Raw genomic sequence first — 69472 nt, forward strand, 5'->3', positions numbered from 1 at the left:
TCCTTCCTATTCCCCATGTTCTTGGTGATGTTGGCACTTACAGATTGGTTTAGAGTAGAAAGCCACTGTTCAATATAGGTAATAGGCATTGGGGAAAAACTATAAACATTTAATACATAATGTGTAATATAAAAGATGGCATCAGCCCCTTGGGCCGGAGAGACGAAGATGAAGGGAGACGGAGAGAGCCGCAGAGGGAGAAGGAGTCAGGGAGAATGGCAGCAAGTCTGAGTGCCTTGAGATAACATGCAATAAACTGCCTTGAGACCAGACGACTGAAGACTACTGAGTCTTTCTTTGAAGGCACGGGTGGGAGGAGAGACTTTACCACCACCCGGAGTCACCACAATCTGGGGGAGATTACGACACATTTCCCCTCCCATTTTTTGCATGCCTTTTTCTGTCCTGGGGGGTCTCTCTGGTGGTCCCTGGTGGTCGTGGACACCAATGTTCCCGTCAGCCTGGCTGAGCTGGCAGGACACTGAGGCTGGTGAATTTCAGTTCCCCTTCTCACACAATGGGCATTGTGTGCTTTCCATAGGCCCGGGGTTTTGCAGAACGAGCATTGTGAGTGCTCAGCAGGTGGAGACAATTTATCATCTGGGAACATGAGGTCACAGAGTGGGATATGACATCACAGAGTGGGTTATGTGAGGTCATCACACAACTATGGTATCATTAGCTGTCTCTGTGACATCACAGAGTCAGCTGTGACATCACAGGGCAGAGGTCTGACATCACAGAGCAGGCTATGACATCACAGAACAGGCTGTGACATTAGAGACCAGCTGTGTGACATTCGAGAAATGTAGAGGAATTTCTCATGGAACAAGGGCATGATATCCTTGATGGCATTTCTTTGCAGGAACTGGACAACCCTGGCCTGCAGATTACGGAGATACTTTAGTTACTTTAGAAGTGTTTAAGACATCCTTGGAAAGACAATAAGCTTTGTATGAATACAATAGTCTATGCTGGATGCTGAAAACGGTCATGTACTATAACCTGATCAGACGCTTGTAGTATAACAGCCAATCAATAAGTGACTTGTAGATGTAATCATATGACCTTAACCAATGAATGTTAATTAGCTATTGTATGATGTAAGGCAATAAGGTATAAAACATGGATAAATTAGACCAAAAAGGAGGAGGACATGTAGCCATAGTGATTTGAGTGTCATTACTCCGGCCAGCTCTCCGTGGGACCCTCTTCATACTGGTACCATGAACAGGGACTCCTTTGCTTAAATGCAGATCACTTACATGCGGGAGGCTCCCAAGCATCAGGTAAGCACCTGATTTGGGAGCCGGAGAGCTGGAGGCAGGAGAGGCCTGGTAGGCAAACGCAAGAGCAGAGTCCGGAGCTTCAGTGGCCGATCAAGCCCCTGCCAAGGTAAGACCAGGGTGGAATTAGACGCGGCAGTTAAATTACTGACAACTATCCTCTCAAAGAGAGGTGAGGACACCAAAGAAGAAGAAGTAATAGCCCTAATAAAATGGGCATGTAAAAAAGGAAAGCTTTCTGAACCTGCCCTGCTCTTTAGTGAACCTGAGTGGCAAGAGGTAGGAAACTTCCTCTGGGACATCACGATAGAAGGTGGAAAAAATGGAAAAGAAGCAAGGGAGTTAGGAGTTACTTGGAAATCTATCACCAATACTTTAGAGACTATGGAAGCTGAGAAAAAGGTAGCTGCCGCAGCCATTGAGGATTTGGGAGGTGCTGTGAGCGGAACAAAGCAACAAGTTCCTTCCAAGCCGTCAGGTCTCGCTAACATTTTTGGAGTTGGAAAGATCCCCATGAAAGGAATCTCTGCCCCTGTTTGCTCTAATTTGCAAGAGTTGCTAAATAATCCATCACAAAAGGAGGAGGTTGCCCCATCAGAGTCTGCTGCAGCTGGTCAAAAATTAGAAAAAGTAACTGATCCCCCTTCAAGAGAAGCCAGAGATATGGAAGCAGTGCCTGAAGCAGCAGAAATAGAAGAAATTCCTGAGGCGGTGGGTGATGCAAGGCCGAAAAAGGCAGCTTCAGCTTGTGGGCAGAAAGGAAAGGAAAAGAGTGCTGCCCTTCCCTGTGCCCTCCTTTGCCTGACATAGCATCAGACGAATCTATGCTGTCGGCTGAGTCCGAGGGAGAGGAAAAAGATAGAGTTAGAAGGTCAAAGCGCTCTGAATCTAAGTACAAAGCTAAAAAATCGGATTCTAATGACTCAATTCAAGAAGTGTTAAAGGAATTAGCAGAATTATCCATACAGCAGGAACAATTGGAAAAACGAACAGACCCTGTGTCAGTGCTAAAGACTATTCCGACACCCCTTTCCGTCCCAGTCCCTGTGACACCCCCTGTGGAGCCGACTGCTCCACCCATGCCCGGATGCCTTGCAATACCCCCGCAGGCACCAAGGCTGGAAAAAGATCCAATTCAACAGCAATGGTCGGGTGTGATTCCAGATGCTATCATAGAAGGTGAATGGCAGGCTGCCAGTTCTCTTGCTTGCCCTGCAATAGTCAGTAATAATTAAGCAAATTGGGAACCTCATGATTGGAAAATATTGCAACCAGCAAAACAAGCAGTTCCTAGCCATGGTATTCGATCAGAAGCTACCCGACAAATTATTCCGTTTATTTCTACAGCAGATGTCCTTGCCCCTGCTGACTGTGCAAGAGTTGCTTCCCTTCTCCTCACTCTGTCTCAGTATTTGTTGTTTGAAAGAGAATGGAAAAGATTAGCAGTTGAAGAAGCAAATAAACATTTAATAGTAGGAGACCCTCTGTATGGTATACAGGCAGACATGCTAACTGGGCAAGGACCCTATTCTAAACACACAGGTTCAGCTACCATATCCTATTCAAATGCACCAAATTGCCCAGACTTTAGCCCACTGAGCTCTTCTGTCTATACCTGATAAGAAAATCCTGCACCTTAGACCGCTGTCTGCCAAGGAAGAACAGAGCCCTGTGGACTATTCCTAGACCGTTTGTCAGCAGCAATAAAAGATAATGCAGATTTGCCTCCTGAACACCAGGAACATATGTTCCGCACTCTCGCTTTTGAAGGAGCAAATGCCAGAACGAGAGCAATCCTGGCAACATTACCCCAAGGGAGCCCAGTTGACAAAATGCTTATGAGAGCCACTCGGGCAGAACAGAATAATCAGACAGCCGCCTTCACGGCAGCGATGAAAGAAACATTAAAGGAACAAGGTCATGTAATTGCAGCTGCTCTGTCTGGAAACAGAGGCAAGCAAGCTAAAATAAAAGGTCAAAATAACAGAAAGATTAAAACTGCTACCTGCTTCCCATGCAGTGAATTTGGGCATATGCGGCGAACCTGTTCCAAAACTGTTTGGTGTCATGTGTGTAACTCTGACACTCATGCCACCGCTGCCTGTGCTCACAAACTGTCAAGAAACATGCAGAGCAGCGCGACCTGTCTCTGCACAAAGACACAAGTACAGACCCCTTCAACCCAACACACCCCTTCGACACAGATGAAAAATACGGTTTCCTATACCAGGGCGTCCCAGCCACCCGAGGGAGTCTCGGAGTGGACGTGGCAACCACAGTAGAGGTAACCCTGAGCAACAAAGAGGTAACATTGATTCCAGCTGAAGTAAAAGGCCCTGTGCTCAGGGCTGAGTCTCGAGGCAGAGGACTTTTACTTGGCAGGTCGTCAACAAGCAAACAAGGAGTAATTGCATTACCCGATGTAATAGATGCAGATTTCATAGGGCAAGTACAAACCATGGCCTGTGCTTTACAACCACCTGTAACAATTCCTAAAGGCAGCAAGATTGCACAAATACTTCCCGATGAAAACTTTCTTACACATCGAGAATATTTTGAAAAACTCAGAAAACAAGGCCAAGTAGCTAAAGTAAGAGGAAATAAAGGTTTTGGATCCTCTGGATATGATGTGTTTTTCACACTGGACCTTAATCAAAGACCATATCCGAAAAGTCAACTGAAAAAGGGCAGTCAACAAATTAGTTTAGAACCATTACTAGACTCTGGAGCAGATGTCACCATCATTAATCAACATATGTGGCCTCTGACATGGGAATTACAATCTCCAGTTGCCCAAGCAGTGGGGGTGGCAGGAGCAAAAGCACCAAAACAATGTAAAGACTTAATTACTTTGCAGTTTGAAGACGGCCAAACAATTGTAATTAAACCTTATGTAATGCAGCTTCCACACACTTTACCAGGATTGATTGGACAGGATGTTTTGTCACAACTGGGACTGGTGATGACAACAGATCAGCATTTTGTGCCACGGCCACTGGGCGGCAGCCGCCCATTCTAAAAATTACATGGTTAACTGAAAAGCCAGTGTGGGTAGACCAGTGGCCGAAGACCTCAGAAAGGCTGCGCATTGCAGAAGAGTTAGTGCAGGAACAGCTAAAAGCAGGTCACATTCAACCTTCCACAAGCCCGTGGAACACTCCTATATTTGTCATCCTGAAAAAAATCTGGCAAGTGGCGACTTTTACGTGATTTACAAAAAGTTAATGATCAAATGTTAGGTATGGGTGCACTGCAAAGTGGCCTTCCTGCTCCTACAATGATCCCACAAACTTGGCAAATAATAATAGACTTAAAGGACTGTTTTTTCACAATTCCTTTACACCCTGATGATACACAGAGGTTTGCATTTACTCTGCCATCTGTCAACCGTGCAGCCCCTGCCAAACACTATGAATGGGTATTTTTACCCCAGGGGTCCAGAAAGAGTCCAAGTATGTGTCAAATCTTTGTGGATTGGGCACTTCAGCCTGTGCGAAAGCGATGGTCTCACATGCTCATTTTTCACCACATGGATGATATTTTGTTTGCTGCCAAATCTGCTTTAACAGATTGTGAATTCGAGTGGATCATCAACCATTTGCACTCCTGTGGACTGACTGTCGCCCCTGAAAAGGTCCAGCGTTCTGTACCATGGAAATACCTGGGTTGGCTCATCTCGGACGCTCAGATCAGGCCACAAAAGGTAACCATCACTGCAGAGATTGGTACCCTGCATGATGCTCAAAGGCTTTTGGGAGATTTACAACGGGTTCATAATCTAGTTGGCATCACCAATGATGACCTCCTTCCCTTCCAGTCTTGGCTGCATGGCACCCAGGCACATAGTCCCCACACCTGTTCACCAGAACAACAGGCTGCCCTGCACGCAGTAGCTCGTAAGATTCAAACAGGATGGAGTAATCGCCGATTGCCAGATCAGCCATTATCTCTCCTGATCTGCAACGCCACCACTTCTCCCCTTGCCATTATCCTACAATGGCAAAAGAAAAAGGGGGAGGACACAGCGATCATTCTTGAGTGCGTGTTTTTGCCAATGCAGCTATGGCATCGTATTTCGTGTCGGTCAGAAGCATTAGCAGCTTTGGTAAGGAAAGGGAGGGACAGAATCATTGAACTAGATGGAGCTGAGGCTGCAGACATCAGCATCCTGGTCCATGGAGATGATTTGGAATGGCTCCTGTGGCATTCGATTGAAGTGCAAGAAGCCTTGATAGGCTCTACAGGAACTGTACATAATAATCGACCAAAAGGGCCTCTTTGGAAGATGCTTGAACGATACGGGTCAAAAGGCCACTCTGTTCTGAAAGGCCAGTCAAAGGGCCAGTTAAAGGTGTTTACAGATGCAGGGCGAAAAATGAAGAAGGCTGCATGTGTGCGGCAATCAGAAAATCACTGGCAGAAGCACATCATCCTTGGGCAACAGAGAGACAGCCTCCAAACCTTAGAACTGAAAGCCGTGTGCTGGGCTTTTGGAAACTGGAAAGATACGCCTGTAAACATAGCATCAGATTCATTGTGTGTAGTCGGCGTAGTGCAGCGCATTGAAGATGCTTTGCTACGAGAAACAAAAAATCAGCAGCCTGGTGAACTGTTTGTACAGTTACATACCACGCTTCAGCAAAGAGAGCAAGAATTCTGCATGATGCATATCAGAAGCCATCAGTGGAACATTAGATTAGGCAAAAGCAATGCACGAGCAGATGAAGCAGTCAGTTGTTTTGCAATAACACCTCCAAGAAACAAATTGGAAGAAGCCCGAAATAGCCATGAAATTGTGAAAAATGCATCTTTTATGACTGGCTTTTCACAAATGCTAAAATGAATATGATATGTGTAATATTAGAAAGTTATGCTGTATTAATTCTCTTGAGTGGTGTGTTAAATATAGTTTTAGGTTATAACTTAATGTTAATGTAGAAACTCTGCGATGTAAGATTTTTTACTAGATCAAGAAAGGGATAAGATATTCAAGAAACTCTTCGCAGAGAGATAACAGTGACAGGACACAAAGAGTTACGGCCTCCTTATCGGAAAAGACAAACATTCTTCTACCTTCTCTCCATCTTTATGGAAGCACCAGGATTAAGGGGAAGAAGTTGACAAAAACCAGAAAAGTTCTTAATTAGCAAGGAATTTATGCATCATATATGAGATAGATGAATATGCAACAGGCTGTTGCTTTTAAGGGTTATTCCTTTGTTCGCAAGGCATGTTTTTGGCAGCTTAGTGCCCAAGAACATCCGGATGTCTGTAAGTCTTTGCTTTTAATTGTCTTGTCATTGTCCCAACCCTAAATTTTTATTGCTCTAATTGCATTGCTATTTTTATAACCATTTTATTATTATTAAACTTTTAAAAATTCTAAAAACAAGTGATTGGCATTTTTCACAAAATGTTTCATCCAAATGCAAAATCATTGCATCGACAGAACAGAATCCCTTTGGCAGATGCAAAAGGAATTGTTCGTTCCTGTCCTCAGTGTAGTCATCATGGGCCTGGTATAGGGTTTAAACCCAAAAGGTTTAAAAGCATTCCAAATTTGGGAAATGGATGTAACACACATTCCTGAATTTAGGAAGTCTAGATGTGTCCATGTAACAATTGATGCATACTCTCACTTCATTTGGGCCACTGCCCAGGCTGGAGAAAAGGCAGTTCATGTTGAAAGACATTTAACAGCCTGTTTTGCAGTTATGGGAGTGCCTGCAGAAATCAAAACAGATAATGGCCCTGCTTGCAGTAGTTTATGGGTTGCTAGATTTATGATAACATGGGGGGTGAAACATGTCAGGGGAATTCCACACTCCCCTACAGGACAGGCCATAGTCGAGAGAGCAAATCGCACAATAAAAGAAAAGACAACTGAGATTGATGCAAGTAAACGGTTAAATAAAGTAATTTTTACATGGAATTACTTGTCTCTAACAGAAGGAAGAGAGAGGCCTCCTGTTGTTATACATCATCAGGCTATTCAAAACAGTCAAAATCAAACCATTCCTGGGATGCAAGTTCATTCTAAAAACATGTGACTATGGGCAACTGGGAGGGACCCAGTCTAGTGTTCTTTATCGGTCAAGGATATTTCTGTATTTCCACAGTAAAGAACCTTTGTGGGTCCCTAGCAGATTTATCTGCCCTGCATGTCAACCCCAGAAGAACAAAGGGAATATCGATATGAAATCTGCTTCTTCCCAATCTTCAAGAGAGTCCACAAAGAATTCGGACCAATCCCACCTTCCAGAGAAGAGGTCGTGTCAAAAGTCATAGCAGGACAATCATTTGGTCTGCTAGCTTGTAATGATGTGTTAAGAAAGTGCTATAAAAATTCTGCTTGTGAGAATTGTGGAAAGCAAGCTGACATAGTGTTACATTGCAGTAGTTGTAGAAAGAATTTTGTTATACAGTGGAACCACTTGCAAAATGATCATGCTTTGTGCTTAGACTGCTGAGATGTCATTGTTAGTATTACCTTTGAAGAACCTGGTAGAGCATTTCTGAACCTTGAGCCAGATCAGCCTTTTCCAGAAACATGGATACCAGAAAATATTGAAGGCCTATGCAAAGCTTTCTTTTGGCATGTTGTAACCAAGGCTTACACTGTTGTCTTATCCACAAAAAGAACGCAAGTTCTTGGCCTGTGGTGTTCATTTTACCAGTTAGGAACATGAATTACAAAATTCTTGTTTCATTTGATTATAGGGCTGTTAGGACTGACAAAACTGTCCTTGGAGAAGACAGCATGGATTAACATCCAACCATGAACAAATATGTGGGTTACCTGGGCCAATCAGACAGGGCAAAAATCATTCTATTTATCACTGGCTACCCCCTCTGATCCCTTTTGTACTTGCTTCATCGGAGTTCCTTTGAACAATCTCACAGAAATCAGGCCTTGGACAAAAAGTCAAGTATATCCCAAGCCTGAACAAGCAGCAGATGAGTTTTGTACTACCGCCTGTTGTTGTTGTTGTGGCAGGACAGGAGCAAAGAACTCCAGTTCAGAAGGTGACAAGCAAAACTGATTTATTTCAAATGCACCACTCTCTTTAGCGAGAACATTGTGCAGACAAATTTCATTGGACTTAAAGTAAAATCATCTCACACCATTGGTGCGCTCTGAATGATGCACGGTGGCAGAATATATCTATAAACAATATGAACAACAAGAGACATAGTGAATTCTTTACATTCTTTTCCAACTCTCTCCCAGGCCCAGCCTGGTAGAAATCTCTCTTTTTCTCTCTGACTGAACTGAGAATATCCACAACAATGAAATGAAACAAAAGGCGTTCCAATTAATTGCTGCAAACAACTCAACATTTCGACCAAATCCCCTAGGGTCCCGAACATTCTTAATTGCAAAAAGGACTGAATGTTACAGGTATAAAAAGAACCTCAGGAGCTTGACATGTTAGGGTCTGCTCCAGGAAAATACTGTCTAGTTTTTGGATTTCAGAGAAAGGACATTAGCTCCGAAAACCTTCAGGCATTCAAACCAAGAAGTAATAGTACTTGCATTGCCCCTGGATCCCCTTGGTACAACAACATTCCTGCTGTTTGTGACAATTGGATTTGGCCTGTTCCATGGTTTAGGGCCACGGCACAGATGGAACCTCCAGGAGTATTCCTCATTTGTGCGGATCGTGCCTGGCTGTCCTGGTTTTGGACAAATTAGGGGAAAACACCTCCAAAGGAGCCCCCTATAGGAAACCAAACCCTCCGCAACCTCCCCCCCCACCACCGGGTTCGGGAGGAATTCCTTCAGAGGGGAAAGTGGAAAAAACTTGTTTATTAAGGCACAACGAAAAAACACTCCCCAGCACAAGAGAAATAGCCCAAGATGACCACAGATGTTTTCACCAGTCCAAGAGGGTTGAGCTCTATCTCTCTTCGCCGCAGAGGGTACGCAGCTTCTTTCGCAGACCCCGGGGGAGCTCCTGCCCGGAGTAGGTCCGATGTCTTCGGGGGGGGGGGGGGGGAAGGGAACAACGGAAACCGGGAAAAAGGGAAAAAAAAAATGGCCAAAAAGCAAGCCAGCGAAAAGCAGAGAAAAAAGAGAGGAAAGCAGAGCCAGCAAAGCATGCAGCCAGCAGCAAGCAAAGCAGCAAGCAAGCTAAGCGGCAAGGCAGCAGCCAGCCCGGGGGTGGGGGGGGGGAAGGAAGACAAAACAAACTGAGGACAGGGAACAAAAAACCACGATTGGGATAATGAGCATGAAAATGTCCTGTCCCCACGACATTCCACCCCTTATCCCATATCGTGAACATGTTACTGAACTTCCTTCCCACCTGCTCAAACCTTCCACACTTACACATTCCCTTCCATTCTCACTTGCTCTGACTTTCGACATTTACACATTTTCTTCTGTCCCATGTCTGTGTGGTTTAATGTAAAAACAATGGCAGTAACATCCAGCAAACTGAGATGTTTGCATATGAGTCTCACCCCACAATCAGGTCTCCCTGAGGTACACATCGTGTTCTTCCATCTTTCTGCATTATCCACCATGTACAACCTGGTCCCTGAGCAAAGACAATCCCACGAATGGGTTTGTCTGTACTCGAGGCAGAATTGATCCACACTGTCCTCCCTAACAAACCTCTGATATGTGCCACTGGGACTTTATCTCCGTCTACTATATTCAGGGACTCAGACTGGGCAGGACCTGCTCGATTGGTGGAACCTCGGGTGTTAACTAACCAGGTGGCCTGTGCCAAATGCTGCTCCCAGTTTTTGAAAGATCCCCCACCCAATGCTTTCAAGGTGGTTTTTAACAGTCCATTGTACCTCTCTACCTTGCCTGCAGCTGGTGCATGGTAGGGGATATGGTATACCCACTCAATGCCATGTTCCCTAGCCCAGGAGTTGATAAGGCTGTTCTTAAAATGAGTCCCATTGTCTGACTCAATCCTCTCAGGGGTACCATGCCTCCAAAGGACCTGCTTTTCAAGGCCCAGGATGGTGTTACGGGCAGTAGCATGAGACACAGGGTAGGTTTCTAACCATCCTGTGGTGGCTTCCACCATTGTGAGCACGTAGCGCTTGCCTTGGCGTGTCTGGGGCAGTGTGATGTAGTCAATCTGCCAGGCCTCCCCATACTTGTACTTGGACCACCGTCCCCCATACCACAGGGGCTTCACCCGCTTGGCCTGTTTGATGGCAGCACACGTCTCACAATCATGGATAACCTGAGATATACTGTCCATGGTTAAATCCACCCCTCGGTCTCGTGCCCACTTATAGGTGGCATCTCTACCCTGATGGCCTGAGGCATCATGGGCCCATCGCGCTAGGAACAACTCCCCTTGTGTTGCCAATCTAAATCTATCTTTGACACCCCTATCTTTGCAGCCTGATCTACCTGCTGATTGTTTTGCTGTTCTTCATTAGCTCTACTCTTGGGGACATGAGCATCTACATGGCGAACCTTCACAGGCAGTTTCTCTACCCGGGTAGCAATGTCTTTCCATTCTTCAGCAGCCCAGATTGGTTTTCCTCGACGCTGCCAGTTAGCCCCTTTCCACCTCTCCAGCCATCCCCACAGAGCATTGGCTACCATCCATGAATCAGTATAGAGGTAAAGCTTCGGCCACTTCTCCCTTTCTGCAATGTCTAGGGCCAGCTGAACGGCTTTGAGTTCAGCAAGTTGACTTGATCCACCTTCTCCTTCAGTGGCCTCTGCGACCTGTCGTGTGGGGCTCCATACAGCTGCTTTCCACTTCCGATTCATCCCTACGACGCGGCAGGAACCGTCAGTGAAAAGAGCATAGCGTGTTTCCTCTGCTGGCAATTGGTTGTAGGGTGGAGCCTCTTCAGCCCGTGTCACTGGTTCTTGTTCTTCGTCTGTGACACCAAAGTTTTCACCTTCAGGCCAATTTGTAATCACTTCCAAAATCCCAGGGCGATTCAGTTTACCAATACGGGCGCGCTGCGTGATGAGGGCAATCCACTTGCTCCATGTAGCACTGGTGGCATGGTGGGTAGTAGGAACCTTTCCTCTGAACATCCACCCCAGCACCGGTAGTCGGGGTGCCAGGAGGAGTTGTGCTTCTGTACCAATTACCTCTGAGGCAGCTTGGACTCCTTCGTAGGCAGCCAAAATTTCCTTCCTTAGGCCTCGGAGGTCCTTCAGGGAGAAGGAATCAATATTAGCCTCTGATCTGGTGCCACTTGCTTTGACTCCTGATTTTATGTCAGGAGGTGTTGAGGGTCCTTCTCCTGCATCGTACTCATCATTGTCATCCACGGGTCGATCGGTCTTCTCTGTGCACTTTCCACTTCGTGTGCTAGTAGCCACGGCCATTGGTTGAGGCTTACAGTCTGGTTTAACTACTGGGTTCGAACCTGGGCTGTTGGCTGCAGCCTGAGTGACTGGGATTGCTGCTGGTTTATCTCCCTGCCCCCCTTCCTCTGTCTGCTGCCCTACAGTATCGAGCAGAGTACGATAAGCATATGCCAGGGCCCAGCTCACTGCAATGATCCTTTTCTCCTTGGGGTTATCCTGGCATTTCCCTTTCAGATACTTTGCCACCTCAGCTGGGTTCTGGATGTGTTCGGATGGAAAGTCCCAGACTACAGGATCAGAAAACTCCTTTAAAATTTCGCCCATATCCTCCCATTTCCCGCACCACTCAGGATTTTTCACCCTTGGTTGTACTCCTAAATCAGAGGTCTCACCAGCCCCTCTAGAAATCTCAGCCTTCATCTTATATAAACTGCGGACAGTATAGAGAAAGGTTATTAAATTAAATAACAGAAAGATGGTATCCTTGGCAGTCAGGGAGGACAGGACATTTCCTAACAGAGATGTAAACAATTCGGAGGAGGAAAAGGAAAGCAAAGGCTGAAGAACCTCCTCCCCCATAACAAATTTAGCACACAGCCACAACCACGAGTTATACATTCCTGGAGCCGATAACAACATTTTTAATAGCCCCTTGCAGAGTATTACAGCCAAGCCCAGCCCGATAAATATTCTCGTTAGTGCCCCTCTGCTACAAAAGCTACGTATTAGGGACAATACCGGAGCTACTTCTGGATAAGAAAATAACTCCAGGGACCATAAAGCGATCAAAACTTCGAAGAACCCTAATGACCACAAATAGAGGCAGGCTTTCACTCCCAATGACATCATAACTTTAAAGAAAGACATACCAATATTCCCGCAGAACGGTTAAAGCCAAAAATATTATTAGAATAAAGTTTTTTCCACTTTGTCTGGGCCTCCCCGTACGGGCCACCAAATTATTTGTCCTGGTTTTGGACAAATTAGGGGAAAACACCTCCAAAGGAGCCCCCTATAGGAAACCAAACCCTCCGCAACCTCCCCCCCCACCACCGGGTTCGGGAGGAATTCCTTCAGAGGGGAAAGTGGAAAAAACTTGTTTATTAAGGCACAACGAAAAAACACTCCCCAGCACAAGAGAAATAGCCCAAGATGACCACAGATGTTTTCACCAGTCCAAGAGGGTTGAGCTCTATCTCTCTTCGCCGCAGAGGGTACGCAGCTTCTTTCGCAGACCCCGGGGGAGCTCCTGCCCGGAGTAGGTCCGATGTCTTCGGGGGGGGGGGGGGGGGGAAGGGAACAACGGAAACCGGGAAAAAGGGAAAAAAAAAATGGCCAAAAAGCAAGCCAGCGAAAAGCAGAGAAAAAAGAGAGGAAAGCAGAGCCAGCAAAGCATGCAGCCAGCAGCAAGCAAAGCAGCAAGCAAGCTAAGCGGCAAGGCAGCAGCCAGCCCGGGGGTGGGGGGGGGAAGGAAGACAAAACAAACTGAGGACAGGGAACAAAAAACCACGATTGGGATAATGAGCATGAAAATGTCCTGTCCCCACGACACTGGCCTGCCATACCTGCTAAAGCAGCAGGAGGACCGTGTTACTTTGGCAAATTAACATCATTTGCCCCCAGCATCCAACAGGTACTCAACATAAGTCATAAATCTCAACATGTTAAGCGTAGCATACACCAATTAGAATTAGGACCTGACTGTAGAGATGATGTTCAATTGTGGGGACGACCATCTGTCATTTTAGCATCAATTTTTGCACCAGGAGTTGCTTCCGCCCGAGCTTTTGAACTAATGAGATGACTGGCTTATTGGACAGGGAAACAAAGTAATATCACCTCCAAAATATTAAGTGAGCTCACCACTGACGTTGGCAGTAGACGACACGCAGGATTACAGAATCGTGCCACAACTGATTTCTTGTTACTGGCTCAAGGACATCGCTGTGAGGATTTTGAAGGAATGTGTTGCATGAATCTTTCTGATCACTCTGTTTCCATTTGTATAGAGCTTGGCAGAAGAATGGTTAAACAGCAAGGTACATGAAATTGTAAAATTGGTCAAAGTATGAGGGGCTACGTGACTGCTGCAACAGTCAGCATGACCCTGGGTGTAGGAATCAGGATATGTAGAAATCAGAGTCTGCAAGAATCAGGATGCTGAAACTGCTTAGCATGTAGAAATAGATAGAGAAGAACCAAGAAGTATCAACCACGAGAACAGCAAGAGCAACCGAACCAGGCAGTTGCGCAAATCACACAGCAACCAATCATGAGCTTGGCTTTTGCAATATGCATGAGCTAATTAACGAGTATATATAAACTTTGTAATTTGTTGCAATAAACTGAGACTTGATGATCATGATGTCATGAGTCTTGTCTCCCGCAGCACCTCTCCGACATCCATTCACAAGAGACTTTCCCTACTTCAAGAGAATATGAAAAAGCTTACTATTGTTGAAAATCCTTTGGACAAATGGCTCAAGAAATGTGGAATTACTGGATGGCTGAAAACCTTCTTGATGGAAGGAATTAGAATCCTTCTTGTCACTTTTGCTGTGCTTATTATCTTTGGCAGTATTTTTTCGTGTATGAAGAAAAGTTTAGAGTCTATTGTAAATAGAGCCTGGCTTGTCCAGAAAGAAAAAGGGGAATGTGTAGACGAATTTCTTGTGGAACCAGGGCATGATATCCTAGATGATGTTCATTTGCAGGAAGGTGCTGGCAAGAGCGTCCTGCGGGAACAGGGCTCTGGGCTCCGGCTGGAACAGCCTGGTTTTGCTGCCGTGACCCCAGGCAGGAGTTGAGGCAGGTGAAGAGGCAGTGGGCAGCTTGTGTTTGTAGAGGGCCTGGGGCTGCACCTCTGAACCTCCACCTGGAAACACACTTGGGGGAATAGGAGCTACAGCTGGACTGCCTGCCCTGAAAGGACCTGAAGTCATTCAGCCTTGCCAGCTTTTCTTAAGAGTGTGTTGGTGTTCCCCAGGAAAGCTACATGTTTGGGGAAATGCCTTTGGAGGAAAGGGGCTTGCTTCTCAAGGGAAGTGCTTCCCAGGGAGGCAGGTGCAAGTGTCCCCCTTTGTCTCTCTGTGGTCCTTTCAGTCTTTGAGGCTCGTTGCACTTGGCAGAGGGGCAGAGCAAGGGAGAAGGCTGTGAAGAGCAGGTTTGGCATCCGCCTGGACCTATGGAGACCAACCCAAGCACCTGCAGCAGGGTGTGTTCCCCCCTTTGGACAGAGGTGTGAGCAGGAGCGCCTCTGTCCAGCACTGAGCCCCAAAGCTCTCTTTGAGAGCTGTGAATTAAAAGGCCTTTATGCACACACTTTTCACATCTTCCCTGTCTGCTGGGTTTCAACTCTTGGCAATATGCATTTGCCTCTTGCTTGGGGGATGCTGCTGTGGCCCAGGGCCAGCACAGAGCTGGGCTGTGTGGACCACGCAGCGTGGAGAGTCTTGTTTGATCTTGGTGTGTCCCTGGCCTCAGAAAAGGCAGGGAAGGTTTGCCTCCCAAGGCGTCCTGCTCATTGGCTCTCCCTGTGCATCTTGGAGAGAGCAAGGTAGGCATTTCTGGCAGCTGGGCATCAGCAGGCCTTAAAATGGGGCTGTGTTGTGGAGCCAGCCCAGCTGAGATACCCTGAGAGGAGCCCAGTGCTCCTTGCTCCCCTGTGCTGACACGTGAGCGTTTCTCTGGTTTTGGGATGACCCTGGCTGTGTCAGGGGGTGCTACGTGGACACGAGACAGCCGGTCCCGTCCCGCTGGGTCCCAGCAGTGCCTCGCAGCAGTCCTGCATCCACGTCAGGATGCTGGCCAAGAGAGGTCCTGCAAGCTGGGGCAGCTGATTTTAAGCTGGTGCAGGTGCCTTCAGGTCAAGGCCAACGGTGTTCCCTCAGGATACAGCAGTCCTGAGGGGTCTCCCTTATTCAAAGAAATCGGCAGAAAATTGCACTGACTGCCAAAAGCCAGGAGGGCAGGGGTCTGCACCCACTGCAATGTTTTTCCACCACCTATAAATTCCAGTGGGTTAATGTAGGAATTGTATCAAACATACCATCCATCTTTGCACTGCTGAAGTGATTCGATAGGCAGGTGGTTAGAAATACATTGTGTCAGATTGCTGTACTGGAAGCTGATGTCCAGGCCCTGGCCAGGAGCCGTCTCCATGCCCCAAAGCAGCACAAAGTCTTCCTCATGGCTTCCCTGCACAGGCCTTACTCCACACTTGCCCTTAGTTCTTCTGCTAGACTATGGCTAAAGCTTTTTGTCAAGTCACTCTCAGGTCAAGTTAGGCCTGCCAGGTTTTTCTTATGCTAACTGGTGCTAAGTACTTTGGTATGTCTGTGCTCATTACTTCCAAATCTTCACCTCCTCAGGCCATCCCAATTAATTTGGGAAGTCTGCAAATTTTTGGAACTACTTCAGTTGAACAATGGGAAGTCAAGCTTTCCTGAACTGAGGATTCTTACTTGCCAGATTCTTCCGTGCCTTGGCCACTAAGGTGTTTTTGTGCAGAAGGCAAGAACTTCAATGAGAAAATAATTTCAGCATGGAGTAAGAGCTTCTGACAGAGACCAAGTGTTGCCAGCAGTTGCTCCAGGTGCTCCTGCCAAGAGCCCCTGCAGGCAGGAGCGCAGCCCCCAATGCACGTGGGCTTTGGCTCCCTCTGGCACAGAAGCCCCCCACGGGCACAGGTCTCTCTCTGGGGCAGGAGAAGGGCACCAGAGCTGCCAGGGCCCGGGGGGTGGCAGGTCTGCTTGGGCAGGGACTCTGCCACACCTGCTGATGTCAGCGCTCCCCGGGCCCCAGGGGTCCAAGCAGCATTGGTGCCCTGGCCCACACGTTCCTTGTCTGTGTCACACCCGCTGGTTTAGGATGGCCACCAGCCGGGACGTGACCCAAGGAGGCCGTGCCAGCTTCTGTGGAAGGCCCCGTGCCCTTCCCAGCACAGCTGCGTCGGCAGCCCTGGGGGCTCCTTCTGCTGCCCTGAGCCCGCGGAGCAGGGCAGCGTTTGCTGATGGTTTCAGCCGTTCCTAAAGACCCTGTCGGGCTGTCTTAGACACTTGGGGTGAGGAATTCCTTCCAACCTGGGCCACTTTGGGTGGGTTGGGGGCAGCCCCAGGGCAGGGGGCAGTGTGTGCAGGGACCCTTTGTGACACGGTGCTGCGTGGTCACCGTGTCATGGAACAGGACAGCATGTCCAAGGGCCCTTTGTGACACAGGGTGACATAGGAGCTGGCGGTGACAAGACCACGCCAGAGTGCTTGGAGCACGCGACGGGACAGGACGGGACAGAGCGGTGCCGTGAGGAGCCCCCGCACAGCGCACTCGTTCGTGTCTGACCCGGAGCTTTTCCCAGGCGTTATTCCTGCAGCTGACCTCGAGGCCAGACCACAGGACTTGCTGACCTGTGGCCTTCCTGAGGCTTCTCTTCTGCAGGTGCCCTTGAGGGCAGACCGTGGGACTTGGTGCCCCGGAGGCATCTCCCATCCCTGCCACCGGTGCCCTCGAGGCCTGACCACAATCCTTGACAGGAGTCTCCTGTCCTTGTGGCAGGAGCCCTCAAGACCAGAGTGCAGGACTTGCTGTCCTGTAGCCTTCCTGAGGCTTCTCTCCTGAAGGTGCCTTCCAGGCACAACTGCAGGACTCGCTGACTCGGAGCTTTTCCGAGGCATCTCTCCTGCAACTCGCCACAAATCCAGTGACTGCCATGGAGCAGAGATCCCTAAGAGGGCCCAAGCTGGCCTGGGTGCAGGAGGAGGAAGAAGGCCCTGGAGCTGCCCCAATAGAGGAGATCAAAGAGGTGTTGCGGTTGAAGACTCTACAGGAGGGTGAGTGGCAGAGCTGGGCTTAGGGTTGGTGCCTGCAGCCAGCTTGGCACCATTCCATCCCATCCCACTGCATCCCATGCCATGGCATCCCATCCCATCCCATGGCATCCCATGGCATCCCATGGCATCCCATGGCATCCCATCCCATCCCATCCCATCCCATCCCATCCCATCCCATCCCATCCCATCCCATCCCATCCCCTGGGGACATGCCCACGGACAGGACAGAAGGGGGGCCGGGCAGACACCCCGCAGCGGCCGTGCTCCATCCCCTGGGGCATCCCGGGGCTGTCCCTGCCTGGGGAGCTCAGGGCTGGGCTGTGTTCTCCGGCCTCTCCCGCAGCCCCTCAGCTCTGGCTGCGCTCGCTCTTTGCCAGATGCAGCCGTGGACCGCACACAAGAGCAGGACCCCGCCCGTGGCCTCTTCCGCAGAACAGTGGAGGTACCTGCAGCCATCCCCACCTGGGCTGGGCCTGCTGTCACCGCTCAGCCGAGCACCGTGCTTGGAGCATTCCATGGAACATCCCTGGCTTCCTGCCCTTCTCCTACACTTGGTTTGCAAATTCATCAAGAGGATTCAGGAGGAAGAGACCAGCACCATGGGCAAAGGGCTCAGAGCATATTCACACACCTTCAAAACCAAGACCTCTGCTGCCCTGCTGGATATGCTCATAGAGGGCGGGTTTTGCAATCCAAAGCAAATAAGCGGCCTGTGGTTTGAGGGTTTGATCCTCCCAGGAATTGCCTGGCCTCCCAAGCCACATCTGCTGGTCCCTGGAAGCCTTTGAGGCCATGGCAGTGTGGTGGGAAGGGAAGCACTTCTCTGGGGAAGCTGGGGACATTCCTCCCTCTGGCAGCTTTCCAAGTCTCCCCGTGCCTTCTCCAGGTGCCCGCCATGGTGAGGTACATCCACGAGTGGCTCATGGACAATCAGTTTGCTGAGCAGAGACTGAACAGGGCCCTCCTGGATCTCACTGAAGAACAGCCTGCCGATGTAGTAATGACACTCCTGTGTGTGGCCCCATCCTGTGACAGGTATGGGGCCACCTGCCCAGAGGGCTCAGGGCTCCCCAGCCCATCAGCCTGTACAGCCTGTGCCAGGTGTCTGACCAACAGAGAGTCCCCAGGGCCCTCTGGCTGCTCCCTTTGCCAGCCCTGGCACCTCAGCCCCCGAGCCTGCTGCCATGCTCCCTCGCTGCCCCTCAGGGGCCTGTCCCCACAGGCCTGGGCTGCCTGGGTGCTGCTGGCGAGGGGCAGTGGGCAGAGGCAGAGCCGGCAGCCAGCTCAGGTCCCCGCTGCTGCCCAGGCCACGGTGCTGTGTCCCAGATCCCCCTGAGACAGAGCTCTAACCCCACAGAGCTGCTTTCACCATGTGGAAGAGCATCATGTGCTCGCCCAGGACTGCCGAGCCAGTGCAGCTGATACTCCTCGATGTGCTGGGGAGTTGGCCAGAGCACAGCACGTTCACCTCTGATGGGGACAAAACGGGTGTCTTTGTCCTGGCTGTGAGTTTCTGCAACTGGCCTTTGCTGGCCCCAAGGCCACCTGCCCAGCAGCTCTCCATCCTCCTTGCCCCACTGCATCTCCCTGCCTCAGGCGCTGGGCTGAAACCTGGCCTCGGGGCAGCTTCAGGGGCACCAGGCCCGCTGCTCCCCCTGCGTCTCTCCGGGCCTCTCCCTCCCGTGCTCGGGCCCTGCCACACGGACACCTCGGCACTGAGCGCTGTCTCGGGGGGCTTTGTCCTTTGCAGGCAACTGTGGTGATGTGGAAGATCCTCCAGGTGCCCTGTGTCCCACAGATGGTGACGGTGTATTTCCCCCACCTACTTGTGCATCTGCTCTTCCAAGTGTTCTTCAGCACTCTGGATATGCCAGAGGAGGTCGATACCTTCTGGAAGGGATGCCAGCAGCAATACGGCCTTGCCACCAGCCCCAACAGGTACTCCATCCCACTCCTCTGTCCCTGCCACATCCCTGGGCAGGAGCCAGTGCTCCCAGTGTTACCTGGGCTTTGCTCTGCACGCAGGTTTGCAGTGCGGACCCTGAAGTCCCTGCTCTGCCAAATGGAGCACGAGGATGTGGTGCTGGCAATGGAACGCAAGCGTGGCTGGGACACGCTGCTGTGTGCTGACACCCACCACTATGCCGTGGGTCTGCTGGCCAGGTGAGACCCCCTTCTCCCCGCTGCCTCTGACATTTGTGCTCTGTGCCCAGGGTGCCCCACACAGTCCCAGTGGTCGTGGGCCAGAGGGCCTTGTCACCGAGGCACAGCCAAGCAGACTGGAAAAGGCTGGCAGAGGAGGGTACCCACAAGGAGCTGCCTCCCAAATAGCCCAGGGCCCCTTGCAGGATGCTGGGGAAAGACCAGACCTCTGTCAGTCTGTCCTGGGAGAGGTTTGTCCCCCGGCCCAAAGTCTTGGTTACTTTTTCTCCTGCCAGGGAGATATCCCGTGTCTCCATCCCCTTGTGCTCCCGCATCGCTCGCTACCTGCTCCAGCTGCTCAACACACTGGAGCCACGCTGGGAGCTGCCCGCCCTGGCCTTCCTTGTGGAGGTGAGCCTGATGGCCAGCGCTGCCTCGCTCAGCTGCCTCCCAGCTCTCTGCCCTCTCGTAGCTGCAGCTGCCTGGGACGGGTGCCCACGCCCTGTGCTGCTGCCTGGGGCCAGCCCTGTGCGGTTCCGGGCTCCTGCTGGCCGGGTCCCCTGTCACTGCCCTGTGCCTTTCAGGTCCTCGAGTGCCTGAACTTGAGTGGAGGCAGTGCTAACAGAGTCCTGCAAATCTTGTCAAGGCACCTGCACAGCAAGTGCAGGGACAGGCGTCGCCTGGCGCTCAGGGCCCTTCTCAAGCTCATTGACAATCCCTCGATGGTGAGAAGGGGGCAGCGGCTGAGGCTGCCCTCGGGAATGCAGTCGCTTGGGCTTTGCTGGGCTTTAGGCACTGGGGCAGCTGCTCCCAGCTCTCCTGCCTCCTGCTTCAGCTGCCCAAGTGCTCCGCAACAGCCCTTTGGCCTCTAGGCCCTGCGGCAGCAGGATGGCGTTTCACAAACTTGTGTTCCGCACAGAGTGAAAAAATGTGGAGCCTGACTGAAAGTCTTGTGGAGCTCCTGTGCGACGCAGATGGAGAGATAGTTAGCATGGCTGTCATGCTCCTCAGCTTTATCTCCCGGGACAAGGACATGCTGATAGGCAGCTCCATTGCACTGCGGCTGGTTGAGGCGCTCCTGCCACTCTTTGACCACGTAAGGCTCGCTGCCTCCAGCCACAGCCACTGGCTGCTGCCCGGACACTTTGTGCCCTGTGGATTTCCAGGCCTGAGCCAAGCTGAGCCCCATGCAGCCGATGCTCAGGTCTTTTTTTCTTCCTTTCATACAGGACAATAGCCAGGTGCAGCTGCTCTCCATCCTGCTCTTCCAAACATTGCTGTCTCTTCCACTGCAAAAGGACAAAAAGGCCCTGAAGACACACGTGCGCCAGAGCCTGCTGCCACTCTTCTTCCACTGCCATGATGAGGATGGGCGTGTGGCACAGGTGAGGACTCGTGGGCTGCTGCTGTCCCCCTGGGAGGCGTCTCAGCTGCCTCCTGCCCTGGCGCCTGCTGGGCTGCAGCCTCCTCCAGGCCTTGGCACAGGGACACAGGTCCTGCGCCCTGGGCTGTGGGGCCATCTCCGTGTCTCTGCTGCTCTCCAGGCTTCTCAGGAAACGCTGCTTTGTGTGGCCCACTTCCTCAAGAGGAGGGATCTGGAAAAAGTGGTGAAGAAGAAGAAGCTGTGGAAGTTCACCGAGTGCCTGGTAAGGATGGTCTGGAAGTGCCAGCCTCAGGCTGGAGAATCCCCCTGAGCGCGGTGCTCAGTGTGCGGGGCTGGCAGCTGTGCCCCTGCCCGCTGCTGCAGCCAGAGGCGGCGCGGGCTCTTCTCCAGGCTCCTGTGGGCCCGAGCTCACGGCGGTGCGGGCAGGGGAGGCCGGGGCTGGGCGCAGGGAGTGCCCGGTCCAGGGGCTGAGCCCGCGCCAAGCCTTCCCTCCTGCCGCTCTCTCCAGCTGGCAGACGACAGCAGCAGAGCGGCCGAGCACCTGCGCCAGGCCATGCCCTACCTGGAGAGCCCAGAGGAGCCCCTGCGAGAGGCGGCCATCAGGTTCCTGGGTGAGCCGCGAGCCCGGGCTCCCTCCCCGCCCCGCCGCAGCTCGGCCCCAGCCCCGCCTGCTGCCCCGGCAGCGCCATCCGGGCCCGGCGGGGTGGAGCCCCGGCTGGCCTGGGCGCTGCTGCCGCCCTCTCGCAGCCGTGCCCTTGGGCGGCAGCGTGCGGCAAGGGCCCGGCTGAGCCCTGCCGGGCCAGGAGGCCGTGTGGCCACAGGGCTGGCAGCGCCGCTGGCAGAGAGCTGTGCCGCTGGGCTGTGACAGGCTCTGTGTTGGCAGGGATGGCCGGGCGGCAGCTGAGGGGGAAGAAAGAAGAGCTCCAGCTCATCTGTGAGGGTGAGTGAGGGCAGCGGGCTGTCAGCGGGGGCTGGCGGGGGAGCTGCAAGCCGTGCCCCGGCTGCGCAGGGCTCTGCTCCCTGTGCGGACGAGGGGCGGCGTGGGCAGAGCACACGGAGATTTCAGGGCCACCTGGGGGATTTGTGGCCAGCAGCTTCGGGCTGATCCCATTTGTCCCTTATTCCCTGCTGGCCATGGCCGGAGCCGGCTGGGATGGCCCTGGCAGGGAGGTCTCCTCGGGTCCCCTCAGATCCGGGATCTGACCATGGCTCTGTTGCTCTCTCTTTCAGCCCTTGAAGGCATGGCAAATGACATCAGCGTCGCCGTTGGAAGCCTGGCAATTCAAACGTTGTACATCCTCCAGGCAGTAGAGAGAGCTGGATATTCCATCTTGGACAGCCTGCATGATCAGCTCCGCAGGGCATGGAGGACACGGCCTCGTCTCTTGGGGCTCGGCTGGCTGCGCTGCCGGAGCTGTGCAGAGTGCTGATCCCAGAGGCTCTGTCTGCTGGGGCCACCTGAGCCAGCAGGAATGTTTAATTTCTTCAAGATTGTTCTTTCGTTCTTTTTGCTTTTCTGTAGGATATAAATATAGGATGTGTTCTAATAGACAGACTCCCAGGATTTTTCTTTTGCTGCCCAGGCTCTGCAGGGCATAGGGGAAGAGGGAGCAAAGGGTGCCTGGGCTCAGCAAGCTGCCCAGGCACGTGCAGGCTTGCAGGGAAAATGGCCAGAAGCCCCTTGGCCTTTGGTGGTTCTGCTGAAGCCTTTGTGCTGCCAACAGAGCCGGTGGGCAGGGGCCGGAGTTCCAGGGATCCCTGTGAGACCGGTGCCTGGAGATGGCCACAAGCCCTGTCCCAGGCAGGAACCGCCATCTGTGTCCTCCTGCCCGTGTGTTGCTGGCTGCATTGCTGAGGGCTCCGAGGTGCCTCTGGATGGGGCTCCTCAGGAGCTCCTGTGGGGCTGTGGCGCTGCTGCCGGGCAGGTTGGCCGGGCTGAGGGAGACCCTGAGGGGATGGGGCCACCAAGGGATGAGGGGCTGCGAAAGCCCTGACAGGACAAGGCAGTGGGAAGGCATGGGGGGGATGTGGGAGGCAGTGGGTAACGTTGGCTTGAGGAGGAAAGTGGATTGGAGCCAAAGAGGCCACTCAGCCCGATGTTCATGGGGCAAACAGCGAGCGTTTGTGCTCAAGCCCTTCCTTCTAAGGGGCCTTTGAAAAAGCCAGTCTGGATAATTTCACTGGTCTGATCTCTGTGCCCCTTCAGATTCTGGCCTGTGAAATGCCTGCAGCCTTGGGAGAGATGTGATGGGCGAGGCCCCTGTCAGTCAAAGCAGGGGCTGGTCCATTCACCAGTACAAGGCAGCCTGCACTGTGACACACGGCGACAGAGTGCCAGGCACAGCTGCGGGTGCTCCCCATGAACCTCAGCTCTGGGACCACTGTCTGCCCCAAGCTTCAGGGCTGCAGTGGGAGCTGGGCTCTGCCCTGGGGCCATCCTGCAGGGACAGCTGCAAACAGGGAGCATTCCCTTGCCACCAAGAGCCAAGCCAGGGCTGCAGGGCAGCTGCTCCAGCCCGGACGGCACTGTTGGGTGCTGCGCTCTGGGGCTGGGGCTCCCCGCACAGGGGACTGGACTGGTGTGCCAGAGGAGACAGAGAAGCTGCAGCTTCAGCCTAACTGAGGTGGGTGCATGGGCTGGGAAGAGTGGGGAGGCCCAAGGGGATTCACAGAGCTCATCCTGCTGAAAGGACAAGGAAAAGGGAGTGGGATCTCAGCAGTGAGGAGAGCTGAGGGCTGGAGAGCAGCTCTGAATGCCACTAAAATCCAACCAGACCTCTGAGACATTGCTGCTCCTCAGCCAGTGACAGGATGAGTCCCTAAGGTGGGGGCTCGGCCTTCCTCGTGGTGAGGGGCATCAAGGAAGGCAGAAGTGTGATGGAGACTGCCACAGGCTGGGAATTCACTGGGGGAAAAGAGGGAGCAGTTGGGAAGTAAAATGCAGGTGGGGGAGAGAACTGTTCAGAGAAGGGCTGAGCTACAGCTTGAGCAAGCTGCAAAATGTCATTTGGGGTCATCCCAGATTGATTTCATCTCAGAAAAGTATTGAACAAGTTTAATTTTTGGGTGGTGGCATGTTTTCCCTTGGAGGTGTACACTCTGCAAACTTGAGCTGTGTTGCTGAAATGCTCAAGCAAGTCTGTGCTGCAGGTCACACCATTTCTTCTTTGGCTGATTGGGGCCCGGTGCTGAGCTCCAGCAGAGCCCTGGCAGAGCCCAGAGCAGCCTCAGCACCCGCAGAGCCCGTCTGCAAGGAGAGAAACCAGAAAGTGCCCCTCAGCTGAAGGCTCCTGTCCCCTTGTCCCAGCCGCCCGCGGTGCCCAGGCCATGCTGGCCGTGCCCAGAGCGGTGCCCAGAGCTGCCCATCACTGCTGCCTTTGGCAGCAGAGCAGGAGGGCAGGACATGTGCCCAGCCTGCAGCCAGCCACGGCACATCCAGCCCTCAGCAGCTGCCCAGAGCAGGATGCTCCTGTGCTCGCTGCCATCTCCCCAAAGCTCTGATCCCACCATGCCAAGCAGACGGGACCCACCTGACGCCATCCACCGCTGGAAGAAAAGCTGGTCCCAAACGATGTCCTCAGCCTTCTCCAAGGGCACGGCCCATCCACGCTGCAGCTGCTCCCAAGCACTTCCCCATCCAGACTGGACCCCACCTAGAACGCTTCCTCTAGAAAAACACACAACAAATTATTGAAAGTAGATTACAGACAAAAAGGGGAAACAAGAAAAAAGGTCAAAAATCATATCTCTGTCTGGGGCTTGAGGAAGGCCCAACCCCTGCATGCCAGGGAAAAACCCACTCACGGGTGAAGGAAGCCCAGGCTTTCTCCCTTCCCCCTGCACTGCCCCCCAAAATAAGAGTGATCCCAAAGCAAAGAAGGGCAGGGGAGCAGCCCAAGCCCTTCCTTGCCTGCAAAGCAAAGCAGCCCCTGCACAGGTTCTGGAGTCCCACCTCTGCTCCCACCATGGAGGTTGGTTTGTGTCGGGCTGGCTACCCCAGCCCCAGCCCCAGCCCGGGGCACGGTGGGTGGTGGGGGCTGTTGGCAGGGCCAGGAGCCCACTCCCATTTCGTACCCACCCCAGCCCATGCCCCGAGCCCTGCCAAAAGCAGCTGGGCAGCCGACTGAAGGATCAGCTGCATCCGCCCCAGCAAAGGGGGAACCTTTGGTTCCCGGCCAGGCTGTGCAATGCCCAAATCTGGGAGCATCCCCTGCGTGTGGACTCATCTGCAAATTCCCTGTGGAGCCTGGCTTTGGAGAAGGTGCCAGAATCAAAGTGACGTCATCTTCAGTCTGCCGGTGACCAGGTGGAGCAAGAGGTTGTCATCCTTGATGTCGTCCTCGCTGTCTCCAGCAGCAGCAGCCCCACCTGCTACAGCTTCTCCAGGGGCTCCTTCTCCTTCCCTGGGGCTGAGACCAGGCTGTCAGGGTTCTGCCCAGGGCCCCAGCTGTCAGGGAACCAAGGAAGGCAAAACCAGCTCAGATGGCGGCCACCAGTGCTGGGCAGAGCAGCTCAGCTGCAGCATAAGGGCTGCGTGTTCCCATCTGATGACCTCTGGGCAGTGACACAGGCAGCACAAAAAAGTCTGGGTTCCTGTGCTTCTGATTGCCAATGCGTGTGTGGAGCTGTAACTTACCAGGGCCCTGCATCAGAGTGTGCCTGTGGCTCTCTCCCTTCTTCTAGGGCAGATGAACGTCCTGCATCCAGGGATCACACAACAGCTCTTCTAACGAAGGCCTTTCCATGTCCAGCATGGATAAACACCTCCTGATCAGATCTTGGTACTCTGGGCAGAGAAACCAGAACCCGCCGGTCAGTTGGAGAAGGCTCCTGTTGGCTTTGCCCCACTATTCCCGTGCCCAGGCCATGCTGGATGTGCTCAGAGCTGGGCCTAAACTTTCCCATCAATTCCCTGTTTTGGAGGAGAGCAGGAGAGCAGGACATGTGCCCCCTCCTCAGCAGCTGCCAGAGCGGGATGCTCACGAGCTGCTGCTGTCTCCCAGCACTGGTATTGCCCCTGTGGCCAGAGATGAGGATCCACCTGGAGAGAGCCGTTGTGGCAGCGAGAGCTGATGGTCCCAGCTGATGTTCTGGCACCCCCTGAAAGGGTGCTCCCCGCAGACCATCTGGTGCAGCACGATGCCCAGGGACCAGACAGTAGCTGGCTTGCCGTAGTACCAGCCAAAATGCATCCATTCCGGGGGGCTGTATGACCGTGTTCCTATGGAATAGAGATGGGCTTCAGCAGGGGGATGCTGCTGCTCCCAGAGCCTGGCCCCAGCATCCCTGGGCATGCGGGGGCTGCCCCAGTGGCACACGGGGTGACCGCTGCCCTCTCGCCAGCACCTGGGACTTGTGTACAGACTTGGGGTTGGAAAAGAAGCCACAGATGCTGGAAGAGGGCAGCTGAAGCCCTGGCAAGGCCCGACCATGACAAGGAAAAACCCACTCAGTGCTGGGGAAAACCATGCCTTCATCCTCCCTGCCTGCATTGCCCCAAAAACCATTATGAATTCAAAGCAAACCAGGTGAGTGGAGCAGTCCAAGCCCTTTCTCACCTGCACACCAAACCGGCTGGGGCACAGGTTCTGGCCCCCCCTCTCTGCTGCCCCCACCCACGGGTGTTTTTGTTGGGCTGGCTGCCCCAGCCCCAGCCCCAGCCCTGGGCAGAGTGGTGGGCAAAGGCTGCCAGCAGGGCTGGAAGCTGGCTCCCCACCCAGCCCTGCTGAAACGCAACTCGGCTGAAATCTCAGAGCCATCAAGGGGAGCAAAAGGGACAATCCCCGATGCCACAGCCAGCTTGGCCTGGGAGATGTTGGGCCGTGAGATGCTGGGACCGCGAGCACAGCCCTGTGTGGACTCACCTGCAAAGTGAGTGTAGGCTGTGTCTTGCAGGTAGGTGTCACAGCCAAAGTCGATCAATTTAGCCTCCCCGGTGGCCAGGTCAACCAGGATGTTCCCTGGTTTGATGTCCCTGTGCAGGACCCCGCAGCTGGTGCAGTGCCACACGGCCTCCAGCACCTGGCGGAACAGCTCCCGCGCCACCTCCTCGGACAGGAACCCCCGTGCCCGAATGAAATGGTGCAGGTCCTGAGACCGCTTTGGGCGCTCCAGCACCATCACGATGTCGTTGGGGAGCTCAAGCCACTCCAGCAGCTGGACGACACCGGGGAAGCCAGTGGACACCTTGGCCAGCAGCACCACCTCCAGGGGTGCGCTGGTGCCGTCGGGCTGCGGGAGGAGCACGATGCCGTCAGTGGGGCTGAGGCCGTGCCGGGGCTCGGGAACCCCTCGCCCAGCCCGGGATGCTCTGCGCCCTGCGCTGGCCCCACGCCTGCTCTCCATCAAGGCGTCCCGGCGGCTTCCACCCTGCTGGGCCCCAGCTCATCCCCGCCCGAAGACGCTGCCGAAGCCGCCGCGGCCCAGCAGCGAACCCAGCCGGTACTGCTCCTGCAGGCCCTGCTGCGCCTTCCCTGCCGGCGGGACGCGGCTGTCAGCGCTCGGCCCGGGGCCAGGAGCGGCCCCCGAGCGCCCCTCAAGCGCCCCGGGCCGGCCATCCCCAGGCGTTCGCTCCTGGCAACGGGACAGCGGCGGCTCGGGGCCGGCGGCCGCGCTGCCGAGCGGCGGAGCTCGGGCCGGGGAAGCCGCAGCGGAGGCGGCGGCAGCGGCTGCGCCGCCTGTGTCCTCCGCGGGGCCCGGGAGCAGCCGGCGCTGGGGCCGGGGCCTGTTTGCTCTTTCCAAGAACCTTTCCTGGAGAACGAGGTGAAGCTTCTATCTCAAGATGTGCCACCAGCTGCAGCTTCTCTTGGCATTCCACACCGTGTGTGCAGCACAACTCTTGCAGCAAAGCAGGACAAATGTTTGAAGAACTTGGCAGCTTGTTCTTTCTTTTCCTTGTGGGCTGGGCAGTTGTGCCATTGGTAAGGATTTCATTGTTATTGTTCTACCCTAAGAAAACATGATGGGCTACCAGGAATTGTTAGGGAGCACAAGCCTGACTGAATGCAGAGAAAGAATCTGCAGAGCCTGCAGCCAGAAATGGAGAGCTGTCTGATCAGCATTGCAACATCCCCATGCACATCTTGAAAGTGATCTAGAAGATGAAAATGGGCTGACAGAGGGAGTTTGTTTCTGTGTTCAGTTCAGATGCTTCTACATCTAGTGCACTGATATAAATCAGGAGTTCAATCAGTTCATGGAAAGCACCAGAACAAGCTGGAGCTCTCAGGAGATGACTGAAAGAATCTGAAAAGAAGAAATGCAGGCAATGACTTGGTCGACTTTGTCTGTAAGAAGTGTAATTTTTCCCTTATAATTTGTAATCCATCTCCTCTGCAATTATCTTTTGGAAAAAGGCCATTTTCACCCCAGATTCCCCATGAAATGGGTAGCCTGAGCTTGTGGAAGTGCCTGAAAGATGCCCTGTTCCTCTGCAGGGTCACGGAGGCTGAAACAGGAGCAGGAGCCCTCTCTGGGGAAGCCTCCTCCGAGCTGGAATTTGTGCCGTGCTGGGAGAGGAGGAGGAGGAGGGGGAGAACGCTGGGCGCTGTGTGGCAGGAGCAGGAGGTTTGGGCCGCAGGACATTCCGTCTGCGCCGCTGCCCCGCAATGGGCGGGAACGCTGTGGGGAAGACTGGGGGACACTGGAGCAGACTATGGATGGCACTGGGGGGAACTGGAAGGGCCTGGGAATGAACTGAGGTGTACTGGGAGGGACTGGGCTGTACTGGGAGGGATTGGAGGGGCACTGGGGTTGTACTGGGGATGAACTGGGGATGCACTGGGCTGTACTGGGAGGGACTGGAGGGGTTGAATGGGCTGTTCCCGCCTTCACCGCCTCCCATTTGCTGAGGCTCCCGCCCATCATCACCCGCAGCCAATCATCGCCGGGGATTGTGGCTTTGGGGGCGGTGCCTGGAGTCAGTGCTGTCTTTTCTTTTGCCTACAACTCCCATCATGCCTCGCAGCCCAATAGAGCCCCATTGGAGCCGGGACTACAACGCCCGTCATGCCCCGCGCTCTACAGAACCCCGGTATCCGCCCCCATCTGTGCCGTAAGTGTCCCCCAGACCCTCCAGGATCCCCGAGTGACCCTCAGCGGCCATTTGGGACCCCCCACAATTTTACTGGCAAAGTACAAAAAAGCAAGAAACCTTGGAAAAGGGTTTAATACAACATCCAATCCAACATAAAACACCCTAGAAGTAACTTAATTCACTCAGCCCATTTAACCTGGAAACCTTTAAACACTTTAGTTGTTGAGGTACCCAAAAAATGTTCCATAGAAAGAGCATGAGAAGGAGAGGAAAGAGAGAGAGATGCAAAGACAGAAGCTCCATAGAAAGACACGCACGTGGCTCCCAGCTCCTGGCGTTCCAGTGTGGGTGAGACACAAACCCCAGGAGAAGGCAGAGTCCATAGCAGGGGCTGCTGACCTTGTGCTCTGTGTTTTAAGGCCCTGGGCCTTTGTGGGCCTCCCCCAGGTGGGATTTCTGATTGCTCGGGCAATCAGGGCTGGGTTAGCGCTGTCCCCTCTGTGTGACTGATTGACAGCTCAGCCCAAGGTGTCTTGGGACATCGATCTCATCCAGCCTCTGACAGCGACCACGGTGACACTGGGGAGCCTCATGGAGCCATGGGTCAGTTGTGACAATGCAGGTCCAAGGACACCATGGTGACACTGGGGAACCTCATGGAACTGTGAAAAACACATTCACTCTCCTGTGAAAATTTACAAAGTTTAATAAAGGACAATAGGAGACAAGGACCATAGAGCAAAGGTTAGTTTGGCCGGGTGCATCTTGACACTCAGCCAAGAGCACACCGTTCTCTTTGGGGATTCCCCTTAAATGCCTTTTCTATTACATCAGCCTGTTGCATATTCATAGACTCTTATGCATACCCATTAACTAATTTACATTTTCCAGGAACTATTTGACATGGCCCCTCCTTGGGTCTGCCTTTTTAGAGCATGCCTGTTTCTTGGCTGTGGTTTTGGCTCCTTCTCTTTATCACTTCCAGTCCGGGTCCCGGCCCACACTGCCTTCAGACGGTGAATGCTGATGGTTGGCAGATCTGTACAGGCGTCCTCATCCTGTGTTCACTGGATGTTATCCCATTCCAAGCAGGCATTTTAACACAAGCATAGCTATTTCACTACTATGCCTAAGCTTAATTAACAGCAGAAATACAAACTATATCTTTATAACAAAGTGATTTTAACACCACACATATAAAATCCATTTTAATATTTGCAAAAAGCCAGTATTATAATATGTATCTATAACAAAACCAAGGGGCCCTTGTGGGGCCTCACGGAAACGAGGAGTCCATTGTGACTGACAGGGAAGATTCTTTTCAGACAGTTCCATGGGTGAAGGTTTGGGTTTTACCATCTTTGAAACGGGTCTTAGTCTCCATTAAGTTTATTACAGAGGCCAGATAGCTTGGCTCCTGAAACAGACACGTGGGTCTGCACGAGCTTGCGTTCATGAACTTTGGGGTAAAATGACAGGTTCAAGAGGGGAATATGTGGCCGGCGGTTCGGGAAGGCTGAACCTTCCTAGTACCTCACCAATGGGAAAGGAAGAGGGCAACGTGCGGCCGGGAGTTTGGATAAAAGGAGGCTGCACCCTCTGAAGCCTGGAGAGAGAAAACCCCGTGGGTGTGTGCCCTGGTGGACTCTTTCCCTTTATTCCAATAAAGTTGAAGGACTCTGTCTCCTTTATGGCTTTTCATAGCGGGATTTTCCATACTTGACACTGTGGAACGTCACAAACCCAAGGAGCCGTTGTGACACAACAAGGCCTCGTAGGAACAAAGAAACCATTGTTGACAGTGCAGATCTTATAGAAGCATGGGGCCATTGAGGCAATGCAGATCCAAGGACAGCATGGAGACACTCTGGAACCTCATGGAATCAAGGAGACCATTGTGGAACTCTGGTGCCTCATGGAATCATGGAGAGCGTTGTGAAACTCAGGGACCCATGGAAGCAAGGGTCAAGGATGAAGCTGTGGGGCCCATAGAACCAAGGAGCCATCGTGACACAGCGGGGCCGCATGGAGCCCAGGGGACATTGTGACACTTCAGGGCTTTGTGGAACAAAGAAGCCTTGTGACATTGCAAGACCTCATGGAAGCAAAGATCCATTGGGACTCTACAGAAGCAAGGAGAATACTGTGACAAGGAGAACATTGTCACACTACAGGGACTCAGGGAAACAAGGAGACCATTGTGAAACTCGGGGGCCCCATGGAACCCAGGGAACATGGAACAGGTCTCGACTGTTTGACTGGCTTGGCCTTTGGGGGGCCACCTGACAGGTCCAGCTGACCTTGGCATGTCGAGGGCTGCTTCTTATTAGTCCCTGAAGCACTGGGGCCCTGTGCTTTCCTTCCTCTGGAAAGAACTGTCCCTCTTTCCAGCTGTCCATGGCCAAAACTGGGATTCCTTCTCCAAATTTCCTTATATGCAATGATTGTTCCCAGATTGATATCAGCAATGTCCAATTGATATTGATCCCCAGCACCTCCTAATGCAGTCTGAACAGATATGAAATTCAAGACCCTTCATGGCTGACAATCAATCACACCTTGTCCCTACCCCCACCCCACCATTTCCCTCATCCAAGCCCTGGCACTCAGAGCAGCTGAGGAATGGAGTCACATCCAGGGCTGTCCCCAGGGCTCAGGACTGGGGCCAGGTCAGTGAAATCTCTTTATTGCTGATCTGGACGAGGCCATCGAGGGCACCCTCAGGCAGTTCCCAGGTGAGCCCAAGCTGGGTGGCAGTGTGGCTGTGCTGGAGGGCAGGAAGCTCTGCAGAGGGATCTGGACAGGCTGGAGCCATGGGCCCAGGACAATTGGATGAGGTTCACCAAGGCCAAGGGCTGGGTCCTGCCCTGGGCTCACAACCACCCCAAATCCCTGGCTCTGCCCTGCCCCTGATCCCCACAGCCTGTCCTGTTTCCTTCATCCCTGCATTGCCAGGGACTTTCTGGGACAAGGCAGCTCTGCTCTGGGGATGGAGGGAGGTGCAAGTGCCACCACTGCAGTGGGAACCAGAACTCATCAGGTTTGTGTCCTTTGGGAGTCAGGAACTGGTGGCACTCAGAGTCACAGGAAGTTTCTCTTCATTGCCAACATAAAATATGTAAACGTGATAGAATTTAAGAAACATTGAAACTCTTCCCGCAGCAATGTGAGACATCCCAGCAACATCTGATATGTCCAGCATTCACAAGGGATTTTTGTACAAAACCAATTTTATACAAAGATGATTTTGTGATAGATATAGAAACAGTTAATTTGTTGTATCATGATGCTCTGTGTGAAGTGGGGATAAATCAGCCTGAACCATGCCTGGTCTGCAAAGCTGTCAGTGGTGGATGGAGAAGGGGGTCAGGCTGCTTTTGGGGTTGAGGAAATGCTGAAAGCAGCCTGACTCATTTCATCTCCTCCTGTCCTGGGATGAGGAGCCCCTCAGCCTTCCCTGCTCCGGGCTGGACAAGCCCAGCTCCCTCAGCCTCTGCTCACAGCCCAAGGGCTCCAGCCCCACCTTGGAGGCCCTTCCCTAACCCTGCTGCAGCTGCAGGGGGGACCCAGCGGGACAGGGGACCCTGCTGGGTACAAGCAGGGGAGACTTCTCTGGGGGGGAAATGTGAGCGGGGCTGGGGCAGAGTGACCAACCCAGTGACCTCACAGAGCCCCACTGTGATGTCACAGTCTGCTCTGTGATGTCACACAACTGCACTGTGATGTCACAGCCCACTCCCTGATGTCACATCACTCTGTGATGTCACTCTACCACACTCTATGATGTCAGAGTCTGCCCTGTGATGTCACAACCTGCTCTGTAATGTCACATCTTACCCTGTGGTGTCACGGACCACCCTCTGATGTCACACAGCTGCCCTGTGATGTCAAGGACTGCTCTCTGGTATCACACAGCCACTCTGTGATGTCACACAGTCCCCTCTATTACGCCTTAGCTGATCAGTGACCTCACATAACCCACTCTGTGATGTCATAGCCCACTCTGTGATGTCACAGCCCTCTCTGTGACCTCACTCAACCTGTTCTGTGATGTCACACAGCCCCTTGCTGACATCGCAGCTGCTCTGTGCCTCTCTCACACACAGCCACGGCGGTGCCTCTATGACACAGCCCCCTCTGGGACATCACACAGCTCATCTGTGACATCACGGCCATTCCCTGAGGTCACTGCTCCCTCTCTGGGACATCCCCCGGTGTCACCTTTGGGACAGAGGGGATAGGTGGGCTCCAGGTGTATTTGGGCCCCTGTGCCTGCAGCCCCCAGCGCCCGGAGGTGCCCAGCAGCTCCCGCAGGCTGCAGAACCTCCGCACCACCCCCGACAGCCACAAGTGTCCGTCCTCGTCCCGGCGGAGCTGGCACCGCTTGGAATCCCGGCCGGAGCGCGGCTGTGGAGCGACCGCCGGGCTCAGTGGGGCGGGGACCCCCGGGAGCCCCCAGACCCCTCCTGCCCCGCGGGTGCCCGCGGCAGCAGAGGAGAGGCAGAGGGGGTGGCGTGCTGTCCCCAGGCATGCCAGAGTGTCCCCATGGGTGTCAGGCTCTCCCAGTGGATGACAGGGTGCCCCTATGGATGCCAGGCTTTCCAATGGCTGCCAGGCTGTCCCCGGCGATGCTGGGCTGTCCCGTGGGTGCCACACTGTCCCCCCACCCTTGGCTCACCTGTCACGGCTGCAGACCTGTCCGGGGCTCTGCCTCTCCTCCTCGGTGATGGGCAGCAAGTCCAGCATGGCCAGGCTCAGCCCCTGAGCAGCAGGCCTCGGCCAGAGCTGACTGACAGCGCGAATCCTGGGCACTGCGTGAGCAACACCATTGGTATTATTTACCTAAAATACATGACAGTGATGCTTATGCCAGCTCCGTATAACCTGGTGTAGTTATCTGCAAGAAGGAACTTTCCCAGTTGACATGAATAGAGGCTTTTTTGTAGGGTATTTTAGGGGAAAACCCTCCCATCTGAGGTCTGGGCTCTGGCCAAACCCTGGTCCCTGCTGGTCTGGATGTGTGCTATCAGATCCAGGAGTTCCTGTGCTAAAAATAGAATCAAGTCACTTTGAGTCACTGATTTGGGCCTATAAAAGCTGGACTCGCTTTTGGGGTGAATTTGGAGAGCTCACCTATGGGTGGATGCACAGTGCAGGATTTTGCCAGTTGCTGGGAAGGGTTCTCCAGATCCTCACTGTGAAACGGGGCTCCCCAGCGACTGCAGACTCTGGATGGTGGAAAAGTATTTAGGCAATTGGTGATGTATCTTTGGCAATCATGCTCCTTTCTCTCCCACAGTAATGGTTAGGTGCTTGCTGACATTGGCTTGTTGCTAAAGCCAACTGATATATTTATTGAATATGTCATTTTACTTTTGTGTTGTCTTTATGTTCATAGTAAAAGAAGACCATTCTTTCCATTGGTGTCTGTGTTCTTTAAATCTCCCCTCTTGATTGGCAGAACACTTTCTAATAGCCAGATTGTGTTAGAAGGTTTCTATCTGGCTGATTCAGTATCAGTTGGGCAGCCGGGGGATGAGGACAGCCGGCAGGGACAGAGGCGCAGGGCAGGGACACCGTAGGACAGCCTGGGCTGCAGAGGGCACAGGCATGTGCAGCAGCTGCAAGGCCCTGACAGAGCCAACCTGTGCAGCACTTTGGCCGTGGCTGCTGGCCCTGGGCCTGAGGCCAGGAGGGGACAAGTGACCCTTGCAGGCCTGGGGCCTCATTGCCTCCTTGTCCCTGCTCAGCAGCCTGGCAGGGGCCGCCCCATGGTCCTGCCCTTGGCATTGCACATCCCCACATGCCAGTGCCCATCCCGGGAAGAGCCCTGAGCAAGGAGGGAGGGACAGGATCTGCCTTGCCAGGGGCTGGGGCTCAGCCTTGGCCCTTTGCATTCCTGAAACACATCCAGGTGTGCTCAGCACCAGAGACACCTTTGCCCTGTTTCTCCCCACCTGTCATCACTACCTCCAGTGTTCTGCTCTAACTGGAGCCTGGGGACACTTTCTCAGTCATGTCCCTCAGTGGGACCCATTAAAACTTCAAGAAACTTTGGTGTTTAAATTTAACTTTTGAGTTCTTGAGAAGTTTTTTGAAGACACTCTCAGGGACTGAGTCTGATGTAAACAACACCAAAGCCCCAGAGGGTCATTCAAGTCCTGGTGCTGTGTCTGTGCTGCTGAGCTGGGATGGGGTCCTGGCACAGAGGCAGCTCCTGGCAACCAAGAAAAGCTTCAAAAAGACATTTCTCCTGAGGAGCAGCTCCTCTCCCAGCCCAGCAGTGCTGGGGCACAGCCCAGAGGCACAGAGAGCTTCAATCAGTCAGGGCTGGGAAGGTGCTGAGAAGTGCCTGGGGCAGAATCACTGCCAGCCCTTGGCACAGGAACCTCTGGCTGCAGGACAAGGCAGCTGCAGCTCCTGCAGTGATCTCCTCAAGCTGGAACATCCCAATGCCCACAGCCCCTGTGAGTACATTCTCTGATTCTCTCTTGTGCAGAGCAGCCAGGGGTGCCCAGGGCTGTCCTGCAGAGCAGGGTCCTGCAGCCCAGGGCACTGTGCTGGGCCAGGGACTCTGCTGCCTGCCAGGGGCAGCTCTCAGCCAGCCCTAGTAGCTGCTCCCAGCACTGGGGGACAAGATCTGGGTGGCAGGAGACAGCTGGTAGGATTTGGAAGTGTTCTTGTTGTGTGGTGAGGATGCTGCATTGTTCAGGACTGCTCCCAGCATGACATTTACCTCCAGGGTGTTTCCTAGTAGATGAAGTGATGAGCACAGCAAGGCAGGGGCTGCATAAAAAAGAAAAATCCTGCTTTTTTAATCTACATCTCTGGGTGGCATGAATGGGAAATTGCACTTAGATATTCATCTCTTTGTTCATGTTGTGAAAAATAAAAAAAAAAAAATTCTCTCTGATCTGAATAAACCGGGCAGTGACAGAAATCAGCACAGGGTCCTCTTACTGGCAGCATCAGTGTCACTTTGCCAGCCTCCTCAGGGCTGCTCTGATGTTGCCATGAGAGCATGCAGGGCCAGAGCTGCTCCTGGGCAGTGCCGGAGCTGGGAGGGGTCTGCAGGGCAGAGCTGAGCCCCCAGGGCTGGGCTGGGCTCTGGCAGAACTGGCAGGGCCCAGCACCGGGAACAGGGCCCCAAGCTGTGCTGGGATATTTCAAATATTCCACAAACTGAACTATTCCATATTACTTTTTCTGCAGATATCCATGCCAAGACACAGCAAATGTCCAACAGCAGCTCCATCAGCCACTTCCTCCTGCTGGCACTGGCAGACACGCGGCAGCTGCAGCTCCTGCACTTCTGCCTCTTGCTGGGCATCTCCCTGGCTGCCCTCCTGGGCAACGGCCTCATCATCAGCGCTGGAGCCTGCGGCCACCACCTGCACACGCCCATGTTCTTCTTCCTGCTCAACCTGGCCCTCAGCCACCTGGGCGCCATCTGCACCACTGTCCCCAAAGCCATGCACAATTCCCTCTGGGACACCAGCACCATCTCCTACTCAGCATGTGCTGCACAGGTATTTTTCTTTGCCTTTTTCATTGCATCAGAATTTGCATTTCTCACCATCATGTGCTACGACCGCTACGTGTCCATCTGCAAACCCCTGCACTACGGGACCCTCCTGGGCAGCAGAGCTTGTGCCCACATGGCAGCAGCTGCCTGGGCCAGTGCCTTTCTCAATGCTCTCATGCACACGGCCAATACATTTTCCCTGCCTCTGTGCCATGGCAATGCCCTGGGCCAGTTCTTCTGTGAAATCCCACACATCCTCCAGCTCTCCTGCTCACACTCTAGCTTAAGGGAATTTGGGCTTCTTGTAGTCACTTTCTTTTTTGGCTTTGGCTGTTTGGCGTTCATGGTTTTCTCCTATGTGCAGATCTTCAGGGCTGTGCTGAGGATCCCCTCTGAGCAGGGGCGGCACAAAGCCTTTTCCACCTGCCTCCCTCACCTGGCCGTCGTCTCCCTGTTTATCAGCACTGACACATTTGCCTACCTGAAGCCCCCCTCCATCTCCTCCCCATCCCTGGATCTGGCCCTGTCAGTTCTGTACTCGGTGGTGCCTCCCGCCCTGAACCCCCTCATCTACAGCCTGAGGAACCAGGAGCTCAAGAAATCTCTCAGGAAAGCTGTGACTGGATGCTTTTCAGACTTTTCACTGTCCCATAACAGCCCTCACAGTGCTTTGCATTGGGAGCCAGAAAGGAGCCGGAAACACACCCCTGGTTTGGCTCCTGCTGTGTCTCAGCATTCTCCCTCCATCAAGGGGCTGCGAGTGGGTCAGATCCTGGCAAGGGACACCAGGCCAGCGACCCAAATTAACCAAATGGATATTCCAGGCTGTATGGCATTAGTTCTGGTGTAAAAGCTAAGGAAGGAGGAGGAATAGGGGGCATTTCCTATCTACAGTGTTTGCCTTCCTGATCAACCACTCTGCCTGCTGAAGTCCTGCTTCCTGGGAAGTGGCTGAACATCACTTGCTGACGGGAAGGAGAGAATAAAATTATTGGGTTTTTTCTCATTGCTGGTGCATGTAAAAACTTCCTCTTTTGCTACAGAAAACTGCCTTACCTCAATCTACAATTTCTTTCCCATATTATTTTCTCTCCCCTGCCCAGCCAAAGAGGGGAGTGCTAGCACGGCTTGGTAGGCACGTGGACTCCAGTGGAGGTAACCCACCAGAAGAAGCCACAGAATGCCTGCTTTCCTCTGACAGCAACTTTCAGTGTATGTCATCAGAGGCCAAATCTGCCCTTATGTAGATTTTAATTTTTTTTCTGCTTTTGATTCTGTTATATTAAAAGAAATGCTATTATTTACACTCTTAATCTCAATTATCCCTCCTTCTTGTGTGACCCAGAAACATCGTGTAGGCAGGGAGTCTCACATTGTATTTAGGTGAAATAAATGAATATTCCACAACTTTTAAAAATTGTTGTACTATTGCCATCAGAGCAGGAATGAACAGAAACGGGCACAGCTTTGTGGCTGCCCCAGCTCTGGGATGGGCCCTGGGCCTGGAGCAGGAGCAGCTCTGGAGGGCCCCAAGGCCGGGGCTCTTGTGCTGGCCTGGGCAGATGGGATGGCAGCAGGGGCTGCAGAGCTCTCAGCACCTCAGCCCGAGGGGAGCAGGGCACCCAAGGAGCCTCCTTTCCCTTGGGCAAGCCCCTTCCCCCATGGTGGGGCTGAGTCCTGGCTGAGCTGCAGCTGCTGCTGTGCCCTTGCCAGGGGCTGAGGCCGTGGGGCCAGTGGCCAGAGCAGCCTGGCCTGAGCAGAGCTGTGGGGCCAGAGCCGGCTGGGCTGTGCTGGGGAGAGGCCCTTGGTGCTGCACAGAGCTCAGGGCAGCTGGCAGAGCTTGCAGGGAGCTGGGCTGGGCTCCGAGAGCCTGGCCCAGAAACCATCAGTGTCCATCTCAGCCTGGCTGAGCGTCCAGGGGCAGGACTCAGCCCAGGCCTTGTGGGGCAGGGCCAGCGCCTGTGCAAGGCATTGAAAACAGGCAAGTGCCCGAGAGAGGAGGCTGCTCTGTGCCCTTGGGGGCAGGGACACAGCAGGGAGGGGGCCCAGGACATTTGTCAGCGCCAGCCTCTGTCCCCAGCCCTTGGCAGCCCTGGCTGCTGAGCCCAGCTTTGGCCTGGGCTGAGTTTGGCTGTGGCCCAGCTCCATCCTCCTGCGGGGCTCAGGGCCTGTTCCCGGCCATGGCCAGCCCTGGCCGGCCTCTCTGCTGGCCCAGAGGCCGGCAGAGCCCGGGGCAGGGCTGTCTGTGCAGCCCCACAGGTGCCACGGGCTGGGCAGGAGCTGGCAGAGGCTGCCCAGCAGGGAGGCCATGGGGCACAGAGCCCCAAGGCTGCCGTGGGCACCACGGCACAGGGGCCGTTCCCAGCCGCAATGCTCCTGTCCTGGGCTGGGCCTGCACAGGGGCTGTGGCACCATGGCTGGGCCAGCACAGGGCCACCAAGGGGCCACGCAGCCGCTGCCGGGGCTGGCAGCAAGGCCGGGCACAGACAAGGAATTGCTGAGCGTGGCCTGCGCTGGCCAGGGCTGACTGTGCCAAAGGCAGAGCTCGGCTGCCCTTGGGGGCTGCAGGAACACTCAGGAGCCCAAAGAGCCTCCATGGCTGTGCTGGAGACCAAGGCTGGAGCAGGGAAATGCAGGGCTGCTGCGCCATGGGGAGGGCATGGAATTCCAGCACACACCTCAGCTCTCGGATGATCCCGGCACCGTGCTGGGCCCTGTTTCAGCCTGGAGCAGAGCAGATGTTGATGGCACAGGAGCCCTGCAGGGCTGGCAGGGACCTGCAGCTGGCAAGGTGCTCTGCTCTCCCTCAGCTCTTCTCTGAGAGATCCAATCCCAGCTGGGCACCTCAGGGCACAAGTGGCACTGCCTTTTCATGGGCACACAACTGATGACTGCCTGGAAAGGGGCACAGGTGTTAGTACCTGTACATTTCATAATATACAAGCATATTTTTATTATCTGTGTCACTTGAGTACTTTTAAAAAATGGCAAAGTTTTCCCATCAGGAACAGGAATTTCCTGGAGGTGTACTAATGGCAAGAGGAAAAATACTGATCTTGCCTTCTAATTGTGTCGCCAATATTCTGTTTATTATTTCCTCTCCCTCTTCCTTCAGGTGTTTCCCGCTCTCCTGTTTAAATGGCCATGTCTAAGGCCGTCTCTTCACTAGACCAGCTGGATCTATGTACTTCCTGCTGCTCCCAGATTTCCTCCTCCAGATGCTTTCTGGTCATTCAAGTGCCTCTCCACTGACTGGTTTCATGCTTTGAGCTTCAGGGAGTTGTCCGATCTTTCTGAAGTTCAAATAAATATCACATTAGACAACATCCTCATTGTGTTTATATCTATTACAGAATTACCTTTTCTTATGTCTTTGTCTAAAACTGTTCCTGTACAGAAATCCCTTGGGGATGGGGGACATGTCAGATGCTGCTGGGACATCCCAGAGAGCTGAGGGAAGAGCTGGGATGGTTATTAAACTGTTCAAATGTTCAACCTGTGTTTGTTGGCAAGAAACCTTTCTGTGCCTCTGAGTGTCACCAGACCCTGAGCCCAAAGGACACAAACCTGATGAGTTGTGGTTCCCACTGCAGGGGCACTTGGACCTTGGCTCTGCACAGGAGAACTCTTCATCCACTTTCCCTCTTTTCCTCCCTCTGGCCATGGAGGGAGCTCCTGCCTTCAGCCTGTGACTCGTGTGTGCAAAGAGCAAATCTGGGCAGAACTGGGGCAGGGAGGGTTTGGGGGCACCTTGGGATCTGTGCTGGGCACAGAAGGTGTTTTCCATTGCTCTGAGACTGTCTGCTGTGCACAGTGGAGTTAATAGCCAGCAGAGGAATGTCTTTTGCATTTGATGGAGCTGTGCCTTCCCGCGGCTTTGTTGACTGGCAATAAATGAACATCCCTCTGTGTCTCGGACAGCTCCTTGTCCAGGGAAAGCAGGTGGGAGTTGGAGCCAAGGAGCTGAAAGCTGCAGGTGCAGCCTGGGCTGGAGGGAGCTCAGATTTGCACAAGGCTGCTCTGAGTGCCAGGGCTTGGATGGGGGAAATGGTGGGGTAGGGGTAGGGACAGAGTCTGATTGATTGTCAGCCATAAAGGGTCTTGATTTTCATATCTATTCAAACTGCATGAGAAGGTACTTGGATTCAGTGCCAATTGGAGAATGCACTTATCAATGTATTAACAGGGAAAAAAAACTAAACAGGACCTAAAACATATTTTCTCTCTTTTTTTTAATATATTGTATTCACTTGGAATAGGCTTCTGAAATCTGAAAGCTGAACAAGCCTCTGGAGCAGTAAAATTCAGCAGCAGCCTCCAAGGTGCTGAGGATGTCAGCAGCCCCCACTGAGGCCATCCCTGCCCAGAGACCGTGGGGGAATGGGCAGACAAGGAGAGCGTCCCTGGGGCTGGGGCAGCAGAACTCAGAGGCACCAGCGGCTCCAGCTGGGAAATGGAGCGTGGAATGGGGCTGTGAAACCCTGCCTGGGCTGTGCCAAGCAGGACAGACAAGCCCTGACCCCCATCCACTAAAAAACTCTTTCAAGGAGACATTTGAAAGGAATTACAATTATTTGTGTCCTCGGAGTTGGACTCACTGGAGAAATACCAACAAGAGATTCTCAGGAGCTCCAAACAATAAAACTGTGAGGAGAGGTCAGGGTAGAGTGACCTCCCCAGTGACCTCATACAGCTGCTGTGATGTCACACAGCCCCCTGTGATTTCACACAGCCTCCTGTGATGCTGCACATCCTCCTCTGATGTCACACAGTCCCTGTGATGTCACACGGCCACCCCATGATGTCACACCACCCCTGTGATGTCACTGGCCAGTCTGGGATGTCACACAGCCAACTCTATTATGTCACACAGCCCCTGTGACATCACAGAGGCACCTGAGGTGTCACACAGCCCCCTGTGATGTCCCACAGCCAGTTCTGTGATGTCACACAGCCCCCTGTGACGTGACAAAGCCAACTCTACTATGTCACATGTTCCCCTGTGATGTCACACAGCCCCCTGTGATGTCACACAGCCCCTGTGATGTCACACAACTTTGGCTCATTGCTAGGCAGCCCCAGCACAGTCCCAGCAGCGGCCTCTCCCTCCTGCCCCGTCCCTCAGCCGGTGCCGCCCTTGGGGCGCTGGGCCTTGGCTTCCTCTTCTCCCCGGGCATCCCCTGCCACCCGCCCGCCCAGGGTGTCCCGGGGAGCTGCTGCCCCTGAGCCAGGGGCTCTGCTCTGCTGCCCTGGGCACCCCGGGGCTCCCAAAACACCCCACCGCCAGGCTGGGCCCCCAAGTGTCACAATGTCCCCTTGGTTCCATCGGGCCCCGCAGGGTCACAGTGCTCCCTGCGCTCCCTGAGGCCCCACATCACCCAGCCCAGGCCATTGCCGTGGTTCCAATCCCTCCCAGTATGATCCCAATGACTCCCAGTCACCCTAACCCCCAACCCAAACCCCCTCCCAGCACCACAAATGACCCCAATAGCCACCCCAAGGGGTGCCCCTGTTCCTGTCACCCCAGGCCATGAGAGTTTAATTAGAGCTTCTTCCGATAGTCCAGAAATGGACCCCTTTTCCAATAATCCAGTCTTTGCTGCAGGTGCCCCCCCGCAAAAAGGCGGGGGCAGAGCCTTGGTCCGTGGCTCAGAAGTTTTCTTCTGCTTCTGCGCAGAGGGAGCCTCCTCCTCCTCCTCCTCCTGCAGCGTGCGAGCCCCGCCTCCACGCCCCTTCGGAGGGTGCGGGGCCGCTCCCGGCGGAGGCGGAGACGCCGCTCCGCCCGCCGGTTTCCCCGCCTGCAGCCGTGCCTCCTCCTCCTCCTGCCCATTCGGAGCTGGGAGACGCACCCGCCGCTGAGAGCCGGCCTGAAGCCACCTCGGCAGGGGCGGAGACGCCGCCCGCAGCGGCCCCCGCGCCGGCCCCGCTGGTCCCGGCTGCCCCGCCGCCTCCCGCGGCTTTCGCCGGGTCGCCAGGCGCTGCCAACAGCAACAGCAGCGAGCAGCAGCAGCCCGGGGCCGCGTTAGAGCGGACCCCGCCGACTCCAATCAGCCCGGGGTCCCCTCCCAGCCTGTTCTCTGCTGCTGCCGCTCCTCGGCAGCTCCTTGCAGCTGCCGCGAAAGTGAAAGTGATGAAGTTTAGTGCCTTTCTGGGGAACAGTGTTTTCTTGGTCCAATTCTTGCTTGGGTGGGGGATTCTCGCCGGAGCTCGAGGCCCCTCGCCCCTCCCGCTCACGTTTGGGGGGCAGGGGGGATGAGTTCTGGGAATGCTGCCGCTGGTCTTGTGCCCGGAGAGCGTGGGGGTGCTGCGGCCAGGGGTCAGAGAGCTGCGTGCCGGCCCAACCGTGCCGCAGGTCCTGAGAATCAACATTTCTCTGGGGAAAACACCTTCTCTGCTGAGCCCTGGGGCAGTTCTTGTGTCATGCCCTCGTTTGAGGGGCGGGGGCAAACGCGTCCTGAGAGGCTGTGGCTGCGGCCACGGCCAGGCGCGGTGCGGGATGAACACGATGCTGGAAGACTTGCCGTGACACTGGCCGCGTGGTGGGGCCGGGCTGTGAAGATGAAGATCCCGCCCCGCCGGTCGGGCTGGGACCGATTGGTCCAGCCCCACGGCCGGAGGGCCCCGTGTGCCCCCCACGGCCGGGTTGGGGATCTTGGCTCCGCCCGCATGGACCGGGGCCGCCAGCTGCACAGGGTCTCAAAGCCTGCTACTTGCTGGGCATTCTGATTCCGAGATTAAAAAAAAAAAAAAAAAATTAGATTTAAGATTAATTAAATAGAGGTGGTTGGAAAGACAAAAAACAAGAAAAAAATGGTTGATTTAAGAGTTTTGACCATGGCATTTCAGAGATTTTTTCAGTTTTTTTTTAATTTGGTGATGGTTTTTTGCACAAGAAAGGTATTTTTGCATGGTTGACGATCAGCCCAGAGTTGGTTGTTGCAGTCTCTGGGATGCCATTCAGTGTTTTGGTATTAGATAATTATATGATGTCACATTTGGTGTTTGATTATGGGTTTTTAATTGTTGTTTGGACTTCCTTCAGTTGTTTTGTTTCAGGATTCAGCAGTTCTCTGTTTCAGCATTGAGAAGGACTTTTGAGGATGTCAAGATCAACGTTTCCAATCAATGGACACCTTCTCCTGAGAATCAGCTGTTTGGACTTTGAAATTTGAGCATTCTTTTAATTGTTGTTTGGGTTTTTATGTTGTAAGTTTTGTTTTAGAGATTTGATAGATGGTTTGCAGGTAAAGGATCTCTTTGAACATTCCACATCAGCATTTGATTTGGCTTTTGATTGATAACTAGCAAATTGATAAGGGGACCCCTTGAGATGTGTTTGCTCTCTTTTGCAGGGCCCTGCAGAAGAATTGCAGATACAGTTTTTTTATTTTATCTTTTTTAATTTATACTAAAACGGTGATATGTGGCAAGCACATTTCTCTCTCTCTCGGGATTTTTTTATGGAGGTGCACAGAGAGAAATGAAAGAGAAAACAATTTCTATTTCTGCTCCTTGTTTTTCTCTTTCATTTCTCTCTGTGCACCTCAATAAAAAATCCTGAGAGAGAGAGAGAAATGTGCTTGCCACAATCTGCCTCATGACCACTGTGACAGACAGAGATTGAAGCCCCTCCCAAGGACTGAGACTGAGACCCCTACCACAGGGAGGAGGGCTGGCCTGATCAATGGGAGATGTTTGCCCAGGTGTGGTTGATGGACCAAGAAGACAACGGCTCTCGCTCACGGCTGATAACATGGCCTGTTCCCCCTCAGTGGCTTCAGTGGACTTATTCTTCATTGTACCTGTTCCCCTTCAACGATTTCAATAGACTTTCATTGTCTTTTGCCCATTCCCCCCATTCTCAGGGGAAGACCTCTGAGATAACCAAGATTTTCAGGTTCTCCCCGATGCGACAAGACATATCTCCATTGTTCAGACCAGTGAGGATTTTGTCTGCTTTGCTACCTATAGTCCCCTTTCCCCTCCTTTTCTTTCTATCCTTTATTTCCTTTCTGTCCCCTCTATTGCATTTGTTGTTTGCACTCTATAATAAAGGTGCATTTGTTGTGATTAAACTGATGGCCCTCTGATGCTGTTTGCCTTTTTTGCACTTTTGGGATTGGTAAATGAGCCATCATGACTCCCTGCTCATCCAAGAGGATCGTGACACTCCCTCACGGGATCGTAACCCGCGGGCAGGGTCCTTTCCTACCCCAATAGTTCCAGGATTCTGTCAGGGACTCGCTTCCCTTTCCTTCTTCCCTCTGCTTCCAGCTGGGAATGTGCTGGGAAATGCCCGGCAAATCCACCATTGCTGCATGCTCTGGGAGCTCACACAGCTGCTGCACCTTGTCCCCGGCCCTGCACGGCTCCTTGGGAGGCACGGCAGGAGCAGCACCCTGGGAGCCTCAGGAATGCCCATCTGGGATCCATGGGACACGCTCCCAGGGGCTGGAATTCCAGTTCCCAGCCAGGAAAAGGTGTTCCTGCTCTTGAAGGCAAAGCTCTTATGGAAGAGCCAAAAGCCAAGTGCAGCGAGATCCTCCAGTGACATTTCACTGCCAGCCTTCATAACTTCACCCATGGTTGTTGTAGCTCATGGATTGGGAATTAAATCAGGGCAGGGTCTTTGATGGGAGCTGCCCTGGGTCAAGGGAGGCACTGAGAGAGAAACAGAGCAGGCAAAGAGAGGCAGGAGAGAAAGGAGGACACAAACACAATCAGCTGAGAAGGTGGCACTCTGAAAACAGAACTGCAACTGACTGAAAAGGAATGGGACAAAAGAAATAATTTTGTAGCTTTATTTCCTATCAAAATACAATTTCCTTTCTCACAAACCTCCTCCCGGTGTCATTCAGCAGGGCTGTCAGAAAGTTCTTCGTTCTGAGTGGATGTTCCAGGCTGCAGCCACAAGGAAACAGGGAATGGGGACTTCCTGCTCCTGGGGAGTTTGACATCCTCAGCTGAGGAGAGTAGAGGGCATCAGAAGGAAAGGACAGCTGAGCTTCACCCTTCCACAGGAATGAGGGCGGGGGGGAAATCTCTCATGATGTCTGCAGCTGCTCCCACAGGGATGTGAGGGCTGATCCCAGAGCCCCAGGGGTCACATTCAGGGCTGCCCTCAGGGAATGCTTCCCTGGTATTGAGGGGCAGCGTGGAAGCACCTGGATCTCAGAGCACCCAGCTGCCCCCCATGTTTGGAGGTGCCTGACGAGGACTGGGACGATGCCAGGGACATCCTGCAGTGACATCCCCCCTGTCCCGCTCTGCGTGTGCTCAGTCCCAAACCTGACCCTGATCCTGGTCTCAATCTCACTCCATGTTTAGACACACTCACAGTTCTGTATTTAATCTCATCCCAGTGCCAGACTCACCTAGCCTCAGACCCAATCCCAACCCCAGCCCTAAAGCCAATCCCATGTCTAGCCTTAGCCCCAATCCCAGCTCTAACCCAAATCTCAGCCCCAACTCCAACCCCAGCCCCAATTCCAGCCCCTTCCTAAATCCTCATCCCAAATCAAATCCCAGGTTCAGCCCTTCTGGGGGTTTGGGGGTGTCTCTGTCCCTCTGACCCCGATGATGTCTGGGCGGGGTCACACCAGGGCTGAGAGGGGCAGAGACCCCCCTGGCCTCCTCAGGGATGAGAAGGTCGGAGAGCCCCCCCAGCCCCGAGCACCCTCAGCGGTAAGAGGGACACAGAGCCCCTGGTCCCCAGCCCTGCACAAGCATTCCCTGAGGCCAGAGGGATGGAGAGACCCCGAGTATCCCCCAGGGTGAGGGGACAGAGACCCCCGAGCATTCCCTGGGCTGAGAGGGACAGAGAATCCCTGGAGCACCCCCTGGCACAGGGGTGAGAGGGAGAGAGAACCGCCAGGCATTCCCTGGGCTGAGAATGATGGAGACCCCCTGGGAAATGGCCTGGGGTGACAGGGACAGAGACACCGCCTAGGGAATGGCCTGGGGTGACAGGGGCAGGGACAACCCCCCCAAGTCCCTCCCAAGCATCTCCCAGGGCAAGAGGCACAAAGACCCCTCGAGCATCCCCTGGGCACTGGACAAAATAAACTAGGCAGAAATCAAACTTAAGGCTACATAAAGTGCCTTGAGGAATATTTGCTCTTCCCACAAGTCACTTGTGATGGAAAGGCAGACAAATCCCAAACATGAACAAACCGACAATAGAAGCAATTCTGTGGCAATTCCAAATTTCATCAATTCCTGCACAGCTCCAGCTCAGCTGCTGGCAGGTTCCGAGAAAAGAAAAGTGGAAATTCGGCCCAATACAGATTATTAAAAGGAAGGGAAAGTTTAGTGTATCTGTCAAAAAGGTGACAGGGACGAAGAAAATAATGATTCTCACATTTGGCAAAGCCCCCAAGCCTGTGAATTTGGGAGTTATTTGGGAATTTAGCTACTTGAGCTGGGCTTCTTGTAGGACTTCTGGCAGCCTTGTTTTCCTCACCTTGTGGTGAATGCTCCTTGTCAGTCTTGCTGATATCATTTGCTCCCTTTCCTCCAGTGATTTGAACAAACTTTTCAAGGAAGGACAACAAAATATTTTCTTTACACTGGCCAGCCACAACAGCCATTTTCCTCATAAGTTCTCCCATAAGTCGCTCAGAGGAACCTGCGTCCAAGTTTCCAAGAGTTCCTCCAGAAAAAGCCAGAACCTCCTCAGAGGAGGGAACCATGCTGTTGTCAAAGGCACTTGGTGTCAGAGAACAGTGCCCTGAACTCACTGTGCCAAAATAATATCACAATCTGACGCTGTTGAGCAGGACGGGAACAGAGAACTCCAGATCAGAAGGCAAAGAAAATGAACTCTCTCCTTTATTTCAAATGCACCCCTCTATATATAGAGAACATTGAGAAGACTAATTTCATTGGTCTTAGAGTAAAAACACTTCACACCATTGGTGTGCAGTGAATGACGCACAGAGGCAGAACATACCTATAAACAATGTGAATAACAAGGTAGATTAGAAAATTATTTACATTCTCTCCCCACCTGCTTTCCAGGCTGTCGCCTGGTTAGAAAACCTTTCTCTTTCTCTCTGACTGAGCTGAGAATACCCACAACAATCTGGTTAATAAAATTGTTAGAGAGATGCCTCTGCCCCAATTAAGGTGCTAAGGAGACCAAATCCAAAGTGGATTTTATTGAACAGTAAATATGAGGTAGAGAGAGAGATGGAAGGAAGGAGAAATGGGGGGAGAGCAAGGGAGTGACAGGGACAGAGACCTCCCCTGGGGCAGGGCAAGTGTGACATTGTCCCCTGTGTGTGTGGCCTTCCTGGGGTGGGGGTTTTACACCAGAGCCAGTTTGGGTAAGGGGGTTGGTGTTCACCCCCCACCCCAAACAGGGATTGCCTCACTGTTTCAGGTGACAATGTAAGATGTAACCAAAAGTATGTTTTCAGTCACCATCTTCATGAACTGCTATAAACAGGTGGGGCAGTGTTCTTTATCTCTTCCATGACTCAGCCCTGATAATGCCCTCCAGGGGCCATCTTCTGTTAATGGGCCATTGAGTGTCACTGCAGGACTGATAAAATTACATCATCCCATTGTGGGATGCTCCGCCCAGGGGGAGGAACCAAGCATTCCTACCTGGATCTAATCTCACCCTTGCAACACCAGGACCACCCTGCCTACTGGATTCCCAGAGGACAAGAGCTCCATAACCACCACTGGACCTTCAGAGGAAGACCAGACCCTTCTACAGGATCCCTGCTTTGACAGAATCACGTTCATCACTCCAACAGGACTGCAGCCACCATTTCATCAGATGGCTACCACCACCCTGACCAATAGTGTGTCAGGTTATCTCCTGACTCTGTCTGTGTAAGCCAGGGTTTCTGTATCATTGCTTTGATTTTAATTTCCTATTTCCGCCGTCCTGCTGGGAATGCACTGGGGGGATCTCCTTCCCCTTCCCTCTGTCACGGAGGCAAATCCCTTCCTCTCCTTGTCCTTCCTCCCCCAGACCAGGAGCTGAGGATGGAGATAAGGGAGGACAAATCCCCATGGCAGAACCTCGTGGCAGAGGCTGTTTTGAGCAGCTCCATGGCACAGGAATCCAACGGGAAGGAAAAGCCCCAGAGATTCCACAGGAGGAGGGGCTGCAAAGCCAGCCCAGGGTGCTCTGAGGAGGAAAGACCCACCCTGTGCCACGAAGGTGGGCAGAGCTTCAGCCAGAGCTCCCACCTGATCTGGCACCAGGTGATCCACACCGGGGAATGGCCCTACGAGTGTGGGGAGTGTGGGAAGGGCTTCAACTGCAGATCCAACCTCATCATCCACCAACGTATCCATACTGGGGAGAGGCCCTAGGAGTGTCCTGAGTGTCAGAAGAGGTTTCACAGCAGCTCAGATCTCCTCTGCCACCAGCGGAGTCACACAGAGGAGAGGCCATTCCACTGCCCTGACTGCGGGAAGAGCTTTAAGCGCAACTCCCACCTCGTCAGGCACCGGCGCATCCACACCGGGGAGAGGCCTTACGAGTGCCCCACATGTGGGAAGAGGTTTCAGACCAGCTCCAATCTCCTCCTGCATGAGCGGATTCACACCAAGGAGAGGCCCTTCCGCTGCCCTGACTGCGGGAAGGGCTTCAAGCACAACTCCACACTTGTCAGGCACCGGCGCATCCACACCGGGGAGAGGCCCTGCGAGTGTCCCTAGTGTGGGAAGAACTTCCCCCAGAGCTTTAACTTGACCAGAAAGCAGTGGAGTCACCGGTAGGGGAAGCCCTGCAAATGCCCCAACTCCAGGAAGAGCTTCATGCACCGCTCCAGCTTCATCTCCCACTGGAGAACCCACAGTGGGAAGAGCCCTGGTGACCCATGTTCCCTGTGATCCATGCTGGGAAGACACCTGTACCTTCTCCTGCCCCTGCCAATGGCATTATGTGGGAGTGAAGAACATGGAGGTCTGGCCATGGCCCTGTCATGACATTCACTCCCACCTCAGGTCATTGCCAGGGGCAGGAAAGGGACTCTCTCTCTCTGTCCCTGAGGAGAAGGGTGTCCTTTCCAGGCAGGAGGAAATACGTGGCTGGGATGGGACGGTTGGTGGTGATGTAGTTTTCCCTGTAAATAGTTTTTCTTATCCCTTCTGTTATCAATATTGTTTCTGTTCCTGTTTGTTCCTTGTCTCATTGATATTCCAAGTAAATTGTTCTTATCCCAGCCTGGGATCTTTGCCTTTTGTGCTTTCCATGGGAGGTGGGAGGGCAGCGAGCGGCAGCGCAGTTTTAGTGGGAGCAGGAAATTGGGGAATCCCATTCCTGAACCCCGGCCCGTGGAAACCGAGCATCCCAGCTGGTGTCAGCCTTGGTGGCCACGGCAACAGCCTTGGGAGAGGGTCCCTGGCTGGGGCTGTGGGAACCTCTTCACTCTGGTGCCCAGGGACAGGAGTGGAGGGAGCGGCTGCAGCTGAGTCGGGGCAGGCTCGGGTTGGATCTCAGGAAAAGGTTTTTGCCCAGAGGCTGCTGGGGCACTGCCCAGGCTGCCCAGGGAAGGGTGACAGCTCCAGGGCTCTCTGAGCTCCAGCAGCGTTTGGACAGCGCTGCCAGGCCCAGGCTGGCATTGTTGGGGTGTCCTGTGCAGGGCCAGCAGTTGGACTCGAGGATCCTGATGGGTCCCTCCCAGCTCAGCCAATTCTGTGGCTCTGGGATCCCATGACCCTGGGGATGGGACTGCCAATGGTTGCCATGGCAACGGGCTCTGGCTCCAGGCCTGAGCTGGTGCCCATGGCAACCACCCCTGGCATGGGGTCTCCATGGAGCTGCCCTGGGACTGACTATAGCAACAGGGGATGGGAATGGTTGCCATGGAAACTGATCATAGCAACAGGGGCTGGTGAAGATGGTTGCCATGGAAACTGACCATAGGAACAGGGGTTGGTGATGGTTGCCATGGAAACTAACCATAGCAACAGGAGATGTGATGGTTGCCATGGAGACTGACCATAGCAACGGGTCCTGGTGATGGTTGCCATGGAGACTGACCATAGCAATGAGTCCTGGTAATGGTTGCCATGGAAACAGACCATAGCAACAGGGGATGCGATGGTTGCCATGGAAACTAACCACAGCAACAGGGGTTGGTGATGATGCTTGCCATTGGAACTGACCATAGCAACAGGGACCTGGTGATGGTTGTCATAGAAACTGACCACAGCAACAGGGGCTGGTGATGATGGTTGCCATGGAAACTGCCTATAAGAACAGGGGCTGGTGATGATGGTTGCCATGGAAACTGACCATAGCAACAGGGGCTGGTGGTGGTGGTTGCCATGGAAACTGAACACAGCAACAGGGACTGGTGATTGTTGCCATGGAAACTGACCATAGCAACTGGGCCAGTGATGGTTGCCATGGAAACTGACCATAGAACAGAGGATGGTGATGATGGTTGCCATGGAAACTGACCACAGCAACGGGTCCTGGTGATGGTTGCCATGGAAACTGACCATGGCAACAGGGGCTGGTGATGGTTGCCATGGAAACTGACCGTAGCAACAGGGGATGTGATGGTTGCCATGGAAACTGACCATAGCAACAGGGGGTGGTGATGATGGTTGCCATGGAAACTGACCACAGCAACAGGGGCTGGTGATGATGGTTGCCACGGAAACTGAACACCGCAACGGGTCCTGGTGATGGTTGCCATGGAAACTGACGATAGGAACAAGGGCTGGTGATGATGGTTGCCATGGAAACTGACCATAGCAACAGGTGATGTGATGCTTGCCATGGAGACTGAACAGAGGAACACCGGCTGGTGATGATGGTTGACATGGAAACTGACAATAGCAACAGGGGGGTGGTGATGATAGTTGCCATGGAAACTGACCGTAGCAACAGGGGCTGGTGATGATGGTTGCCATGGAAACTGACCACAGCAACGGGTCCTGCTGATGGTCGTCATGGAGACTGACCATAGCAACAGGGGCTGGTGATGTTTGCCATTGAAACTGACCGTAGGAACAGGGGCTTGTGATGATGGTTGCCATGGAAACTGACCATAGCAACAGCGGATGGTGATGGTTGTCATGGAAACTGACCACAGCAACAGGGGCAGGTGATGGTTGCCATGGAAACTGACCATAACAACATGGGCTGGTGATGATGGTTGCCATGGAAACTGACCATAGCAACAGGGACTGGTCATGGTTGCCATGGAAACTGACCACAGAAACGGGTCCTGGTGATGGTTGCCATGGAAACTGACCATAGCAATCAATCCTGGTGCTGGTTGCCATGGAAACTGACCATAGCAACTGGGGTTGGTGATGATGGTTGCCATGGAAACTGACCATACCAACAGGGGCTGGCGATGGTTGTCATGGAAACTGACCAGAGCAACAGGGGCAGGTGATAGTTGCCATGGAAACTGACCATAGCAACGTGTCCTGGTGATGGTTGCCATGGAAACTGACCATTGCAACCGGGGCTGGTGGTGGTTGTCATGGAAACTGACCACAGCAACAGGGGCAGGTAATGGTGGTTGCCATGGAAACTGTGCAGATCAACAGGGACGAGTGATGATTGCCAGGGAAACTGACGATAGGCACAGGGGCGGTTGATGATGGTTGCCAAGGAGACTGACCATAGGAACAAGGGCTGGTGATGATGGTTGCCATGGAAACTGACCATAGCAACAGGGGTTGGTGATGGTTGTTGCCATGGAAACTGACCACAGCAACGTATCCTGCTGATGGTTGCCAAGGAGACTGACCATAGCAATGAGTCCTGGTGCTGGTTGCCATGGAAACTGACCACAGCAACGGGTCCTGGTAGTGGTTGCCATGGAAACTGACGAAAGCAACAGGAGCTGGTGATGGTGGCTGCCATGGAAACTGAACATAGGAACAGGGGCTGGTGATGATGGTTGCCATGGAAACTGACCATAGCAAGAGGGGATGTGATGGTTGCTATGCAAACTGACCTTAGCAACAGGGGATGTGATGGTTGCCATGGAAACTGACCTTAGCAACATGCGTTGGTGATGATGGTTGCCATGGAAACTGACCATAGCAACGGGTCCTGGTGATGGTTGCCATGGAGACTGACCATAGCAATGAGTCCTGGTGCTGGTTGCCATGTAAACTGACCATAGCAACTGGGGCTGTTGATCATGGTTGCCAGGGAAACTGACCATAGCAACAGGGCCTGGTGATTGTTGCCATGGAAACTGACCATAGGAACAAGGGCTGGTGATGATGCTTGCCATGGAAACTGACCACAGTAACAGGGGTTGCTGATGATGGTTGCCATGGAAACTGACCACAGCAACAGGGGCTGGTGATGATGGTTGCCATGGAAACGGACCATAGCAACAGGGGCTTGTGATGATGGTTGCCATGGAAACTGACCATAAGAACAGGGCTTGGTGATGATGGTTGCCGTGGAAACTGACCATAGCAACAGGGACTGCTGATGATGGTGACCACGGAAACTGACCACAACAACATGGTGTCATGATGGTTGCCATGGAAACTGACCATAGCAACTGGTCCTGTTGATGGTTGCCATGGAAACTGACCACCGCAACAGGGGCTGGTGATGATGGTTGCCATGGAAACTGACCATAGCAACAGGGGATTGTATGATGGTTGCCATGGAAACTGGCCACAGAAACAGGGGTTGCTGATGATGGCTGCCATGGAAACTTACCATAGCAACAGGGACTGGTGATGATGGTTGCCATGGAAACTGAACATAGCAACAGGGGTTGGTGATGGTTGCCATGGAAACTGACCATAGCAACAGGGCATGTGATGGTTGCCATGGAAACTGACCATAGCAACAGGGGATGTTGATGGTTGCCATGGAAACTGACGATAGCAACAGGGGTTGGTGATGATGGTTGCCATGGAAACTGACCATAGGAACAGGGGTAGGTGAGGGTTGCCATGGAAACTGACCATAGCAACAGGGGATGTTGATGGTTGCTATGTGTCCTGGTTTTGGACAAATTAGGGGAAAACACCTCCAAAGGAGCCCCCTATAGGAAACCAAACCCTCCGCAACCTCCCCCCCACCACCGGGTTCGGGAGGAATTCCGTCAGCGGGGAAAGTGGAAAAAACTTGTTTATTAAGGCACAACAAAAAAACACTCCCCAGCACAAGAGAGATAGCCCAAGACGACCACAGATGTTTTCACCAGTCCAAGGGGGTTGAGCTCTATCTCTCTTCGCCGCAGAGGGTACGCAGCTTCTTTCGCAGACCCCGGGGGAGCTCCTGCCCGGAGTAGTTCCGATGTCTTCGGTGGGGGGGGGGGGGGGGGGAAGGGAACAACGGAAACCGGGAAAAAGGGAAAAAAAATTGCCAAAAAGCAAGCCAGCGAAAAGCAGAGGAAAAAGAGAGGAAAGCAGAGCCAGCAAAGCATGCAGCCAGCAGCAAGCAAAGCAGCAAGCAAGCTAAGCGGCAAGCCAGCAGCCAGCCCGGGGGTGGGGGGGGAAAGGAAGACAAAACAAACTGAGGACAGGGAACAAAAACCACGATTGGGATAATGAGCATGAAAATGTCCTGTCCCCACGACATTCCACCCCTTATCCCATATCGTGAACATGTTACTGAACTTCCTTCCCACCTGCTCAAACCTTCCACACTTACACATTCCCTTCCATTCTCACTTGCTCTGACTTTCGACATTTACACATTTTCTTCTGTCCCATGTCTGTGTGGTTTAATGTAAAAACAATGGCAGTAACATCCAGCAAACTGAGATGTTTGCATATGAGTCTCACCCCACAATCAGGTCTCCCTGAGGTACACATCGTGTTCTTCCATCTTTCTGCATTATCCACCATGTACAACCTGGTCCCTGAGCAAAGACAATCCCACGAATGGGTTTGTCTGTACTCGAGGCAGAATTGATCCACACTGTCCTCCCTAACAAACCTCTGATATGTGCCACTGGGACTTTATCTCCGTCTACTATATTCAGGGACTCAGACTGGGCAGGACCTGCTCGATTGGTGGAACCTCGGGTGTTAACTAACCAGGTGGCCTGTGCCAAATGCTGCTCCCAGTTTTTGAAAGATCCCCCACCCAATGCTTTCAAGGTGGTTTTTAACAGTCCATTGTACCTCTCTACCTTGCCTGCAGCTGGTGCATGGTAGGGGATATTGAGTGGGTACACCCACTCAATGCCATGTTCCCTAGCCCAGGAGTTGATAAGGCTGTTCTTAAAATGAGTCCCATTGTCTGACTCAATCCTCTCAGGGGTACCATGCCTCCAAAGGACCTGCTTTTCAAGGCCCAGGATGGTGTTACGGGCAGTAGCATGAGACACAGGGTAGGTTTCTAACCATCCTGTGGTGGCTTCCACCATTGTGAGCACGTAGCGCTTGCCTTGGCGGGTTTGAGGCAGTGTGATGTAGTCAATCTGCCAGGCCTCCCCATACTTGTACTTGGACCACCGTCCCCCATACCACAGGGGCTTCACCCGCTTGGCCTGTTTGATGGCAGCACACGTCTCACAATCATGGATAACCTGAGAGATACTGTCCATGGTTAAATCCACCCCTCGGTCTCGTGCCCACTTATAGGTGGCATCTCTACCCTGATGGCCTGAGGCATCATGGGCCCATCGCGCTAGGAACAACTCCCCCTTGTGTTGCCAATCTAAATCTATCTTTGACACCCCTATCTTTGCAGCCTGATCTACCTGCTGATTGTTTTGCTGTTCTTCATTAGCTCTACTCTTGGGGACATGAGCATCTACATGGCGAACCTTCACAGGCAGTTTCTCTACCCGGGTAGCAATGTCTTTCCATTCTTCAGCAGCCCAGATTGGTTTTCCTCGACGCTGCCAGTTAGCCCCTTTCCATCTCTCCAGCCATCCCCACAGAGCATTGGCTACCATCCATGAATCAGTATAGAGGTAGAGCTTTGGCCACTTCTCCCTTTCTGCAATGTCTAGGGCCAGTTGAACGGCTTTGAGTTCAGCAAGTTGACTTGATCCACCTTCTCCTTCAGTGGCCTCTGCGACCTGTCGTGTGGGGCTCCATACAGCTGCTTTCCACTTCCGATTCATTCCTACGACGCGACAGGAACCGTCAGTGAAAAGAGCATAGTGTGTTTCCTCTGCTGGCAATTGGTTGTAGGGTGGAGCTCTTCAGCCCGTGTCACTGGTTCTTGTTCTTCGTCTGTGACACCAAAGTTTTCACCTTCAGGCCAATTTGTAATCACTTCCAAAATCCCAGGGCGATTCAGTTTACCAATACGGGCGCGCTGCGTGATGAGGGCAATCCACTTGCTCCATGTAGCACTGGTGGCATGGTGGGTAGTAGGAACCTTTCCTCTGAACATCCACCCCAGCACCGGTAGTCGGGGTGCCAGGAGGAGTTGTGCTTCTGTACCAATTACCTCTGAGGCAGCTTGGACTCCTTCGTAGGCAGCCAAAATTTCCTTCTCTGTTGGGGTGTAGTTGGCTTCAGACCCTCTGTAGCTCCGACTCCAAAATCCCAGTGGTCGGCCTCGAGTCTCCCCAGGCACCTTCTGCCAAAGGCTCCAGGACAGACCATGGTTCCCGGCTGCAGAGTAAAGCACATTCTTGACCTCTGGTCCCGTCCTGACTGGGCCAAGGGCTACTGCATGAGCAATTTCCTGCTTAATCTGGGCAAAAGCTTGTTGCTGCTCAGGGCCCCAATGGAAATTGTTCTTCTTGCGGGTGACCAGGTAAAGAGGGCTCACGATCTGACTGTACTCAGGAATGTGCATTCTCCAAAAACCTATGGCGCCTAAGAAAGCTTGCGTCTCCTTCTTGTTGGTTGGTGGGGACATAGCTGTGATCTTGTTGATGACATCCGTAGGAATCTGACGCCGTCCATCTTGCCACTTCACTCCCAGGAACTGGATCTCTCGAGCAGGTCCCTTGACTTTGCTCCTCTTGATGGCAAAACCGGCTTTCAGGAGAATCTGGATTATTTTCTCTCCTTTCTCAAACACTTCTGCTGCCGTTTTCCCCCACACAATAATATCATCGATATACTGTAAATGTTCTGGAGCCTCACCCTTTTCTAGTGCAACCTGGATCAGTCCATGGCAGATGGTAGGACTGTGCTTCCACCCCTGGGGCAGTCGATTCCAGGTGTATTGCACTCCCTTCCACGTAAAGGCAAACTGAGGCCTGCATTCTGCTGCCAGAGGAATGGAGAAAAACGCATGAGCAATGTCAATAGTGGCATACCACTGTGCTGCCTTGGACTCCAGCTCGTACTGGAGTTCCAGCATGTCCGGCACAGCAGCGCTCAGTGGTGGAGTCACTTCATTCAATGCTCGGTAGTCCACAGTCAATCTCCATTCTCCTTCAGATTTACGCACAGGCCAGATGGGGCTGTTGAAGGGTGAGTGGGTTTTGCTAACCACCCCTTGGCTCTCCAGCTCACGAATCAGTTTATGGATGGGGATCACGGCATCTCGATTCGTTCTATACTGCCGGCGATGCACTGTCGAGGTCGCAATTGGCACGCGTTGCTCTTCCACCCTTAGGAGCCCTACTGCAGATGGGTTTTCTGTCAGTCCAGGCAAGGTGTTTAATTGCTTAATGCTCTCTGCTTCTACAGCGGCAATTCCGAAGGCCCACCTGAATCCCTTCGGGTCTTTGTAATAGCCGCTCCGGAGGAAGTCTATGCCCAGAATACATGGAGCCCCTGGGCCGGTCACAATGGGATGTTTCTTCCATTCCTTCCCAGTCAGGCTCACCTCAGCTTCCACCAGGGTCAGTTGTTGTGATCCCCCTGTCACACCGGCAATGAAAACAGGCTCTGCCCCCACATATCCCGATGGTATTAACGTACACTGTGCACCAGTATCCACTAAAGCGTTATATTCTTGTGGCTCTGATGCGCCAGGCCATCGGATCCACACCGTCCAGAAAACACGATTTTCCCATGCCTCTACCTGGCTAGAGGCAGGGCCCCTCTATGCCTGATTATCCTTCTTTCCTTGGGCATATGTCTTGGAGGTTCCCTCAAGGGGATCAGACGTGTCATCATCATACCTGGCTGTTCGGCTACGGGCAACTGGGGCTGCTTTCCTTTTCTGACCTTCCTTCAATTCACGCACCCGTTGTGCCAGAACAGCAGTAGGCTTCCTATCCCATTTCCTCATGTTTTCTCCAGACTCACGCAAGAAGAACCACAACTCAGCTCGTGGGGTGTACCTTCTCTCCCCAACAAAGGAACGTCTGCGTTGGGTGCCAGGGCCTCTAATTTGCACAGCTGAGATTTGGAGGAGGTCCTCCTTAATCTCTTCCCTGAGTTTCTTGCGGCTTTCCTCTATTTTTCCTTCTAATTCCTGCAGTCGTGTCTCCACAGCTGCAATTCTGGCATGGGTCGGGCCATGTACAGCATCCGCATATGCCCGAAGCTTCTTTGCCATATCAAGCACAGTCTCATATACCTCCTCCCGCTTCATTATTGCTAGAGCAGAAGCGTATTCAGGTGGCCCAAGTCGCACCAGTTTTCTCCACATTACAGGTGTGCATGGTACAAGGTCCGGATTCCTAACTGTTATGTCTTCTGAAAAAATGATCTCCACCACTGCCATCTCCCTCAGGCGCTGGATCCCCTGTTCTATGGTCTTCCATCGTGTCTGCTGGACATAGAGGTCATCGGCACACAGATATCTTTGTGCTACGCTGTCCAGGACCCGTTCCCAGAGGCTTTGAGGGCTAGCGCCCCTCATCATGCCTTGGTCGATGACAGGATCATGTGACAGGGACCCCAAATGCCTTGCTTCAGTGCCATCCAGAATGGTAGCCTCCCCTGCCGCATCCCAAAGGCGGACCAGCCAACTAATTATAGATTCGTCGGGCTGTCGCCGATAATCCTTCCTTAGGCCTCGGAGGTCCTTCAGGGAGAAGGAATCAATATTAGCCTCTGATCTGGTGCCACTTGCTTTGACTCCTGATTTTATGTCAGGAGGTGTTGAGGGTCCTTCTCCTGCATCGTACTCATCATTGTCATCCACGGGTCGATCAGTCTTCTCTGTGCACTTTCCACTTCGTGTGCTAGTAGCCACGGCCATTGGTTGAGGCTTACAGTCTGGTTTAACTACTGGGTTCGAACCTGGGCTGTTGGCTGCAGCCTGAGTGACTGGGATTGCTGCTGGTTTATCTCCCTGCCCCCCTTCCTCTGTCTGCTGTCCTACAGTATCGAGCAGAGTACGATAAGCATATGCCAGGGCCCAGCTCACTGCAATGATCCTTTTCTCCTTGGGGTTATCCTGGCATTTCCCTTTCAGATACTTTGCCACCTCAGCTGGGTTCTGGATGTGTTCGGATGGAAAGTCCCAGACTACAGGATCAGAAAACTCCTTTAAAATTTTGCCCATATCCTCCCATTTCCCGCACCACTCAGGATTTTTCACCCTTGGTTGTACTCCTAAATCAGAGGTCTCACCAGCCCCTCTAGAAATCTCAGCCTTCATCTTATATAAACTGCGGACAGTATAGAGAAAGGTTATTAAATTAAATAACAGAAAGATGGTATCCTTGGCAGTCAGGGAGGACAGGACATTTCCTAACAGAGATGTAAACAATTCGGAGGAGGAAAAGGAAAGCAAAGGCTGAAGAACCTCCTCCCCCATAACAAATTTAGCACACAGCCACAACCACGAGTTATACATTCCTGGAGCCGATAACAACATTTTTAATAGCCCCTTGCAGAGTATTACAGCCAAGCCCAGCCCGATAAATATTCTCGTTAGTGCCCCACTGCTACAAAAGCTACGTATTAGGGACAATACCGGAGCTACTTCGGGATAAGAAAATAACTCCAGGGACCATAAAGCGATCAAAACTTCGAAGAACCCTAATGACCACAAATAGAGGCAGGCTTTCACTCCCAATGACATCATAACTTTAAAGAAAGACATACCAATATTCCCGCAGAACGGTTAAAGCCAAAAATATTATTAGAATAAAGTTTTTTCCACTTTGTCTGGGCCTCCCCGTACGGGCCACCAAATTATTTGTCCTGGTTTTGGACAAATTAGGGGAAAACACCTCCAAAGGAGCCCCCTATAGGAAACCAAACCCTCCGCAACCTCCCCCCCACCACCGGGTTCGGGAGGAATTCCGTCAGCGGGGAAAGTGGAAAAAACTTGTTTATTAAGGCACAACAAAAAAACACTCCCCAGCACAAGAGAGATAGCCCAAGACGACCACAGATGTTTTCACCAGTCCAAGGGGGTTGAGCTCTATCTCTCTTCGCCGCAGAGGGTACGCAGCTTCTTTCGCAGACCCCGGGGGAGCTCCTGCCCAGAGTAGTTCCGATGTCTTCGGGGGGGGGCGGGGGGGGGAAGGGAACAACGGAAACCGGGAAAAAGGGAAAAAAAATTGCCAAAAAGCAAGCCAGCGAAAAGCAGAGGAAAAAGAGAGGAAAGCAGAGCCAGCAAAGCATGCAGCCAGCAGCAAGCAAAGCAGCAAGCAAGCTAAGCGGCAAGCCAGCAGCCAGCCCGGGGGTGGGGGGGGAAAGGAAGACAAAACAAACTGAGGACAGGGAACAAAAACCACGATTGGGATAATGAGCATGAAAATGTCCTGTCCCCACGACACTATGCAAACTGACCATAGCAACAGGGGATGGTAATGATGGTTGCCATGGAAACTTACCAGAGCAACGGGTCCTGGTGATAGTTGCCATGGAAACTGACCATAGCAACAAGGGGTTGGTGATGGTTGCCATGGAAACTGACCATAGGGACAAGGGCTGGTGATGATGGTTGCCATGGACATGACCATAGCAACAGGGGCTTGTGATGGTTGCCATGGAAACTGACCATAAGAAGAGGGAATGGTGATGGTTGCCATGGAAATTGACCATAGCAACAGGGGATGGTGCTGGTTGCCATGGAAACTGACGAAAGCAATGGGTCCTTGTGATGGTTGTCATGGAAACTGACCATAGGAACAGGGGCTGGAGATGATGGTTGCCATGGAAACTGACCAAAGCAACAGGGGCTGGCGATGATGGTTGCCATAGAAACTGACCATAGCAACAGGGGCTGGCGATGATGGTTGCCATGGAAACTGACTGCAGCAACGGGTCCTGGTGATGCTTGCCATTGAAACTGACCATAGCAACAGGGGCTGGTGATGGTTGCCATGGAAACTGACCATAGCAACGGGTCCTGAGGATGCTTGCCATGGAAACTGACAATAGCAACAGGGGCTGGTGATGGTTGCCATGGAAACTGACCATAGCAACAGGGACGGGTGATGGTTGCCATGGAAACTGACCATAGCAACAGGGACGGGTGATGGTTGCCTTGGAAACTGACCACAGCAACATTGGCTGGTGATGATGGTTGCCATGGAAACTGACCACAGCAACAGGGGCTTGTGATGATGGTTGCCATGGAAACTGACCATAGCAAGAGGGGCTGGTGATGATGGTTGCCATGGAAACTGACCACAGCAACGGGTCCTGGTGATGGTTGCCATGGAAACTGCCCATAGCAACAGGGGCTGGTGATGGTTGCCATGGAAACTGACCACAGCAACGGGTCCTGGTGATTTTTGCCATGAAAACTGAACATAGCAACAGGGGCTGGTGATGATGGTTGCCATGGAAACTGACCATAGCAACGGGCCCTGGAGATGTTTGCCATGGAAACTGACCATAGGAATGAGTCCTGGTGATGGTTGCCATGGAAACTGACCATAGAAACAGGGTGTGATGATGGTTGCCATGGAAACTGACCATAGCAACAGGGGATGTGATGGTTGCCATGGAAACTGACCATAGCAATGGGTCCTGATGATGGTTGCCATGGAAACTGATCATTGGAACAGGGGCTGGTGACGGTTGTCATGGAAACTGACCATAGCAACGGGTCCTCGTGATGGTGTCCATGGAAACTGACCATAGCAATAGGGGCTGGTGATGATGGTTGCCATGGAAACTGACCATAGGAACAGGGGATGCGATGGTTGTCTTGGAAAGTGAACATAGCAACGGGTCCTGATGGTGGTTGCCATGGAAACTGACCATAGCAACCTGGGGTGATGGTGGTTGCCATGGAAACTGACCATAGCTACAGGGGATGTGATAATGGTTGCCATGGAAACTGACCATAGCAACAGGGGATGTGATGATGGTTGCCATGGAAACTGACCGTAGCAACAGGGGCTGGTGATGATGGTTGCCATGGAAACTGACCATAGCAACGGGTCCTGGTGATGGTTGCCATGGAAACTGACCATAGCGACAAGGGCTGGTGATGATGGTTGCCATGGAAACTGACCAAAGAAACAGGGGATGGCTATGATGGTTGCCATGGAAACTGACCACAGCAACAGCGGATGGTGATGGTTGCCATGGAAACTGACCATAGAAACAGGGGCTGGTGATGATGGTTGCCATGGAAACTGACCACAGAAACGGGTCCTGGTGATGGTTGCCATGGAAACTGAACACAGCAACATGGGCTGGTGACGGTTGCCATGGAAACTGACCATAGCAACGGGTCCTCGTGATGGTGTCCATGGAAACTGACCATAGCAACAGGGGCTGGTGATGATGCTTGCCATGGAAACTGACCATAGCAACGGGTCCTCGTGATGGTGTCCATGGAAACTGACCATAGCAATAGGGGCTGGTGATGATGGTTGCCATGGAAACTGACCATAGGAACAGGGGATGCGATGGTTGTCATGGAAAATGAACATAGCAACGGGTCCTGGTGCTGGTTGCCATGGAAACTGACCATAGCAACCTGGCGTGATGATGGTTGCCATGGAAACTGACCATAGCAACAGGGGCTGGTGATGATGGTTGCCATGGAAACTGACCATAGCAACAGGGGATGTGATGGTTGCCATGGAAACTGACCATAGCAAGGGGTCCTGGTGATGGTTGCCATGGAAACTGAGCATAAAAACAGGGCTTGTTGATGATGGTTGCCATGGAAACTGACCATAGCAATGGGTCCTGGTGATGTTTGCCTGCTAAGGATCAGATTTGTCACAGGCCCTCAGAGGGGTTCCATGGGAATTTTCCAAGAATCTCCAGGCTGTTCAGGAGCTGGAATGTCACAGGGGCTTCATGGAGATCTCCCAGGATTTTCTGGTGATGGTCAAGAGCCGTGTGGTCAGAGGCAGTCACAGTCATTCCATGGTGACATCCCAGGGCACCTTGGGCTGCTCAGGCACCAATCTGTCACAGGCACTCACGGGGGCTCCACGGTGATATCCCAGGAGTCCCCAGGCTGCCAAAGAGTCAGGATGGCACAGGCAATCACAGGGGTTCCCGACATGGGCAGAGTGGGAGCTTCAGGCAAAAGCTTTATTTCTTTATTGGAGAAACTCCTGCTGAGTCATGAGGTGCTGAAATGACACTCAACAGCCACCATGTAGCCTCAAACCACTGCAGGACCCGAGAGAGGAGACTGGGAGTGACTGGATCCAATCCCGGCCCCACAATTTGTCAAAGGTGTAAAAGATTGGACAGGTAGAATAGGACCTTAATGCAATTTGTCCCACAGGATTAATGATGAAATAATAGAAATATTTATATAAATACAGCTCTGATTGATTCTGATCATGATTAGACAGAAGGATCTTAACCAGAGTTATTTACTCCACAGTCCAGAAGCTATAACAATTATTCTAATATAGTGCTCTGGGAACCAATTTTGAAGTCAACAGGGCCTTGCAGAAGTTCTTTGAGCCCAGTGCAGGCAGAGCCTCCTGCTCCAGCAGGAACTGCCTTTCCTGTGCCAGGAGCAGGGCAGGTCCCGCTGCAGGAAAAGCCCCAGGCCAGCCCCAGCCCAGGGAAGGCCTCGGGCACTAGGGCAGAGTGCCGTGCTGGGAGCTGTGCCAGGGAGAGCCTGAGGCACCAAAGGCACCTTGGCAGCAGCAGCTGCTTGCAGGGCATGGCCAGAAGCCTCCCTTGGCAAGCCGGCCTGGTGGCCAGCACTGCAGAGCTGCTGCCTCAGGGCTCATTTCTGGCTGGGCTCTGGAAAGCCACTTCTGCTCCAGGAGCCTGACAGGGAAGCCATTGGCCCCAGCACCTTGGGGACAAGATCTTAATGACAAAACTCTTCATGGCAGCAGAGACAAGGCAGGGGCAGAGGAAAGGGGAGAGCCAGGCCCAGGGGACAGGGCTGCAATGGTGATGGCTGTGAGCTCACAGCCCCTGCAGCAGCCTGGCTGCCCTCAGCAGACATTCTGGCCAGAAGTGCTGTGAGGGCACCCAGCACATCAGAGAACCCACACAACAGGAATTCCATCCTTGGGGAGGGGACGGGGTTTCCCTGGGTCAGGTTGCACAAAGCTCCTGCTCTTGGAGCATTCCTGGGATGAGGCATCCACTTCTCTGGAAAAACAGTTGCAGTTTTCTGCCACTCTCATCATGGAAAAATATTTCCTCCTTCTAACAAATGAAAATCGACCTTCATTCAGTTTAGAGAGATTGACTCTTCTTCTGTCACTGCAAGTTCTGGGAGAAAATAACTTTGATCACAGTTTCTGTTTTCATAGCCCTTGGAGAGGACCCAAAAATCTCCCAAGATGGGGTTTGGAGGCCTCATCACATAATCAGCAGGTAGAGGCTGCGGGCTCTGGGCTCAGTGGTGTGGAGACTGAGGACAGAACAAGAGAAGCCTGGGAGGGATTGAAGGGTGGTTTCAGAGAGGCTGGAGCTTTTCTTCATAGAGGACATAAGCATGAGAAGGAAATAAAGACTCCAAGTACAGCTGGGGCGGCCCAGATTGGACACCAGGAGAAAGGAATTTCCCTCCCAGGGCAGGGCTGTGGTGCAACACGTCCCCAGAAGGAGCCTGGAGCAGCCCAAGGCTTTGTGTGGCCAGGCAGGGGCAGGCAGGAGGCAGAGCTGTCAGCAAAGGAAGGGGCCAGCCAGGTGGGGCAGCCGGGGGATGAGGACAGCCTGCAGGGACAGAGGCGCAGGGCAGGGACACCGTAGGACAGCCTGGGCTGCAGAGGGCACAGGCATGTGCAGCAGCTGCAAGGCCCTGACAGAGCCAACCTGTGCAGCACTTTGGCCGTGGCTGCTGGCCCTGGCTCCAGGAGGGGACAAGTGACCCTTGCAGGCCTGGGGCCTCATTGCCTCCTTGTCCCTGCTCAGCAGTCACACACAGACACACAAACAGAAATTTAGAATAGGCAGGAAACAAACATGGATGAAGAAGATTGAGTAGGATAGGAGAGACTGTGGAGATCAGGTACCAGGACCAGCCAGCAAAGTCCACTGAGAATCCCCTTCTCCCCATGCAATCCTGGAATGGTTTGGATGGGAAGAGCTCTGCAGTGCTCAACTCATCCAAACCCTGTGATGAGCAGGGACATCTTTCAGCAGATCAGGTTGTTCAGAGCCCTGTCCCAGCTGGACTTGAATGTTTCCAGGGATGGGGCATTGACCACCTCCCTGGGAACCTGTACTGCTTTATCACCAACCTCATCATCAAAAATTTCCTCCTTATCTCTTCTTATCTGAACCTCCCTTCCTTTAGTTTAAAACCACTCCCCTTTGTCCTGTTGTGACAGGCCCTACTAAAACCTTTGTCCACCCTTGTCTTTCCAATGAGCCGGGTTGCCATGGCAAGTGCCAGGACAGGTGACCCAGGTGTCACAGCCAGTGAGGGTTGCCATGGAAACAGTGCCCAGCACGGCCCCTTTCTGTCTGGCTGACCTGGCCTTTGGCCCTGGCGTTTGCTGCTGGTTCCACGGCGCCTGAGTGGCCAGCGCGGCACAGGGCAGGTGGCCGTGGCACAAGACCCCAGCACGGGATCCCCTCTGGCTCTGGGCAGTGAGAGCAGCCCTGAGCAAGGGGCCCAGGGCAGTTTCCATGGCAACCAACCATCACAACGCCTCCAGGCCTTGGTTGCCGTGGCACCAAACTAAGGAACGGGTCCCTGTGGCCGTGGCCGTGGCGCCTGGCGGCACCAACCAGTGTCACTGCAATTGTACCTCCTTGGAGGCAGCTTGGTCTTGGCACACCCTTGAGGAGGGTGTCTGTTTTTAGTGGGCAACTTGGCAGATTTAGATTGCTTAAAAAAGAAGAAGAAAACCCTTATTTGGCTGTGTGCAATGAGTTCTCCAAGCAAAGCAGGCCCCAGATGAGGAAGGAGAGGCAAGATGGGTTGGGGAATGTGGAGCAAGGTTGTCCCCACTGGGTCACACCTCAAGGCACAGCTTCTCTGAGCAGGTCAGACCTTCTTAAGAGAATCTCTGGATCACTATGAATCACTGAATACTGCAATCACCTCTGCTAGAAAGAGAACAGTAATGAAATATACCCTTTAAAATAGGAATAAATATTTCTTAGAAGCTCTTTGAAATAATTCTCCATAACTGTAGTAGGAAAACTTACTGATGAACTGCACCAGGCCAGAGGGAAATCAAGGCAGAGCCATGGCTTATCCGGACTTGCTTGATCATTATGAGCCCCATGGAGCCCTCATTTGGAGCTGAGCCCTGGAACCTCAGGGCCTGAGAGGAGATAGGACAAACCTTTCCAGGAGTCCAAGTCAGATGAAAAGCCCAAAGTGTCTCAAAGCATTAATGGGACCCACTGAGGTCCATCCCCAACACAGGCTCCTGATGGACCCCTTGGAGGAGAGAACTGGAGGCCAGGATGTCACAAAAACCTCTCAGACACTCAAAATGGCACAAAAAACCTCTCAGTGTGGAAAGGGAAATCCAAAGTACCTTAAAAATCTTGAGTATCTCAAAGCATTACTGAGCCCCACTGAGTGTCAGTGCAAAGCTCTCAAGGGACTCGTTAAAGCAGATAATTGGGGCCACGATTGCACAAACCTCTCACAGAGTCTGCATCTAAAGGGAAACACCAAGTACCTTAAAATAACTGAGTACCTTGAAGCATTAATGAGTCCCACTGAGTGCTGTTCCTGACAAAGCCTCTCCAGGGACTAATTACAGCAGATAATTGGAGGCCATGATTGCACAAAGCTCTCAGAGACTCCAAGGCAAAAGCCAAAGCCAAAGTCCTTTGAAAAACCTGCAGTGCCTGGGAGCATTGTGGAGCCCCCAGGGCCATTCCTGAGCAAGGCTCCCCAGGGACTCCTTCCAGCAGATCCTTGAGGCCACTGGGGTGTGGGCTAGGGGGGGATGCTGAGGGCAGGACAAGGGGCTGACAGTGGCCAGCCTGGCTGGGGCTGTGCCAGGAGGCCCCAGGGCCTCAGGACAAGGTGTCTCCTCACAGCCCTCGGTGGCACAGACCCTGCTGTGCCCCAGGGCACCCAGACTGGGCTTCTCCTGGGCACTGCCAGCCCTGCCAGGGCCCTTGGCCATGTCCAGCACAGCTTGTCCTGCATGTCCCACAGCTGCTGCTGTGTCCCTGCAGGCTGCACACTCCCATCTCGCTGCCCCCGGCTCTGCCCTGCATTTCCCTTTCTCTTCTCCCTGATATCTAGTGTTGGAACATCTGAGAAGGGTTCAAAGCTGTACCGGGATGCTTTAGACTGGACAGGAGAAAGGGTTTCTTTACTGAGAGGGTGGTCAAGCACTGGAACAGGCTCCCTGGAGAGGTGGCTGATGCCCCAAGCCTGTCCGTGTTTAAGAGGCATTTGGACAGTGCCCTAATGCCTGCTTTAACTTTTGGTGACCCTGGAGGGGTCGGGCAGTTGGACCAGACCCTCATTCTGCTCTGAACTGCAGATCATTCCCAGTGGGACTATCCTGGTCCAGTCTGTCCCATTCCATAGTCATACCTGTGCACGGATCCCTGCACAGCTGTGCTCGGACACTCGTCTGCTCAGCAGCTTCCCCTGGATTCCAGTCTCACAGCTGAGGCATTTGGGCATCTGAGCCCTGAGCCCACAGCCACATTCCAGGTGCTGGTGCAGACCAGACACACCCCACACCCCCAGACCCCTAAGTCCAGTCCCTCCGGTCACTCCGTGGCCAGCACCGTTGGCAGGTGGGCTCTTTGGTGCCCTCCCCCAACTGCTGCCCTCACACCCCCAGGCTCCCATGCTCAGGCAGAACAGAGATTTGCTCACACAGGGGGAGAATTCAAGTTTAATGAGAAGACAGGACAGACTGCTCTGGTTGGGATCCTCCCCTCACCTTCCCACAAGTCCTGTGCTATCCAAAACTGCTCCTCCTCCTCCTTCATCCCAAAACGTGTCCTACACGCCAGGGCAGCAATCCCCTTAGTCCAAATGGTGACCTGCTCTCAGTGACTTTGGGTTTTCAAAGGTGGACACGAGGGCTGATGGCTGTCCCAGGAAAGGAGCTGGGACAAGGTGTCCATTGCTCAGGAGCTGTAATTTGGATTGCCACTTGCCACTGTTCCGCTGAGCTCTTCTCTGTTTTGGAGATGGGCTCTTAATGAGCTGGGGGCTCTCCAGTGATGGGCCTGGGAGCAGCCAGGGCAGAGAATGAACTGAGTTTCTCCTCCTGCCATTGTTGGTGCCCTGTCTGGGTGTGCAGATGAGTCTCTTATCTCTTAACCTGACACAAGCCAGCAGGAGCATCAGTCTCCTGAGGCAGCCCTGTTTGGAGGCTGCACTCACAGGCACTGGTATTGTGCAACAGATGACATCAGATTCTTGGGATGGCTTTCCAGAAATGCACCATGGTTAGGGGAAAAGCTTTGTTCTTGCCCTGGCAATGGATTTGTTCAGGGCCAGGATCACAGATTTGTTCCGAAGGCTGTAGATGAATGGATTTAAGAATGGGTACAGGACTGTGTTGAGCAGAGCTACAATTCTGTTGGTCCTCAAGGAAACATCTTCTGCAGGACACGTGTAGAGAGCAATGCAGCTCCCATAGGCAATGGACAAGATGATGAGATGGGAAGAACACGTAGTCAAAGCTTTCTTCCTCCCAGAGGCTGCTGGAAGATGCAGAACACAGAAAAGGATGCAGGTGTAAAATGCCAGAGTCAAACATAAGGAACCCAGCACGACACACGGTAAGAAGACAGAGTCTATTTTCCAAAGCAGGCTGGTGTCAGAGCAGGACAGTCTGAACGAGGGGGAGTTGTCACAAAAGAAATGGGGGATCTTGGAGCCACAGAAAGACAGCTCCGAGAGGAAGAACAGCCGGTAGCTCAGCAGGGCAAAGCCGAGGAGCCAAGCAGCAACAACCAGGTGGACACAGAGCTGAGGCTTCATGATGGCAGCATGGAGCAAAGGTTGGCAGATGGCAACATAGCGCTCAAAGGACATGACAACGAGCAGGATGAACTCTGTGCAGCCCAGGGCAAAATAGAAATAGTTTTGGGCAAAGCAGCTGCTTAGTGAAAGAGTGTTCTGACCAGAGCTCAGCATGACAAACAATTTGATGCTTGTGGAGGATGTAAAGCAGATCTCCAGGAAGGCCAGGTTGCTGATGAAAAAGTACATGGGGCTTTGCAGCTGGTGATCCACACACATGAGGAAAATGATGGTTGCATTCCCCATCACTGTTGTCAGGTACATGAGCAGAAGGACCCGAGAGAAAATACCTGCAGTCTCGGATCAAACTCTGGGAAACCCTCTAGGATGAACTCAGTAACTGCTGTTTCATTTTCTGGTCCCATGCTGAATTCCAGCTCATCCTGCTGAGACGGGAACATGGCAAAACCAAGTGGGATCATTTCACAGTCTGGACAAACATTTCTATCCTTCCTTCTCTGCTGCTTTCTTTTCCTGCACTCTTGCTATAGAGCACAGAGATTGTGCTTCAAACAATTCTCACACCCTGATTGTTCTCTTTCCCATTTCAGGTAGAGACCTCAGAGATTTTATTGTGTTTTTTCTACCTTTTCCAAACACTCCCAAAGAATTCTTTCACCAGAACAGAGGATTCTAAGGAGCTATTGGCTATTTCCCCCCATTCCTGGGAAATTCCCAGCTCACTCAGACCTACTGCAAACATCTGTCACACCCATGCGCCAAACACCTCTCATCTACAGCACAAACACTAAACGCTGAAATTACACCAAATCTGTGCATTGAACTTCCTTGTTTCTGCTTTTCAGTA

General features: G+C 53.0%; 3 protein-coding genes and 1 pseudogene across 5 annotated transcripts; 2 read left to right on the plus strand and 2 right to left on the minus strand.

Moving 5' to 3' along the window:
- The first annotated feature begins 16784 nt into the window (after positions 1–16784).
- On the plus strand, positions 16785–22492 carry LOC128783301 (maestro heat-like repeat-containing protein family member 6). Its single transcript, XM_053933958.1, has 14 exons — positions 16785–17417; positions 17795–17859; positions 18304–18452; positions 18775–18922; positions 19168–19355; positions 19443–19580; positions 19856–19970; positions 20144–20284; positions 20479–20655; positions 20789–20944; positions 21104–21205; positions 21452–21554; positions 21827–21883; positions 22174–22492. The coding sequence occupies exons 1-14, from the start codon at positions 17297–17299 to the stop codon at positions 22371–22373; spliced, it is 1860 nt and encodes a 619-aa protein (XP_053789933.1). The 5' UTR covers positions 16785–17296; the 3' UTR covers positions 22374–22492.
- Positions 22493–23986: 1494 nt separating this feature from the next.
- On the minus strand, positions 23987–27673 carry LOC128783293 (serine/threonine-protein kinase pim-1-like). 3 transcript variants are annotated; one of them, XR_008429056.1, is made up of 5 exons: positions 26808–27303; positions 25985–26164; positions 25580–25729; positions 24474–25390; positions 23987–24190 (listed from the first exon to the last, which is right to left on the minus strand). XR_008429056.1 is itself a non-coding variant. In XM_053933948.1 (4 exons), exons 1-3 carry the CDS (start codon positions 27286–27288, stop codon positions 25623–25625), a joined length of 768 nt encoding a protein of 255 aa, XP_053789923.1. In that variant the 5' UTR covers positions 27289–27673; the 3' UTR covers positions 24197–25352; positions 25580–25622. The 3 variants fall into 3 exon arrangements, 2 of the variants coding, with proteins under 2 accessions (XP_053789923.1, XP_053789922.1); XM_053933948.1 differs by lacking the exon at positions 23987–24190 and having other exon boundaries at positions 24197–25352; positions 26808–27673; XM_053933947.1 differs by lacking the exon at positions 23987–24190 and having other exon boundaries at positions 24197–25390.
- An 8538-nt stretch (positions 27674–36211) lies between these two features.
- Positions 36212–37708, plus strand: LOC128783260 (olfactory receptor 14J1-like). The gene has a single exon (XM_053933911.1). It carries the CDS (start codon positions 36214–36216, stop codon positions 37351–37353), a length of 1140 nt encoding a protein of 379 aa, XP_053789886.1. The 5' UTR covers positions 36212–36213; the 3' UTR covers positions 37354–37708.
- Positions 37709–68061: 30353 nt separating this feature from the next.
- LOC128783282 (olfactory receptor 6M1-like) lies at positions 68062–69029 on the minus strand (annotated as a pseudogene).
- Positions 69030–69472: the final 443 nt, after the last annotated feature.

Source organism: Vidua chalybeata, unplaced genomic scaffold (assembly GCF_026979565.1).
Source record: "Vidua chalybeata isolate OUT-0048 unplaced genomic scaffold, bVidCha1 merged haplotype W_reject_6, whole genome shotgun sequence".
In the NCBI taxonomy this organism is placed as follows: Eukaryota; Metazoa; Chordata; class Aves; order Passeriformes; family Viduidae; genus Vidua; species Vidua chalybeata.

What these genes read in the sequence shown, in the direction of transcription:
- LOC128783293 (XM_053933948.1), bottom strand. Translation starts at nt 27,288, where the DNA reads ATGGAGAGCAGGCGTGGGGCCAGCGCAGGGCGCAGAGCATCCCGGGCT. An exon ending in AGCCTACACTCACTTTGCAG is followed by an intron (nt 26,165 to 26,807) that starts GTGAGTCCACAC and finishes TCTATTCCATAG; the next exon opens with GAACACGGTCATACAGCCCC. An exon ending in GCCACAACGGCTCTCTCCAG is followed by an intron (nt 25,730 to 25,984) that starts GTGGATCCTCAT and finishes TTCTCTGCCCAG; the next exon opens with AGTACCAAGATCTGATCAGG.
- LOC128783260 (XM_053933911.1), top strand. Translation starts at nt 36,214, where the DNA reads ATGTCCAACAGCAGCTCCATCAGCCACTTCCTCCTGCTGGCACTGGCA.
- LOC128783301 (XM_053933958.1), top strand. Translation starts at nt 17,297, where the DNA reads ATGGAGCAGAGATCCCTAAGAGGGCCCAAGCTGGCCTGGGTGCAGGAG. An exon ending in CGGGTGTCTTTGTCCTGGCT is followed by an intron (nt 18,923 to 19,167) that starts GTGAGTTTCTGC and finishes TGTCCTTTGCAG; the next exon opens with GCAACTGTGGTGATGTGGAA. An exon ending in GCCGTGGGTCTGCTGGCCAG is followed by an intron (nt 19,581 to 19,855) that starts GTGAGACCCCCT and finishes TTCTCCTGCCAG; the next exon opens with GGAGATATCCCGTGTCTCCA.